This window comes from Centroberyx gerrardi, chromosome 14 (assembly GCF_048128805.1).
Source record: "Centroberyx gerrardi isolate f3 chromosome 14, fCenGer3.hap1.cur.20231027, whole genome shotgun sequence".
Taxonomy (NCBI): Eukaryota; Metazoa; Chordata; class Actinopteri; order Beryciformes; family Berycidae; genus Centroberyx; species Centroberyx gerrardi.
The window spans coordinates 10,086,339-10,138,717 of record NC_136010.1 but is presented as its reverse complement, the minus strand read 5'-3'; the positions used below and the strand labels follow the sequence as shown (position 1 = coordinate 10,138,717).

At 41.9% G+C, this 52,379-nt stretch overlaps 3 protein-coding genes across 4 annotated transcripts; 2 read left to right on the top strand and 1 right to left on the bottom strand.

Moving 5' to 3' along the window:
- The first annotated feature begins 17,402 nt into the window (after window positions 1-17,402).
- On the top strand, window positions 17,403-25,408 carry gpr61 (G protein-coupled receptor 61). Its single transcript, XM_071903247.2, has 2 exons — window positions 17,403-17,520; window positions 21,469-25,408. Exon 2 carries the CDS (start codon window positions 21,766-21,768, stop codon window positions 23,182-23,184), a length of 1,419 nt encoding a protein of 472 aa, XP_071759348.1. The 5' UTR covers window positions 17,403-17,520; window positions 21,469-21,765; the 3' UTR covers window positions 23,185-25,408.
- A 4,562-nt stretch (window positions 25,409-29,970) lies between these two features.
- On the top strand, window positions 29,971-42,808 carry gnai3 (guanine nucleotide binding protein (G protein), alpha inhibiting activity polypeptide 3). Of its 2 annotated transcripts, none has more exons than XM_071903251.2 (9): window positions 29,971-30,574; window positions 35,826-35,868; window positions 36,388-36,529; window positions 36,699-36,856; window positions 38,341-38,469; window positions 39,043-39,172; window positions 39,365-39,518; window positions 41,017-41,224; window positions 41,545-42,808. In XM_071903251.2, exons 1-8 carry the CDS (start codon window positions 30,457-30,459, stop codon window positions 41,205-41,207), a joined length of 1,065 nt encoding a protein of 354 aa, XP_071759352.1. In that variant the 5' UTR covers window positions 29,971-30,456; the 3' UTR covers window positions 41,208-41,224; window positions 41,545-42,808. The 2 variants fall into 2 exon arrangements, with proteins under 2 accessions (XP_071759352.1, XP_071759349.1); XM_071903248.2 differs by having other exon boundaries at window positions 41,540-42,808.
- Window positions 42,809-43,744: 936 nt separating this feature from the next.
- gnat2 (guanine nucleotide binding protein (G protein), alpha transducing activity polypeptide 2) lies at window positions 43,745-51,364 on the bottom strand. The gene is made up of 9 exons (XM_071903259.2): window positions 51,259-51,364; window positions 48,003-48,045; window positions 47,029-47,170; window positions 46,720-46,877; window positions 46,022-46,150; window positions 45,774-45,903; window positions 45,528-45,681; window positions 44,619-44,834; window positions 43,745-44,092 (listed from the first exon to the last, which is right to left on the bottom strand). Exons 1-8 carry the CDS (start codon window positions 51,362-51,364, stop codon window positions 44,644-44,646), a joined length of 1,053 nt encoding a protein of 350 aa, XP_071759360.1. The 3' UTR covers window positions 43,745-44,092; window positions 44,619-44,643.
- Window positions 51,365-52,379: the final 1,015 nt, after the last annotated feature.

The following is a 52,379-nucleotide window of genomic DNA, read 5'->3' as shown; positions in this document are numbered from 1 at the left end:
TAATCCTGCCTGTTTAACGTGATAAGAATTTGCTTACTGTTGGTTAGTAGCCTACTTACAGCAATAATTTTAGCCTATAGTCTTCACTTCAACCCCTCTGTTTTTTCTGCCCATGTTCAGATTTTGACTCCTGTAACTCTGCTGTGGAGCCATTTTGGGAGCGTGTCAGAAAGGTCCAGCAGGCAGCAAGGCAGCAGCAGCCAACACAGAGCCCATTACTTGGCAGAGGAGCTCCCCTCCCGCACAGATGACTGGGACTGTGTGCGACCCGGAGTCCCTCTCGTTATCTTTGCTAAGAGGCCATCCACATGCCAGAGTGGACAGGTTAAAAAGCCGACCTGCAGGGCTTGTTTACTAAGTGCTGGCCTTTTAAAAAAAAAAAAAAAAAAAACTCTCTTTCCGGCTCTCAACACCGAGTCTGATTCCACTAGTGGCACATCAAGCCTGGATGAAGAGGTCTTGTTTACAGCTCTCCAGTCAAACGGCAGTGCTTGTGCTCCAGGGGAGAAACAGAATTGCACCTGCGTTTTGGAGCGGAGTGTTTTAGAGGGGAAAGGATGAGGGGGAAAAGATGTGAGGAAGTAAACAGCAGGATGCATTTCTCAGTCTCTTTTGCTATCAGGTGATTATAGACAGATGCAATAGTTTAGTTAGTTGCTCTATTTATTCCACCAACAATTTCTCTCATTTTATATACAAGAAGCAGAACAATTCAAATCAATAACAATGCACTACAATAATACACTGCTACAATAATGGAGGATGTATGTTAAACAGTTACTGGTTCAGTACAGCTGCATAATGTACCTTTTCTCAATGTACTTTCTAAGTCAATTAAATCTAACTCAATATCAGATCATTTTCTCCAAAGAACGCAGAGAGCTAAATATGGAAACATTACACTGTTATGTTTCCGCCATATGATACAGGAAGAGAGTGAAATCGAGAGGCTCGATACATGAAGGAACGGCCGCAGCACCTTATAACTCTGGGTTTATTACCCAGAGCGAATTAAGAAGCCTGAGACATAAATCAGCGGCCGCTTCCCATGAAATGCTGATGAAATGACCTCACACTCTGCAGCCCAACGTATCAAGCAACTGGCTGGATCACGGGGGAGAAGAGGAGGGCGGGCGGGGGGTCTCTAATGGTGCAGCAAAAGGGGGCAGGTCACAGAGGAGGAAGGAAGGGAGGAGAGGAAAGGAGGAGAGGAGATACAGGGCTGAAAGAGGAGATTGGTGAGGGAAGGAGAAGGGAGGGTCGGTAAAAGAAGCGGAGTTGGACAGAATGTCCTTCGGCTTTTCTGAGGCGAGTGTCCCATTGCATCACTGGATCAGGGGTGTTTACTGTGTGCCTTTATTTATTCAGTCCTGGGCCGTGAATAATGGAGCACAGTGAGGAGGTTCCTTGACTATGGAGGTGAAGACGCAGCCAGCTGAGGGGAATCAATTCTCAATTTGTGTGTGTGTGTTTGTGTGTGTGTCCCTACACGTGTGATCCGCTTTGTGTGCGTGCCAGACAGCTTGTCTGTCTGTTTGCTGGTAATTGAGTGTACAGCTCTTCGATTAGCAGGCGCATCAATGCTCTCTGCTGCTTCTAAAATTACTCATCATTCTCAAAGCGCTCAAGCACACCTTCTCAATTCCCATCATTAGCTGTTTAGGCAGCAGCTATTATCAGATACTGAGATTAGGTCATCCCCCCCAGCATCGCTTTTTCTCACTGCCTTGAACTCTGGCCTTCACAGCGCCAACCAAAACAAAACCTGACTGGCCCTGATTACATAAGACACAGGCCGCATGCACGAACGCACTGGAGTGACTCCAATATGAATAAGAGGATTTTGGAAACAGATTGCAAACTTTCCCCTGATCTAATCTACCCTTTTTCCTCAGTTCTATCCCGTTGTCCCGTGGTTCATTCAATTCCCGCCCCCCCCCCCCGAGGTGCAGAAACACTTGGAGGAGTCAGGAGGGAGTCGGCCCAAAAAGCCCATCCTGTAGCAACCAGCTCCGGGGCCGCACCGACACACACACCCGGCCCTGTGTTAAGCTGGAACTGGCCTTTGCAGTTGTTATATAATGGCTGCTGATGCCCGTGGCAGTGTATGATGAGGGAGTGAGTGAGTGAGTTAGTGAGCTGCTGGAGATATATCTATTATTCAGGCCCGGGCCGCCCTCAGGTGCTGTCCCATGTGCCCATCTTCTTCCCAGAACTGGACGCTCAGTGAGCAGGTACTGTGATACTGCCTTTGAATGAACGTCAGAGGTGAACAAGCTCACTTTGTGGCACAGCACGCCTCTTCTGGTATACAATTCAGTTTCAGAAATCACACATTATTCCTACAAACAGGCCAAATCTTTAAACTACATAGACTCTAATTTATAATATCAAATGTAATTTCTGGAGCTGCTTCAACTGTGGGTTCATGTTGCTTGTTTTGAGATTTTTACATCCAAATATATTATAATAGCGATATGTGTTCTGAACCAGAAAATATACCCTTATCTACCTTTACCCTTATCTAAAAACTGCTATGTTCCCATTTTTATTACTTTACCATTCTCCAATTGATCCTCAGTAGACCTTTACATCTGCACAACATGACAGATTAAGCAACTGGACAAGCTCTCACTTTGAATTTCTGGCTATGGAAGAGAGAGTAGTGAATATTCACCTTTACAAACAGCAATAAAGCAATAAAGTCTATGAAGGCTGAAAGTGGAACTCTGCTTTAAGGCAATCATATATCTGAGAAAGTCTCCATGAAATGCTTAGATGCCGTTTTCTTCACATGTGATTGTGTGACCAGTGTGATAAGTTTTCAAAATATGTAAAAAAAAAAGTGAAATAATTTCAATTGTTTCTTATGCAAATCACCCCCCCAAACACACACACACTAGCCCTTGACACTTCTTGTATCAATGTACATGTATGTAAATTTTCCTCCCAGAAGAAAAAAGATGCAGAGCCTGAATCATCCTGAGCAGTCACACTGGAGGAGAAATACTGCAATAGATAAAGGCAACACTGCTTCCTCTGCAAAGTAGTGAGAGGAGCATGTAGTGTGTGTGTGTGTGTGTGTGTGTGTGTGTGTGTGTGTGTGTGTGGTGGCAAGTAAGGGGAGGCAAGAGGTTATGTAAGCCAGTTAGTCTCACTCATTCAGTGTGTTATGGCAATAGTGTTTACCTACTGGGTCTTGTCATTATAAAGGACCAAGAGGACATGCAAGCAAAAGAAATCCTTGACAGCTGCATGAGTTGCATGGCGAGAATGTAATTTAATGCCAGTGCCTTTTGTTACACTCTTTTTAACTGTTCCCGCTGATTAAGGCAAGGCAAGGCAAGGCAAACTTTATTAAGTAAAACACACATAAAAGAAATAAAAGAAATAAATAAAGATAATAACACCTGTTACATCTACATACAGATGATTTACTGTAGCGGAAGGCCACAGAGAAAAGGAATGTTTTGAGCCGACTTTTAGAAGAGCAGACAATGGGAGCACATCTCAGTTCTTCTGGAAGTTTATTCCAGTAATTTGGAGCATAATTACTAAAAGCAGCTTCACCTGATTTAGTTTTCACCCTGGGAACAACTAACAGACCGGTCCCAGATGACCTCAGAGGTCTGGGTGGCTCATATCCTAAGAGCAGGTCAGAAATGTATTTTGGAGCTAAGCCATTTAGCGCTTTATAGACAAGCAGCAGAATTTTAAAATCAATTGTATGGCACACTGGAAGCCAATGCAGTGATCTAAGAACTGGTGTCATGTGTTCTGTTTTCTTAGTCTTAGTCAGAACTCTGGCAGCAGCATTCTGAATGAGCTGTAACCGCCCCAAAGTTTTTTTGGGGAGACCGGAGAAAAGACCATTGCAGTAGTCTAACCTGCTGGTAATGAATGCATGTATCAGCTTTTTTTGACATAAGACCCCTTACTTTGGCTAAATTTTAAGGTGATAAAAAGCTGATCTTGTAATGGTATTGATATGGTTGTTAAAATTGAGATCAGCATCCATAATCAAGATTCCTAGCTTGGTCTTTACTCTTGAGAGACAGGGAGTCAAGGTGAGCCCTGATTGTCTGCCTCTTTTCCTTAGTGCCAGAGATAATTACCTCCGTTTTGTCTTTATTTAGCTGAAGAAAGTTTTGGCACATCCAGTCATTAATTTCCTCAATACACTGAATCAGAGAATCTACAGGACCAAAGTCACTTGAAGAAAGAGATATATAGAGCCGAGTGTCATCTGCATAATTGTGGTAATGAATGCTATTTTTCTGTATGATATGTCCTAGTGGAAGCATGTAGAGGTTGAATAAAAGAGGGCCAAGGATTGAGCCCTGTGGAACTCCATGTCATACTGACCCTTTCAGAGACATAGTCACCGATAGACACAAAGTAGTTCCTCCCTTGCAGGTAGGTCTTGAACCAATTTAAGGCTGGGCCAGAGAGTCCAACCCAATTTTCTAGTCTATCTAATAATATTGTGTGATCAACAGTCTCAAATGCAGCACTAAGATCCAGAAGTACAAGGATAGAAAGCTTGCCTGAATCTGTGTTCATACGAAGATCATTCACAGCTCTAATAAGGGCTGTCTCAGTACTATGACGAGGTCTAAATCCTGATTGGAAATGGTCAAAGTGAGCATTTGAAATTAAATAGTTGTTAAACTGGTTGAAGACAATTTTTTCCAGGATCTTACTAGTAAAAGGGAGATTGGAAATAGGTCTGTAATTACTTATCACAGAGGCATCCAGGCAACTCTTCTTTAACAGAGGCTTAGTAACAGCAGTTTTCAAAGCATTTGGGAAAACACCAGACCACCAGACCAGAGCTGTTAACAATTTGCAATAGCTCATTCGCCAAACAGCTAAAGACATTTTTAAAAAAGCTTGTGGGCAGAGGGTCAAGGCAGCAGGTGGACGACTTAAGCTTAGTGTTCTCAAGTGTTGAGTAGCCAATAGCAGTAAAATTTGCCATATTACTTACATTATTTATGCGTGAAGGAAATGGAGGCACCTTCCTGTTAGACATGGAAGCACTGATGGTTTGTCTGATACTCACAATCCTATCACTGAAAAAGGCGGAAAATTCATTACATTTAGCAGTAGAAAGAAGCTCTGGGGCAATTGATGCTGGGGGATTTATCAGTCTATCAACAGTAGTAAAAAGTGTACGTGCATTGTTTGTATTTTCACTAATGATCTTGGCAAAAAAGGATTGTCTGGCATTTCTCAATTCTATGTTGTAGTTGGAGTTTTGTTTTTCGCCATTTACGTTCAGCCATTTTCGACATTCTCTTTTCCGTTGTTTTACAGACATAGCACTTCTCCAGGGTGCTTTTTGCTTACCAGAGATTTTCACCTTAACTGGTGCAATGTCATCAATGGCATTCCTAGTTTGACAATTAAAATTTTCAACAAGGTCATTAATACAATGCGCAGTGGGCATTTGTGACATAGATATGGCGTTCATAAAAGCTGCAGCAGTATTATCATTGATGTAGCGTTTTTTAACAATTTTTTTTAACAGTTCTTCCATCTTATCTGTGAATCCTAACAGAGGGGAGGCAGGGGAGAGGGAGGGGGAGAGGGAGGGGTAGGGGGAGGGTGATCTGGAGGAACAGAGAGCTCCAAGCTGAGGGTGGGACTGGGGCTGCGGTGAGAGTGACTGGTCATCTATGGGTTGCTGTTGAAGTTGGGACTGAAGTGTGTCAGAGTTGAGTGCATCCGGGAGGGGGGCAGATGGGTGATGAAGGGAGTAGAGGAGATTGTCCGTTAGTAGTTTCACTCCGGACCCGTTTAGATGGCGGCCATCTGCTCTGAAAAGGTCTCTACGCCCCCAGAACAGGTTAAAGCTATCAATGAAGTTCAGTCCTTTTAAATTGCAGGTTTTGGACAGCCATGTATTCAATCCAAGTAGCCTGCTAAACTTATTGATTCCTCTGTCAGCTGTTGGTAATGGCCCACTGATAAAGGGTTGAATCTCTAGTTTGCCAAGTCTGTTAAAAAGTTCAATGAAATCCAGCTTCAGCAGGTCCGACTGCGCTTTGTGAATATCATTTGTCCCCACATGTACAATGATTTGATTCGTTTCTGGGTGGTCAGACAGTACTTGGGGGATTTTTCCACTGATGTCACAGAAATCAGTAAATACAGATTTACTTCAGCTTTCAGCGGCAATGGGTGACTCACTCAGAGAGGAACAATGCTACTTCAATCCTGTTATCATCAGATACGACAAATGCCCGAAATGCGTGTCATGGTAATAGCTATCCAGAAACAATCCGAGGACATCCTGCAATACTGCGACCAAAACACCCACAATCAGTTCAGGAGAAAAGCTCCGGCTTCCATGATCTCAGGATCATGGAAGGGAAGAGCGCTACTGTAAATTAAACAGATTTGTTTCGTAGTGTTAAATAAAGCCTGTGTCTGTCTCCAATAATCTTCTGCTGGGGGAACAGCCTTGTGGTGAGGTTTAAGGGATTTAAAAGGCTCCTCTTCTCTTGCTGTTGACTCTATTAATCATGCCCCCCCCCACTTTGTAGCGTGTGGACATTTTCTGAGAAACAGGGGCTTATGGTTTCTAAACATCATGCAGGGTCATTATTATGATTTCATCCCGTTTCTGCCACCGTTGCCACAAAGCTGCATGCGCGCTCACACACACGCACACACACACACACACACACACACACACACACACACACACACACATACCTAACTGTCCTCTTTCTAACCCCTTTCATGGATTTCCACTTCTACGTTTGTTTATTTTTACGTTTGTTTATTACAGATGTTTATTGCATCTGATTCAGCAGTAAGCAGAGCAAGAAAGAACCCCCAGCGCACGCTTATGTTGTCAGAAATGGACATCCTTTATTTTAAAATATTTGTTCTTCTCCCCTATCCACCTACTCCCTGTGCACACAGTGCTACACACACAGTAGCCTACACTATGTTCTTTTTGTAGTCCCTCCATACTGTTTTACTGTATTATTGTTCTGTGAGCTGTGCAACACAGCCTGGAATAACCTTTTATACTGTATATAAAGCCTCAATTTCCAGTATACACATAGATTCTTGAAGGGTAGAACTTGCTAACTGATAACAATAATATTGCAATTCTTACATCCAAGCCTAGCAAATACAGGTTTATTTTAATTAACTGATTACAGATGACTTTCAAAATCATTTAACACATGTTTAGCTCATATTTTGAGACATACTATCAGACGCTGTATCAAAAGCTCAGTCAGTAAATTTGAGAGAGAAAAAAGAATGTCAATCACAATAAACATCAATAAAGCTAGTATACATTTATACAAGTGATGCTATTCACCAGTTCCAGATTGGGCCTTTCATATGCCAGGGGATATTTGATTTGCAGCAAACTACAGCATGGACATTACCATCAGAAACCACAGGATTAGACCGATCCTCCATGCTTTTCTAATTTGATGTTGACTCTCCTTTATTAGATTGATTTTTGACTTTATCATTGTTGCTGACCTTTTCCTGATTTCAGCCATGTGTACAACCATATTTCCTTATAATATGAAGGAGAAATTCTCTTGCAATATCTTGGAAATATTCAGTCTGACCCCAACAATGCTGTGGTATTTCTAACCTTGTGGATGTGCTGATGTGGCAGAAGTACAAACATATTTTAGTTTGTTGAACCATACGTTGAAACTGACTTGAAGGCTGGTTGGCTGGTTTTCAGATTCCCACCCATCTGAATGCTGACATCTGGCTTGCATTATTAACCATGCAGCATCTGTCTGGATTTAACAGCATCATGACCCCCCCATCCCAACCCCCCGCCCCAGGACTCAGCTCTTTCTAGCTCTAATGAGGAAGGAGGGCATCAACAAGATTACAGTGGAGACAGACGGTTAAGAAGAAGGCTGAGAGCAAACAGATACTGTATATAGTGCAGTGGTTCCCAACTCCGGTCCTCAGCACCTCGAGTTCTGCTGGTTTTCATTCTAACCATCTAATAGGGATTTAGACCTGGGATGCCAGGTGAATGCAGTTAGATACCTGGTGGGATAGAAACCAGCAGTACACTGGGAACCACTCATATAGTGCAGTTGACTCTATATATTTGCTTTGTCTCCATTACAGTATGTTCACATTTTCTAGACAATAAAAGATCATAAATTGTGCTGGAGATATGCTAAGTTGTTGCATCAGTGTTTCACTTTTGCAGACCTCTTGCATTTGTGATGTTCTCATGAATATGTATCTTATGACTATTTCTGTTATCTAAAGTTCATTTGGACAGTTACTGTGAGTAATGCTTTTTCATCAGCTGTCCAAACCACAGACAGAACAGTTTGCACAGTGTGAGCCAGTGTGAAATATTAACACACAATAACTTTTATTTATTCCCGAATCGCTCCGAGGCTTTTCAGCCGTTCTGATGAAAGTAACTTCATTTAACAGCCTTGTATAAAAGACTACACTGAAAAAGGAAAAATCTATCTTAACATGTTATTTAGTCTCATATTCAGTTACAAAATCTTATTTTTTCTTAAAACAAGTGAAGAAATTTGCCAGTGCGGTGACATAATTCCAATTGCTTCCAATGCTGTCTCACAGATACAATGCAGAATATGGCAGATCACTCCATTGATATTGAGAAAATTACACTTGATTCAAGAAAAGGATTGAAGCAAGTTGATTTGCTTCAGAAACAATTTTACTTGTTTTAAGAACTGTTTTAAAACTCAACATTAGACTAAATGACTTGTTAAGATGGATATTTGTGCAGTGTTTTATCAAGGAAAAGCTTTTTTTTGTTCTGTCTGCCTCATCCATTCATTCCCCAAAGCTCAAGGAAATGATACACAGCCAAAAAAGGAAATATCACAATTTGTGACTGTTGACCCTTTGTTTCTTTCAGGCTAGATAAAACTTTCTCATCATTCTATCACTTGCTTTGTCTCAGTAATAGCTTTTGCCTTCTATGGTGAAACATCCCTGAAGTGACAGCGCTCTTCAAGCATGACACTGAATACATGGACACATAAAATGGATTTAATCCCGTTGTAGGACTACCACTGTTATACATAATGTTGTACTGAAGTTCCCTGTGACTGTATTTGAGCTGTGTACGAATAATGAAATGACATGTTACAAATCAAAAGACAACAGGCATTTTTTAAGGAATGAGCACATTTGTTACATAACTGGCAACCCATTTTCTCTGAAGAGAGAGAGAGAGAGAGAGAGAGAGAGAGAGAGAGAGTAATCCTCTTTCTGAACAAAGTTACAGATTACACCCACTGCCATAATATCAAAATGGTTTAGCCAAAAACTGAAAGGTGGGCTGAGTACAAACACAACCAGACACAACTGTTTGTCCTATCATGTGAGGCAGATGCCCACTAAAAATAATTGCACTGTTCCACCAAATGGCTCTGGGTGTTGATATATGGTGGATATCGACCTCACATCTAATGCTGCTGAGTTCAAGCGTGTCGACTCAGCATGTTCATGTGAGAGAAGGAGGGAAACTGAGAGTAGAATATAAATGTAAATATATCCTCTTCATCAGAGAGGGGGTGGGGGGGGGGGGGGTAATGGCCTTGTGGGGCGGCCCAGGGAGAGGATGTGATGCATGGGCCAACTCTCCTGACATCCATGGCCTGATGATACCACCATTAATCAACTGACTGACTTCACTGGGGCCAAGGTCCTGGAAGATTGATACTGCAGCTCTAGTACATCCTTCCAGTTTGCTATCTCTATTCTAAATAATATGCAAAGGGTTGCTTACCCTGTTGCCAGGTGTTTTCACAGCAGGGGGCTGAAACACCAACACTCAGATTCAGAGTATTTACTGCTATATGAAGCTGATAGTGTCATTACTAGTACCGAATTATATAACAAGTAAAAAAAACAACAACTCCTGAACACTGTCTACACCTGCATATTAAATGTGTTTTTTTAATCTGGCTTCAGGCAATCCTGAATTCTAAATGCTTTCTAAATCTCTTTGAATCCATGAATGTTTCTAACATACAGCAAATGCTTTAAAGGTGCCATACTGTTCAGTTTTCATAATTGTTTTTGAAAACCTATTGTTTTCAAATAGGCTTTACTATGACTCAGAATAAGAATAATGTGTTTCATGATATTTTGCAAATAAATGTAGATTAGTTAAAAGGGTATTTATCCTCACAGGCAGAACAGTCACAGTTCCAGCTGCTGTAATTCAAATGAGGTAAACCTGCTGACTGGAGGCTTTCTGTCTGTTCAAATGCTGCAAACCTGCTTAGAAAAGACTTTAGCAATAGTTTAGTGAGGGGAGCCAACCAAGACCAAGTCTGTTTACTGGAGTTAGTCCCAAACTGCCTGTGAAAAAAAGTCTGGATTCTTGAAAATGCCAAACAAAATCACATTTTAACAATGCCTTCACTAAACATCTTTGATCATTGATGTATATAAATAGAGGAAAAATTGAATTCCTACATTAGGGCCCTTTTAACTTTTGGATGAGGATATTGATCAAGTGAATCCCATCTGATCATTCAGCACCATGGTGCTCATGTAACACAAATAAACATGGAAGATGGAAAGTTTCTCCTGCTGCCCGTTTCTGTGATTGAGTTGTTTGAACTGTATATGCAGGATATATTTCTGGGCCAGGTGTTCCATTAGTGATGTTTGGAGCTTCGAACAGATGAAGGTCGTCCCTTGCCGCAGTGTAAAGCAGTCCCTGTGGGCCATTTGTGACTCGACCAAGGACGTCTCACTACACTCACCAACAGACACTCAAAGGCAAGTGAATGTTCTTATTCACATAAGCCGCCACTTCTGGAAAGTCAGCGTCCCTGAAATCCTTTTAGAGTAAAAGCTGGCACTCATAATGTTATTTGGTTACAAATGTCCTCAAATTTTACTTTTACTTTTATTTTATTTGCAGGCGAGTGTCGACAATGAGTATACATGCTGGAATATACATCTGTGTATTTATATTCAAGAGCCACTCAGTATGGCATTTCATTTGAGAGATGCATCTTTTTACGATAATCCTAATTGACTAATTGAAAATGACTAATGAATGAATGAGGCTAATGAAATGAAATTATTCCCAGTCAAATAAGTGAATAAAAAACAATTGCTCCAAGTAGAGTCATGATGTTCTCACAATAAAATGTGTCACATTGAAAAGAGTCATCAAGCATCTGTGGGCTGGAGCTCATGCCTTGTATTTTTCTGTAATTTGGTGAAACAAAGAGAGACTTGGCTTGTAAATCACTATCAGTGATCACTACTATCATACATTATAACAACATATTACACATGTTCATCAGTCCAAGTTTCCCAGGAGAATTAAGCAGTTTAAACGCCATTGTACTAAAATAATAAACATTTGATCATATTACATACAGGAGTTTTATAACAGGGAAAACATGAAGCCATCATGGAGGGATTCCTGTATCAATAATCAAAAATAAAATGAATATAAATATAAATGGAAAAAGATAAATAAATACTACAATTCACAAATAGGCCTATGTATTAATATTGTTGAATGCAAAAAAACAGAAACACAAATAAATGATTTTTTACTTGTGTTCTGTAAACCATCATATAAATAAATATAACATCATTTACAAAAACAGACCCATATTTGTGAATAAAAGGGTTAGTTCAAGAGGTTTTTCACAAAAGTTACAACACTTACAAACATATATTTTAATATTTTTAAGGCCAATATATTTTCAGAGCCTAAAAGGACATTTAAATTGTTGAATCTGCATTTGTGAATTGAAATAAGCGTGTTGATTTATATCTATCTTTTTTGACACACATATTGCACCTCCCATAGAGGCAACAGCAAGAACTTAGAATCAAATGCCTACAAAATGCCATATTGGACTCTGTGAACAAATATACACTTTTTTCATTGCCATACCATAAGTTAGACACATGTTTTTGTTCTGTTTTTCCGACTGTCCTCTCCTGTTAGTGAGACTGCAGTATTAACACGCTCCCTAGTGGCTGTGCAGCCCCAGGCAGGCAGACAGAGGCCCGAGGAGCTGTAACACTCAGTGAGGAGTGTGTGCTGAGGATGACGGTGCCAACCTGGTGCCAACAGAGAGTGCTAATTGTGTCTATTTGGGCTCCCAGGCATGACTCTGGGAAATGAAATGGCACCGACCTGTTATCTTGTTCTGTGGCTGAACCAGAGAGGGCAGACTGCCCCACCACTTCCAGGCAGGTGTCACATGTTGAACACTGCATCAGCTGATTTACAGTCAACCGCTGACTTTTCGCCAGCTAGATTAGGTAATAAAATAGAGTTTGCACACCTGACAATTTCAGTCATGGATGCTGGGAGAAAAAAAAACATAAATACAGTATTATGAGGCTCCCGCACACCATCTACTTGCAAATCTCAATTAAAAAAATAATAAATTGAGATTTGCAAGTAGATGGTGTGTATAATACATTTATGTGACAAATAGATTACACCCATACAATGTATCCTTCATCCTACTAATAAATCCCTATTGTAAAAATCTAATACTTCATGGATGGAAAATATCCATCAGGTATGCTTATGATAATTGAATGGGGTAATTATTTATTCATAAATTTATTAATTATTTATTCTCTATTTCCTACTTTTTACTTTATCTATTTATGAATTGAATTGCATTGAATTTTATCTGAATTTTATCTTTTATCTCTTATATGTGTATATATCTGATTTGTTGGATTTTTGTTGCTGTAATGTAGCGGACAGTAAAGATCTATCTATCTATCTATCTATCTAGCTATCTAATAATGCTGTTTTTTGCTATAAGATCTGTTAATGTAACCAACTCAGTACAACTGTAGTACAACTGCAAAATGCATGAAAAAGACTTTATTTCTCAAATGATTCTCCAATTATGTGTCATTGTGTATATATACAGTATATACGTATATAGGCTATAAATATATGGACTGAAATGGTCAGGTTTTTTTTTTTTTCCTGCTGTTGAATCATGAATGAACCACAGGTGAAGCATTAAAACTAGGCAGGAAAGAACACAGTATTTCTTGTAAAATATGTTCTCAAACAGTTATTGGTGGAATTTATATCAACATTTGGTGACTTGACTGCCTGACTCTCTCTCTCTCTCTCTCTCTCTCCCTCCCTCTCTCTTTCTCTCTCTCTCCCCCTCTCTCTCCCTCTGGATTCCAGCAGAATGTGAGAGACCCCCCCCCACCCCCCACCCCCCACCCCACCCCTTACACCCTGAGAAGTCTATTTTAGGCCGCTGCTCTTTTCCAAAGTGCTTCCGGCTAAACTTATTTGAATAATAATTATTATCAGAATCTGTGATAACAGTAGCTGTAATGTTTGAGGCTGCACAGCGATGCTCCGGGGCCTGATGAGTGTGAAGCCTCCCCCGTCTGGTGAGGTGCATGATGGGTGTTAGTAATCAGTCTGGTGTGACCCTCCAGGTAGATGTTCTCTGGGGTTCTGTGGGAGGATAAAACTGGAGAAATGCTGATTTAGCGCTGGTCAGACACCGACTACCCACATGTTTTATAAATGTATCACAGAGGATAATAAAAAAAATAAAGGATGTGACTTTCATTAGTTCAGTCATTAATTTCTTACTACTACTGATACGCTTACTCCTCACACATGGGTAATTTTTCATGGCATGAATAAACATGAGCATGCAGCTCTAATGAGAGCAGTGAAGCCCTTCCGAAGTGGCAGAGCGACACTGTATGAAATAATGTGAAATGAGTTTAGTTTACATGAGGAAGTGTAGACAGTGCTGAAGTGTGTGTATGTGTGTGTGTGTGTGTGTGCTTGTGTGTGTACGTGTGTGTGTGTGACTGTGTGTGTACAAGCAGAGAATACGTGCGTTTTTTTAAGACATGCCTACTTTTAGACTTTTTTTTCAGGAAGGCTTTTTCGTGTTAACTTTTGTTTAGCGATCATTTTCTTCCTTTTTGTTTTATGTGCAGTACAAATAAAATACATTACTAGTATTATTATTACTATATGAATATGTGCTTGTACGCATGTGCACACTGCACCCTACATCAAACTACAGACCTGAAATGCAGCCTGTATACTGACAAATAGACAGAAAGACAAGTGGATAATTCTTTTCCAGTCTCATAATATTGCTTTTTTACCTCTTGCCTCATGCATGCTCATCTTAAAAAAGGCAGGAATTTGCCTTGACCATTGATCCACTTGTTCCTAATGTATCAGATCTCTTTCTACAGCTTATGTGCTTGGCTGGGAGCTGTAAATCCCACAGTGAAATAAGAATTTAACTAATTAGCCATGATACAACCTTGATAATGGTGTTGTGATTAACAAGTTTTTTGCACAGCTGTTAGACCATTTAAAATAACTTGAGGTAGTCAAAGATCCTGGTCCTTACCAGTTTTAACCTAAAGCATCAACATGAAGTGGGCTTTGTAAGCGTTGATAGGTATAGGAATGGCATTTTCTGTATTTTCATAGGTCGAACCCCTTCCTTTGGGGTTTTGTAGTTACTTACTAATCCAAGAGCTCCCCCTACTGCTCATAACCGAGATCACAGTGGAACGCTGCATTAAATCAGCGGTGAGTAATAGAGCATGATTCAGCCCACCAGGGTTGAGTTAAGGGGGGAGATAAATCATGGATGAAAAAAAAAAAGCTCAGGCAAAAAACTGCAAACTGTATTAAGTGAATACAGCTTCCCAAATGTTTCTGCATCGTCTCCAAAATTACCAACAGGACAACAACACACAGCATCACACAGCATGCAGTTGGTTAAAATTTTAAACACGACTTAGACACTCTGGACATTATACAGAATAGTGGCGCACTACCCGTTATGACTGATAAGGCATGTGTGTGTGTGTGTGTGTGTGTGTGTGTGTGTGTGTGTGTGTGTTTAGTGTTGGCCTGCCTCTCAGCCACTGAGGTTGATGCACTTTGTTATCTTCTGTGGGTGGAGAGGAGGGGTGGGGGTGCAGGGGGGGGGGGGGAGGGGCAGGCAAGCAGGGAGGCTGAAGTCAGGGTTGCCATGGAAACCATTGTATTTTCCTCCCCTGTGATTGGTGCTGCTGGAGTGAGCAAGTATCTGCTATTTCTGTCATTATTCAACACCTCAGACACGAGCAGAGTCACAGGACACACAGTACAACACGTACACACACACATACACACACACACACACACATAGGCATAGAGAGAGAGAGGGAGAGAGAGAGAGAGAGAGAGAGAGAGAGAGAGAACGAGCGAAAGAAGCAGCAAAAGAAAAATAATTTGAGGAGCAGAGCATGCACATACACTAACAAAGACTCTTCTATGTTCTATTTTTTCCTCCAAAGTATCTCTGATAAGGTTATTCTCCGGATTACTATATATACACGAGTCACAGGGCGTTATGACTAATTTTGTGCCTAAAGTCTCTTTAACACAGTTAGCTCCTGGAATACATTTCAGAGATAAGTGAATTTCTTAAGTTGCCTCTTTATGCCTGTGGACCATATGAGTGACTGCAACCTTTCTGTGAGCAGCACACACACAATAGAGGCCTAATCATCAAACTGTCCCTGGCTGCTACAAAATGCCTAAAAACAATAGTGTGGAGGTCGTAGCGATTTCCCGATAGATGGCCTTTGTCGATATGAATAGCGACACAGTAATTTGATCAATAATTGATCATGTGTTTAATTTACCAATTGATTAATCAATGAAAAGAAGCCATGACTCATGACCTAATCAGTGTTCATGTTTGTGTTATCACAGGTCTCAGGCACAAGAGCAGCACTTCCACTGATGAATGGATTCCTTAGGAAATATAGTATGAGCTTGGAGCATGAAAGAAAGATGTCACATACAGATGTGTGGGACAGTCCACCGCTGCAAATCCAGAGGGAGGCATGTGCAATCTCAAGAGCCATTTTACATGTTTATATACATGAAAAACATCAGTGGAGATTGGAGCTGCCTAAAACCAATTCCATATACTGCAGATTAAATGACAGAAGTATAACATTCAGCATAAGTACGTTACCATACCATGAAACAGCCAATGCATACAGTTGATAGATACAACAACATTACAGCCAGTTCCATAAATCAAAAAGCTACTTTTTGTGTCAAAAGCACATTGTTTTTAAAATCCTCTAATTTGGCACTATTGCTAAAAATATGATTCACTGAGAGAAACAAAAAAAAATAGAGGCATTCTCTAAGTGGGCCAGAGGCTGCAACAGTGGGCCAACTTGTTTACAACTGACGAGTTGCATTCCAAAATGAGATATGCACTCTAATGAGATATCCAATAAAATGAAAAAAACTGACACCTATTCTTACCAACAACATTAAAGTACTTTTTAAAGGATAGCAGCTCACTTAAGTTCACAAAATAATAACACTTTTACTGACTGGATCCCAAATGGATTTATGACGTTCTGGAAATTAACTCTTCAACAGCAGAATCCATTGGATCCCTAATGTCAGGCATTCCACTGGTAAACAAACTCATTCATCAGGTGGGAAACGCTTCAGTGTAATGTGTACGTTCTGTGGGCTGGGTTTTTGTAAATGTTAATCTCAGCTCATTAACATTAACCACTGGGGTTCTTTTCCTCTCTGCAAATCAATAATCCAGCCTCGTGAGAAGGCTTTTGCAGGATTGTGCATCAGGGGGAAATCTTGGCAAGCCCGGCGTAAGGAGATAGAGAGAGAATTAGAAACGTTGAACCCAAGAGCAAAGGTGATTTTCTCTCCCAATTGTTGGGTATTTCTGCGGCTGTTAGGGAGACCTAATGTGACCTGCACTGAGATTGGTGGAGCAAGGTGGAGAAGAGAGAGAGAGTGAAAAGGAGAGAGAGAGAGAGAGAGAGAGAGAGAGAGATCCATCTTCCACAAGGAGCCCAGGGGCAGTGAGGCACTAAGACCCAGTGGAGAGCGAGGAGGCTGGGTGCTGCCTGCCCACCCGCCGCCTGCCTGTCTGCTCTGCACTGCTCTGCAGTTGCCCTGGGCGCGTGCCGGAGCCAGCACACGTGTGTGTGTATGAGTGTGTGTGAGAAGAAGAGTGTGTGTGTGTGTGTGTGTGTGTGTACGCCCTTTGTGCATCAGAGGCTGGAAGACAGGAGCCCTCTCCTCCTTTTTTGTTTCGTCTCTCCATTCTGCTCCTGCTCTGCCTCTGCCACCTGGATCGAAGACCTGGCTAAAGGGAGAAGTGAGAGGGAGGCGTGTGTGTGTGTGTGTGTGTGTGTGTGTTGTGGTGTAACTGTGGGGATGGGGGGTGGTCAGCTTGGGAATGGGAGGGAGGAGGGTGGGGGGTGATGACGAGATGAAAGGGCCAGGTGAGGAGGAGACACAGGAGCGCCCCTCTCCTCTCTCCCCCTCTCTGTGACGTGGTGTGTGTGGTGTGGCAGTGTGTGTTTGTTGTGTGTGGGAGAGAGCGAAACAGGTCTACTTCCCTCAGCAGACTGGGAACCTGGACAGGAGGAAGCAGCCCTCTACACACTGAGGTATGTCACTGGATTATTATCACCGCATCTCCACACATACCTGCTCTAATAGTCGACCGATGGGAGCTGTGTGATCATGGGGTGGAAGTTAGGGTGCTGGGAAGGTGGGACAGCAAGGGTGCAGGCAGCCTGGGAAGAGAGAAGGGTGCAATCTGACTGAAGAGGGTGAGACTAGGACCAGTGTTTTCATATATCATATCATATCATATCATATCATATCATATCATATCATATAATATCATATCATATCGTCCTAATCTATCCATGTAACAGAACTACATAACTTGATAGAGATGCCTCATTTCACTCCTCTCACTACACACTGCATGGATTGCTTTATTTGTGGCATACTGTACGCTGTTAAACATGAACTGTTCTATTCATTGGCTGCTGAAAGAGTGAAGGTGCACCAGAATGAAAGGGACAGTTGAACAACAGGCTAGTTTTCTCCTTGCAGTAAACACTGAGTCATGTGCATATGATAGGGTCATATGGTTCCCAATTGGCAGTCAGCGAGATTCTGCCATGGCCTTAAATGTGAATTATTTGGAGCTCCTGTACAGTTGCGGTGGAGTTTGGATACTTTTAAAATCGACTCCTTTCATTAGTTTGATCTTATTAAATGGGAGGCTGCGTTACGTCAGCCAAACAGTGCCTGTTTTCTTCTCATATTATTGAAATTATTTAATATAATTTAATTATTCTCTTTGTGTGTTTTTGACTTGATAAAATTGGAAATTGGAATTGGAGTCAACAGGCATATTTCTTAATTCCGGTTGCTGTATTGTTTTTTTATTGCAAATTTTTTTTTTTTTACATGCTTTATTTTAAGGGTGTACAATAAAGAGTCCTTTGAGAGATCAAACCACTTCACTCAGGGGGTTGTGTGCAATGTTGATCATGTGTTTCTTTTGCAGCAAGAATTTCAGTTCTGGTGGTCCTTATAGACTAGGTGACTCCCGCATGATGGTCCCTCCCAAAGTGAAAAAGATATAAACATTCTTATTAAAACAGACAGTACAGTTTATAGGAAGATCCTAGGAGATTCTCTTCTATGTTCTGTTTTTTCCTCCAAAGTATCTCTGATAAGGTTATTCTCCGGATTACTATATATACACGAGTCACAGGGCGTTATGACTAATTTTGTGCCTAAAGTCTCTTTAACACAGTTAGCTCCTGGAATACATTTCAGAGATAAGTGAATTTCTTAGGTTGCCTCTTTATGCCTATGGACCATATGAGTGACTGCAACCTTTCTGTGAGCAGCACACACACAATAGAGGCCTAATCATCAAACTGTCCCTGGCTGCTACAAAATGCCTAAAAACAATAGTGTGGAGGTCGTAGCGATTTCCCGATAGATGGCCTTTGTCGATATGAATAGCGACACAGTAATTTGATCAATAATTGATCATGTGTTTAATTTACCAATTGATTAATCAATGAAAAGAAGCCATGACTCATGACCTAATCAGTGTTCATGTTTGTGTTATCACAGGTCTCAGGCACAAGAGCAGCACTTCCACTGATGAATGGATTCCTTAGGAAATATAGTATGAGCTTGGAGCATGAAAGAAAGATGTCACATACAGATGTGTGGGACAGTCCACCGCTGCAAATCCAGAGGGAGGCATGTGCAATCTCAAGAGCCATTTTACATGTTTATATACATGAAAAACATCAGTGGAGATTGGAACTGCCTAAAACCAATTCCATATACTGCAGATTAAATGACAGAAGTATAACATTCAGCATAAGTACGTTACCATACCATGAAACAGCCAATGCATACAGTTGATAGATACAACAACATTACAGCCAGTTCCATAAATCAAAAAGCTACTTTTTGTGTCAAAAGCACATTGTTTTTAAAATCCTCTAATTTGGCACTATTGCTAAAAATATGATTCACTGACAGAAACAAAAAAAAATAGAGGCATTCTCTAAGTGGGCCAGAGGCTGCAACAGTGGGCCAACTTGTTTACAACTGACGAGTTTCATTCCAAAATGAGATATGCACTCTAATGAGATATCCAATAAAATGAAAAAACCGACACCTATTCTTACCAACAACATTAAAGTACTTTTTAAAGGATAGCAGCTCACTTAAGTTCACAAAATAATAACACTTTTACTGACTGGATCCCAAATGGATTTATGACGTTCTGGAAATTAACTTAATTCTGGTTGCTGTATTTTTTTTATTGCAAATTTTTACATGCTTTATTTTAAGGGTGTACAATAAAGGGTCCTTTGAAAGATCAAACCACTTCACTCAGGGGGTTGTGTGCAATGTTGATCATGTGTTTCTTTTGCAGCAAGAATTTCAGTTCTGGTGGTCCTTATAGAGTAGGTGACTCCCGCATGATGGTCCCTCCCAAAGTGATCGGGAAACCCTGGACACCAGAGAGCAATAAACCGATTCGATTGGACCGAGCCTCTCCAGAGGGCTGTTCCACAAGTGTCACTACATCATAGCTGTGACATTGTTTATAGTTAATTTAATTGGGTTGAAGGTGACTGTAACCCTTTGACCTACTTCACAAAGGCCACTGGCTTAAGTCTGTGCGTATCGCGTGATTGTCGTGCTCGCTGTGCATAAGGGGCAGGAAAAGAACAGGCGCCTTGCAGCGATGTATCCTGTCACACTTGTGAAATGGAAAACTTGCACATGCAGGTGTGTAGTGTATGGAAATGTACCAAAGGCTTAGTGCTTGTTCCATGGCTTTGACAGTGTGTGGGGTTGTGTCCAGGTGAGGTTGTGACAGTAAACATGGCACAGGGCCTCTTGATTACTCCGCTGTACTGATGGAGCCATTTCCCCTAACTTTAGATCAGAACTTAATATAGCTGTTGCCTCCTTTCTGGCCCCAATTTGAGCTCCTTGATTAGCCAAACGACATAGTTTAAAAAGATAAGATTAAAAAGATATAAACATTCTTATTAAAACAGACAGTACAGTTTATAGGAAGATCCTAGGAGATGTCAGGAGCCCCTATCTGCACCGTCATTCAGTGATCTCTCTCCAGTATGTTCAAATTGCCTATTACTAGACATCAGAAACAAACTCATAGGACGCATGACATTTTGTGTTCATGACATGATGGAAATAATCAGTGTCTGATCGATCTTTTCACCAGACAGGGAGCTCAGTAATGCTGAGTTTCACAGTTTATTTTCTCATCCAGTTTGCTTCCTGACTCTGTTAAAGGGGACATATGGTCCACTTTGTGCTTTTAGCTTCTCCCTGGGGCTCTGGCTGTCCTGAAAACAAGCATCTGAAGATGCAGATGTCAAATATGTATTAAATTATGATCCTAGCTACAAGTGAAAGAAGACTACATGAAGTCTGTGGTTTTATGGCTAGCGCAAGAGTGACATGACTTGGTTTGCATACATCAGATAAGGATCACTGTAATAGAAATATTAAGATGTTGTCCAAGGGACGGCATTTTAAAGTTGTTTTCTGCATTTTGTTATCGTAAGCAAATTATTATTATTATCGAAATTGCAGATCCCCAGTTTTGAATTAATTTTAATTCTTTTAATGCATGGATACAGTCAGAATCAACTACATCAGATAATAGTGTATTTGCATTAGATTGATGGTTTTCAAACTTTTTCTCAGGGAGCCCATATTTTCAAAATGTTTCTAGACTACAACCTACAAACCTATAGTATTTTCTTCATCCTACATTACATTGCAAGGACCTGTAAGGGTTTTGGTAATATATTATTCTGTAGATAATGACTTTTGATTATTATTTGCTGCCCTATTTTAAATCTCCACACAGCCTTCATTTGGGTCTCGAGCCACAGCATTGAGCATACTGTGATAATTAAACCAAAGGCTTTCCCTCAGTGCACAAAGCTCTTCAATGGAGCTGTTTTCAAATGTGCATCTTCACTGATGCCTATTTTTGAACAGGAATATCTCTTTTGTTTCAGATCACATCTCTCCAATCGAAGGTTATATTGAAGAAGAAGGATGCCTTCACGAGGATTAGAGAGATAAAAGTTACTACATCTTCAAGGAACTGAGTGAAGCCTCCTGCGATATTCTGCAGAGCCCGAGGCTGAAGTCCATCCAATCTACAGATTTCTACTGAGGTCAGGGTCTCTACTGCTCCAGCTGCCATGACAGACACCGCTGCCTGAGCTCCTCAGTGACACCCTACGGCGGGGGAGGATGGGTGATGGGCCCGTGAATGTCAGCGGCCTCTCTCCTCCTCATCCCATCCTCTCATGGAGCGTCCTGCCACACCGAGCCCCCCCTGGAACGCCTCTCTCTCTGGCCTCCCCTGGTTCCCGGCCTCACTGCACCCTAATGCCTCCAACGTGACCCAGCCTGTCACAAGCGGCGGCCGCGGGGTGGATCTGACCCAGTCCCTGGCGCTGTGTGCCATGCTCATCATGGACGTGCTGGCGGTGGTGGGGAACCTGGCTGTGATGACCGTCATCACCAAAACGCCGCAGCTGCGCAAGTTTGCCTTCGTGTTCCACCTCTGCCTGGTGGACCTGCTGGCAGCGCTGGTGTTGATGCCCCTGGGGATGCTGTCAGACCGCGTGCTGGTGGACGAGGCGCTGTGCCGGAGCTACCTCTGCTTGAGCGTGTGCCTAGTGAGCGCCGCCATCCTCACCATTTCTGCCATCAACGTGGAGCGCTACTACTACATTGTCCACCCGATGCGCCACGAGGTGAAGATGACAGTGGGGGTGGTGGTGATGGTGCTGGTGGGGATCTGGATCAAGGCCATCGTCATGTCGGCCCTTCCTCTCCTGGGCTGGCTGCTGCAGGGGGACCAGGGTCTGGGGACGGCTCCGGTCCTGGGTCCTGGTCAGAGACACTGCTCCCTGCACTGGACGGGCGGCAGGACCACACGCCTGCTCTTCATGGTCTTCTTTACCTTCATCTATTTCCTGTGCCCCGTGCTGATCATTCTGGTGGTCTACTGCAACATGTTCAAGGTGGCCCGAGTGGCGGCCATGCAGCACGGCCCCCTGCCCACCTGGATGGACACGCCGCGACAACGGTCCGAGTCCCTCAGCAGCCACTCCACCATGGCGGCCAGCCTGGGCGGAGCCGGGGCCCGCACCACCCCTCAAAGGACCTTCAGCGGGGGGAAGGCCGCGGTGGTCCTGGTGGCCGTGGGGGGCCAGTTCCTCTGCTGCTGGCTGCCCTACTTCTCCTTCCATCTCTACTCGGCTGTGGTGTCTACCTCTCCCACCTCGCTGGCCCAGCTGGAGGACGTGGTCACGTGGATTGGCTATTTTTGCTTCACCTCCAACCCCTTCTTCTATGGTTGCCTAAACCGACAGATTCGTGAGGAGCTGGGGCGCCACCTGGCTTGCCTCTTCAAGCGGGCTGGGCCCAGTGAAGGGGAGCAGCTGCCCAGCCGCGAGGCCTCCATCGAGGAGAACTTCCTACAGTTCCTTCAGGGCACCGGGTGCAATCTGGAGCCCTGCAACTCTCACAGCAGGGCGAGCCCAGAGGAGCCAGAGACTGAAGGCCCTCAGGAATCGGCTGTTCAACAGAACATGCCAGCTGACTTCCACATCCCCGGGCAGATCCTGGAGGAGACCTCAGAGTTCATACAGCGGCAGCAACTGAACAATGAACTAAATGTATCAGAGAACTGCTGCAAGACTGTACCTGAGCTGTAGCTGCCTCTCATGTACTGTAGATAGTCTATTTTGCTGTCTAGTAATCCAATTGATACGCTTGGTTTTATTCACATTTTCTAAAATTTGTTGAATGAACACAGCACTTGTTCATATTAAGACAGTGCTTTTAAGCTGAAAATCCAGTGAACTGCAGAACACGGTATCTTCTTTGAAGAATTTAAATTATGTTATGTAGCTCTTCACTGAAAGACAAAGCTGATATATCATCAACATCATCCCAAACAGTCATGACTTTGCAATGTTGCTTGGTTTGAGAGTTAGTGAGAGTCATACAGTGTCAAGTTGTTTTCTGTGTAATGTCAGCTGATGGACGCTGAACCATTGTTGTGTTAATCACAGTTCAGTGAAGTGATGTACAGTGCGTAAAAAACAAGGAGAAAAACTTTAGGGAGAATACAGTTTTCAAGCTGTGAGGAAAACTAAGAAAAGAGCCGTCAAAAGAAGCTATTACACTCAAGATAAAATAATATTGAGATGTATTATCAGTGAAATGTCCCTTTCAGCTGGATATGCATTCATTTGCCATTAAAACATGGGTTCCTCATGGGACATGAGGTGATGATGGCATAGTTACTGTACAATCTACATTTTGCCTTGACACGTCCACACCATTACATCAAAGACACTTCCATCCTCGCCTTCCTTCTTTGAATCACATTGTCTTTTGAGGCAGAATCAGGTTTTGTTCCTTTAATTTAGCCAGAGGGGAAATACCCAACACAATGTTTACTCTAGTGTAGAGTCCCTTCATTTTTCATTTTCAAGACTTGAAGAAGCCCCTTGACAATCAGTCGCTCAAATCGACTCAATGATACTGTACGATCTCTAAGGCCATTTAGATAGATTTGTAATTAATGTTTTAATATTTGGGTGGTGACTAAACTATCTAAACATCACACTGTCTCTCTATTTAGGCACAAGTACATTACCCCAGTGGTTTTATTTCATAGATGTTGAAATGCTGATTGCAAGAACAACTTTAGAAAAAACCTTGACCAGGAAATAGACAAGAAGTAAAAGAAAGGGAGGTCATGATTAGTTTGTGTGGTGATAAGCAAAGGATCTGTTGTCTTTATTTCTTTCGCACGCCTCCTAATGCAACCAAGAAATTAATGCAAATGTTGCTGTTTTCCTCAGAAGGAGAAGATTCCTTTTTTTTCCGACTGTCTCTCCATTTAAAATATTCATTGTGTTAAATAGGATCATTTCACAGCTGGTGCTGCTAATGGTATTTATAGTAAACAGGCTCACACACCAGTGTATTTTTAACCTTATTCTGGGAACATTGTTATCATGTTTATCTGTTCTTAGGCTTGTGATCATCGCCTCCTCACCAAAATCATCTCACATTGGTAGACTCGTGATCTTCACCTCTTCACCAACCCCAGCCTACTCACAGAAAAACATAATGTCTAGTTTAACTTTTCCAGTGAAAGTGAAAGTGTGAAGGATTATGCTTTGTTGTTAAAATGTTAGCTACAGTATATTACGAAATGTCAGTTAAAACAGTGTGTTGAAATAAGGCTCCATAGGGATAGATTTGGACCAATCCCCACTCCCCACTGATGTCAGTGCTGTTTACAGGTAAACCTTGGCCAACGCTGCACACAAGAACAGTATGAGTGCTGTTGTGTTTAGCTATAAACAACCAGGCTTGTTGTGGCTACACAGCACACAGGTGTGACAATGCTTACACATGGCAAGGTTTGCCTTTGGCCTCATTTAGCAACAAATGGAAGACATTGGTGATACTTTCTCTGATCTCAGGTGGAATACAAACAATTTGCACAAGTCACACACAGCAAAGACAAATGTTGCAAAGAAATTACGAGGCAGAAATCTCTTCCCACACACATTTTTTTGTCTCTTTTTATACTTCTGCTTTTCTTGCTGCCTTTCTTCATCTATTTTAGATTGCCTCATACCGGACACGGTCTGTTGGCATGATCACAAGACACTCAACACAAGGCACACAGGGAAGGTTTATATTTTGTTGGGAGTCAGAGCAAAAAGACCTCTTTGTCAAAGGAAGACATAACGTCCTTAATTTTCTTGTGAAATGACTTCGCTGCTGACTGTTTTTTCAATTGGACTAGTCATATCATCTTGTTAAAATGTAAAAAGATGCCTCTTTTGCGTCAAAAGATGAGATGTAAGGCAAGGCCCAAATTAGTGCAAATTGAGTTAAGAGATAAAATCAAGCGCAACACTGAGCACTAAACCAAATCACTGCCATGACCATTAGCACAATCCTCAAAGTCCTACAATTTTCTGCTATTTTACAGTATCTTCATTTTTACCAGTGCAGCCAACATACTATTTACCTTTCTGCAACAGAATAATGCCGATCAATGGCATATTTTAAAACTACAGGTTATAATACTACAGGAAATATTACTATAGGCCTACAAGTACAGCAGCAAAACAACATAAAACTGCCTTGACTTATTACACCAGCGTACAGGGATAACAAGACAAAAGGGTTTGAGCTTGAGTTAGATAATCATTTGATTGAGATATTTCCTGTGAAGTGATCCTTAACAGAGCTAATATACTGTCTGGATATGGATCAGCTGTAATGTATTGGGCATCTTCTCTTTTTTTTGGCACATTGTTTTAATACATACGGTAATGTTGCACACTGGGTTAAGTCAAACTGTGTACAATCTGGGGTCTTCACAAGGTCCCTTATGTTGAGTGTACATCAATCCACCGTTCAATCAGCTTTATTTCTGTTGCCCTGGCAACAAAATTGCCCCAACAAATCTGATTAATGGTTAAAGGTCTGTTTCTGTTCCCATCTGTTGATTATGAGGAAGGAGAAATAAGCTGTTTTGGAGGTGAATGGTAGACATCCCTAAATATTCCCTATTTAAAGGAATATTTCTGGATATTGTTAACTACAGTACTTGGTTATTGTTTGTGTGAATCATTAGTACAGTACGCTCATTTTCCCTCTGTATCTCTTTTGTACCTGCGCTGAAAAGACTGTTTGGATTCTTCATTATTAGGGTTTGTTTTTCCTTGTTAAGATTTCCCCTGTATTGGTTACCCATCAGATGTAATGATTAAAGAAACAGCAACAAGATTAACATCGGTGTCGTAGCTGTTTTCAAACGTCACGCCACATCAATGTTGCTCTGTGGATTTATGCATATGATCCAGACATTTTAAATAATAATAACCATATCTATCAGATGATCAATCACGCCGATCATCTAATCTCTCTCTTGTCCTCTCTAGCTCTCTTCTTCTGTCTGTGTGTGTCTGTGTGTGTGTGTGTCCTTGCATGCTTGTCTCTGTCTATGTGCATGCATGCGTGTGTGTGTGTATGTGCATGTGTGTGTGTGTGTGGTGCAGACAGGGGGTGCAGAGTCACAGAGGTGAAATGAAGCAGTAGGAACAGGATGAAAGAGGAGTGACATTTTGAAGAAGGCAGCATGTATAGGCTCATGAATGGGCGGATGTTGTGACAACGCTGCAGCGCTCGATCGCCCGACTGACGCCCACCAACACCGACCTCGCTCTCCGACACGACCCGAGGTCTCACACGACGGAATAACACCCCAACACACACACTGAACATACAAAATATTAGGGACACTTACTGTTTTCATGAAGTACAATGATGAGGTGAATCCAGGTATAAGCTACTATCCCTTATTGATTTCCCTTATTAAATCTATACCAATCACAGAAAAGGAGAGGAGACGAGTTAAGCGAAGGCTTCGAAAGAATCAGCAGGCACAAACGTGTAAGCACAGATCCCTCCCATCCCACAATCACAAAGGAGGAGAGATAGATAAAGAGAAGCAAACGAGTTAAGAAAAAGATTTTTACACTTTGAGACAATTTAGATCAACATCAGGAAGACTTCCCTAATATTTTGCACATTCAGTATGTGTAGGGGTTGTGCACAGCTGAAATGTTATGAAAGACAAAAGGGTTTGTTGGCAATGACATTTCAGTTTTGGGGTGTAAAGAATCTGCCGGAACAAACATGTCTAAGCACAGATCCCTCCCATCATATCAAAAATTAAACACCAACAGCGTACAATGAGTGGATCGCCATCAGCCTATAGCATCACCCAAGGCTCGCCCTCTTTTCTCTTATCCTATACACATCCCAATTTCCTCACCCTCTCCTGTGCTGCTCCCCAACGGATGGAGTGACTCACAGCTTTCATGTTAAGTCATGGAGTGAGCCTCCTGGAGCTGCTGTGAAACAGTTCAAACAGCCTGACCTTTCTGATGGGGCTACAACAGACCAATGAAAGCACACAGGGACGGACGCCACCGTCTCGCTCCGGAGGGCCACTGGCTGCACAACACGCTCAACGGATGGGGTTAGGCCGTGAATCTACTGTTCCTCAAACCTTTCAGGAACAACTCAACAAAGGGCAGAATTCATTCAGGACGCCACAGGGAGGCTTGCGGTTCCTGTGGTACCAAAAACAGGAAAACATGTCTATCTGCGAGCAGAGACTGGCTGCACTGTGGAGTCTCCCTCAGTGGAACCGGGGTGAACTCGATCACATGAATTTCTCACTTACTTCCAAGTCCCGACTTCTCTGAGATCAGCTGTTGCCTTGGTAACGCTCGCTGATGACATTTCTGAGGGGTTTGGTAGGAGGAGCAGGAGGCTGGAGCAAAGTTAGATTATAGTTATAGCTACACAGTTATAGGATAGTGGTTCCCCAAAGTGGGGTCTGGGGACCGCCTGGGGTCCGTGAAGGGGGTTCTGGAGGGCCCTCAGCAAAATGTGGAACAGTTTAATTCCCCTTTTAATTTCATTCACTACATGTTTGCACAATAAAAGAATGTATCCAAATAACTATTCTGGTCATGGATGATTTTACTCTCCCCACTTCAGTAATGAAAGTTCTACTGTACAAGTTTATTTAATGTATAATAGAATTTATATCTATATGATCTATAGGCAATATAATAAATCTATGGCATATGTGTATGCATGGTCCAATCTTCTGTGGGTCCTTGACATGAAAAAAGGTTGTGATCAATGAATTATAACATGAAGACAGACAGTAAAATGTTGCAAAATGTAGGTGAATATTACATCACGAACCAGAAACTTTATGAAGTGCATGAACATTAAACATGAGGTTATTGTCAGGTGGAAGAAAAGGAAAGAAAAAAACACAGATCTTCTATCGTTTTAGACTAGATATTATCATGTAGTGGAGGGCAAACCCACTAAACCCCAGTTTACCTTATTATTTTTATCTGACATAGATCTTTATGAGGCAAATTCATAGTGTTTCATCATTCATCATATTTAGTACAGTAAAACTCATGTAAGCTATAAGATAATACACTGCAAAAAATATTAAGGCAGTTCAAAACATAAGTTTCCTTGCTGCCTTAAAATTGTGAGTTGACTGAAGTAGTACTGAATAGTTAAGGCAAAGATCATTAGTTAGTTGTTCTAATGTAGAAAAGCTAACTGAGTGAACTTAAGACAATAAGTTCAATCAACAAATGTCTAGTCATGCGGTTTCGTGTTTCCAAGTTGAATGCATTAATTGATGAACTGAAATCCAGTGTTATTTATTTTTTCACAAGGCTTGCTAGGTTTAAGTTCGAGTTCCTCTTTTATCACATGATTAATACACAGTTCAGCATATTGTATGCAGCTGCAATACACTTACTTGTAGTGGATTGTACTTGCCATGTGCATCAGGGGGAAACTTTGTTGTGAATTCCCAGATAAATAGATAAGATAGATAGTACATTTTATCATGGTTTTTTATTTTTATTTTTTTAATCAGAAATTGATCTATGATTCACCAAACATACATACATAACAAGTCTCTATCCTGTAACTTCATTCAAACCAGAAGAAGGAAGAGTTTCTGGAGAGTTAAACCGAATGCAATGCATACTGGGAAGTCTGCTAATAAACTAACAGTGCTGAGTTTAGTGAATGCTTTATAAGGTGTTCTTTCAACTCATAATTTTAAGTCATGAAGCTCATAACTAGCACTTTTAAGTTGAAATTGACAAACACATCTATATACATTGTGTGAATGGATAAAGATGAGTTGATTCACTAAACTGCACTATGAGTTTTTACAGTGTAGGCCTATGGTATTTTGAGGGGACAAAACATAAATTCGTGCTTAGAATATAGTTGATTTTTGTTCATATTGCTGGAAGTTTGCCTTACGATGATCATCGAAAGGAGGTCATGGTTCACCCACCTTTTTATTTACCGCCAAATCACTGGATATTATCATATCTAAGTTTCTAATTATGCGATCCTCACATCTCCCCCATGACCCAAAGTCGTCTAAAATGCACCAAATCAACATTTGACCATCTGAACCAAAGACATTTGTTGTTTGACTTTACCTGTTGTCATATCATATGATCGGATCGATGCCGCAATCAATTTCATAGCTGTAGTTGAGTGTGGGCTCCACTGGGGGCGCTCTCACACCACACAAAACTCCTGCAAAGACTCGACAGCCTGCAAATGAATGTGAAACTATGGTGAAAACTTGCAGATATATTTCTACAGCTTCGATTAAGTTACTGGAAATGTGCCCATTACCCGAAAGCCTGGGAGGAGTATTCAGCTTAGGCTTGCCTTCGGAAATATTCGTGTGCGCGGACGTGTGAACATAATTATGCCTCATCTGTATTTTAGAAGAGACTACATTTCCCATCAGGCCTAGGAAACATCAATTTTCCTTTTCAACGCCGTTTTCTTCTCTTGCATCTGGATCAGCTGTACATAACGCGCGACTGCGCAACAGCAACCTGGCTGATGGGGGAAAAAATCGGGGGATTTTTCTTGAGCATTTTTCTGTGAAAACGCTGGATGATTACCACCAGCGCCAATTTCTCACTCTTTCTACTGAAAGCTTTGCGGGGTTATTTTTCTTGCGGGGGTTTTGGATGGCTGTCGGTGACTCCACAACTACGGACAAGTTGGATATAACAATTCAAAATTCACCATATTAGGGAAGGTTTTATTTCGCTGCAAAGCAAAATTGATGAACTCGACAGACAGTCCTGTAACTACTGAAGCTGCGTGAGATCAACATCAACTCCCATGTGGGTCTAGTTGGCGAGACGAGCGTCCAGTGCCAACGCCTTTCCCTTCCCCGTGCCTGGCTGGGGAAGTTCACACACACACACACCGACCAAAGCCGCTTATTTCGCCAACTTAATGAGCAGTTCTGCCGAGACGACAAGCCGCAAGTAGAAGTTGATTTGAACGCGAAAATGGGCTGCACGATAAGCGCCGAGGACAAAGCTGCTGTGGAGAGGAGTAAAATGATTGATAAAAATCTACGGGAAGATGGAGAAAAGGCGTCCAGAGAAGTGAAACTGCTTTTACTTGGTAAGAGCACGGGCATGGATCCCTTCACACTCGCCATGACATAATTTTTTAATGCACGAAATCAGTTTCACAATGAGCAGTTGTTGGTGTGTGTTTTTGATCTTCACTTCACTACACACTCCTCCTCCTCCTCCTCTTGTTGGTTTAGGCTGCTGTGGATCATCATTTCTGAGCTGACCTTACTGGCAGAAGTGGGAGATAAAGTATTATTATTAGTAGTAATGGGAACCAAAGTACAAGTCCTTATGCCTCAGCCCATTTCTCTTCCTTTAGTAGTATCAGTTCTGCATTGTTGAAGGGCAGGGCATACAACAGGAGACCATTTACAATGTTCTCATTACATTGTAACATGCAGGCCAGTTTTACTCCGGTGTGTACAAAACTTTTCCAGCTTCAGAGAACATAAGTTTCCCCTATACATACTGCCGGCTCTTGTCAAGAACTTAAAAGGCCTAGTCACTAGGAAAATAAGAAAGAAATGCTTTTATCCATAATCATTTTAACCAGTAGTTTTGTTTGCCATTAGATTAAGGATTGGGCTCTTGAAGTTGATTTTCAGGTAGTTTTTATCACAGTGGACCAGGTGCATAAAGATGGTGGCCTCCTGGTTTGATGGCACAGCCCATTCCACAGTGCAAAGCATCCAGATTTCAGCTTCCAATCATGCCAGAACAGAATAACTGGGTATGTGCCAGTGGGATCAGATGACATCAGTCCAGGCAGGACGCACCATTTTTATGGGCCGTGCCGATTAGCAGGCGCTCCTGTCTGAGCTTTGTTGACATTATCTGTCCCATATCATCAGGTCGGCCACCTGCTAGAGGTGAGCCAGTTTCTACTGTAAATAAAGCTACTCATCGAGCACTTCCAAGGAATAATTCACAGCAGAATGAGAAATTCAGTCATTATCTACTCACCCCTATGTTAATCGAAACTCCACTGAAGTTCCTTGTATCACCAAACACACAGCGGGTTCGGCCCTGTAGTTTCATCTCAGCCTTCTGCCAAACTCTTGAAGTTAACGGGTCTTTTTATAGCTCCAAACAAAGTATAAAATGGCCTTCAAACTTCTCCAAACAGCTTGTGCAGCATAATCATAGTGTTTTGTAGCCAAATGATTGCACCATGGGCCCAAAAGTCCAATATAGGCCTAGTCCAAATAGGCCTACTTAGACTCATCATAACTTATGATAGCCAGATGCCATGTTGCTCTCAGCCTTTTGGCTGGGACACTGTCAGCTTACATAACAATTCTCATATTAAGAAATAAATGCCCCTTGGGATGAAGACAATTAGAGTTCTCATTCCACTGATATTATTGGACTTGAGATTTAAGAGATGGGTGGACCAAAACCCCCTGTGGCAGGAAATGCACTCTGCACCGGTACAGAGTCACCAGAAGGTTTCACAATGTGGAGTTTCATGTAGGTGTTTCCATTTTGCTCATAACATGTAGGCTACATTTGTGATAGGAGAACAAGTAGGAAGTGTCAGTGTCAGGTCGGCCCCTTAGACGACATTTCCACATTGTAGAAACAGAAAATGAGGTGTTAGGCCAAGACAAATTCCCTTAAGATTTTCAGTGTATCATGTTGTGAAGTAGACAAAATTTTGGAATTCCACAGATAGATACAACCTTATTCTTCCACAGGAATCCCAAATAACTAATGTTTTTCAGATAGCAATGGTTAGTCACAATACCAGGAACCATTTCAGAATCTACCGTTAAGTTGTGTTGGGATGTGTTGATTGAGACTACCATGAAATACGGATAACATGATTTCCATGGTTTGCAAACCATTGTACCAGTAATTATTAGGGGTGTAACGGTACACAGAAGTCACGGTTCGGTTCACACCACGGTTTGGACGTCACGGTCCGGTACGAGTTCGGTACAACGGGAAAAAAGCAACAAAAAACCCCAAATGCATAAGGCTAGGTTTCTTTTCATTTATTTTGAACAGACAGTAGTGCAAGTTACAGTTTGTTCCACCTAGTGTCGTATAGTCCCCTCTGAGGTAGTTGGTACAGCCTGTAGTGTATTAAGCAGTAAAATGTAAAATGTAAACAGTGAACATACACTCTCACATAGGTCATATTTTTATGTAGGGCTGATAAAAAACAAAAGGCAATAAGTCACAATCGGCTACAAAACTGAAAAGCATCTAGAGGCTGCTTAAAAGCAGCGGGGATAAGTAGTTGGACTCCTGTTTTTTTTTGCCTAGCTCCGGTGATTGGCACATCTGGGTGATGCCGTCGAATATGCGTTAGCATGTTCGATGTGTTTCCGCACACATACCCTACAACTGTCGAACAACGCCGACACACCGTCCTCGTCCGATCCACCACTCGCTCTCCATTGCTGTCGTGGTTCACTGGGAACCCGAAATTTTCCCACACAGCTGATTTGAAAGAAGCAGGCGGGTCTTCTAGCTCCTGTAGCTTGAGCTACGCTTAGCATGGCATGTTGCTAACTGTTGTTGGCTTACAGCTGAAGGTTTCCGGGTGGAACTCGCTCTTGTGAAAGTTGGTTCCACATTACGTTCATCAGTCTTCGCACATACCGCGTATTCTCCGTAGGGCTGAATGCACCGAACCGTAACGTCCGTACCGTGACGGTTCGGGACGAATACACGTACCGTTACACCCCTAGTAATTATGCTTTGTGTACAGGGCAGGTATGGGATTCATTTATTCGTGGGATACTTTGTTTTGGATTTACAACTGCGATTGTTTACTGTTACTATTACTGTTTTCCAGCTTTTCTCCTTCTGTTTGTGTTCCCAATCACATTCCTGATAGGGGCATTTTCACTTTGCAAGGCAGCTTTCCCGTCAGGGACGAAGGAAGGCCCTTTATGTTAAAACTGATTTTCATGCACCTCGATCTAGAAGATATAGTTGAACAAAACCATGCCAGGAAATCTGCTTCCTAGCATTACTGAGCCACCAGAACACTTGACCGTGGGAGGACTTTGTCAGTGTTTCCACTTTTCTGTTCAGAGGCTGATGTGATATTACATGATTACAGCATTATTGCACAAGTACCATTTTGCTATTTTAGGTGGGTGAGTCCTGAGTGGAATGATTGGTGTGAAACCTGAAATAGATTTCGCATGAGATGAGGTAGATGTGGTTGCCATTGAAACAGTTCGGCGAGGGCACGGATGGATCCCACGTGAATGAACTCGCCGGCCGACTGATCTCTGCGGATTAACTGGAGGGTGATAAGAGTAGTGCAACAGTACAATGCAGGCCAAAAATCTCATTGTATGGAAACACTCATTTTCAAGGTCCGACCGCAGAGCTGAGGGGAAAGCGATTTTTCCAGGCACTGCCCTCCTCTCTTGTCTGTGTTGGAACAAGAGAGTTATAGGGGAAAAACAAAGCGGGGTTCAGCTGCTGTTCTTAATACAAAACCACAGCGCTGGAAAGCCGGAGCAGCCTTCCAATGAAAATGGCCTCCCGTTTGACCACGAATAGCGATCCATATAGAATCTCCATTCAAAATTCTTGCTAAATGAGGCTTGGTTTGGAGTCCGACTCCATGACGTTCCCCTAGATGGGTTTGGATGACTCTGTGAATGCCTGTGTAAAGTTGGTTTCTCCGCTGGCAGGAGGCCACGGTTGCTGCTCAGCCAAAAAATGCCATGAATGAGAGAACTGGTGACTGAGAAAGTTTAGGAAGGGGCTCACCGCAATGTGTCCTCGCCTGCCTGCCTGTGACTGGGCATAAATCTCTCTTGATAACTTAACCAAGGAACTCAAGGATTTAATTCTTGTCCAACAGCCATCTGAACATATTCTACTGTAAGCCACCTTGACAAAAATCATCTGTATTCATAACTGGCAGTGGGAATGTCAAATGCATTTCCTTATTTTGAACATATACTTCTTTAGAGACTTATTCCAGAAAACAGTAGCCATCCATATTTCAAATTCCAACGCTTGAAAACTTCTCCATCCTGTGGTTGCTGATAATTGCTGTGGTTGCATTAAGCAAAAGGCGGCTCCAGTGCCAGTGTAAACTCACCCCAGATGTTTATGGGAATTAATTTATTTCTGTTTATCTCAGTTTGATGTATAATGTTTCATGCGGATGCAGCTTCCACACCTCTTAAATTAGACTCCCAGGTTTGGCAAATGAGCCGTCTCTTCCTGACTGTACAGTTATGCTTTTTGGGTCAGAGAGCCAGTTGGGATGTGTGTGTGTGTGTGTGTGTGTGTGTGTGTGTGTGTGGGGTGTTTGCTTAGATTACTAACAGACACTGTGAATCATTCGTGGTGTTTTTGTGCCCCCTGTGCTCTCTAATGCCCAGAACAGCATGATATCTGCGATTGTCTCTCCAAGGGTAGTGGAAAAAATATTGGCTCAGCCAGCGGCATGACAACTGTTTCCTGTTTGGCTGATTGTGTTAGTAATAAAGGTTCCTCATAGTGAAATCAGTTTTTCCCTCCCCAATGTTTTTCACCGCTTATCTGTTTAATTAAAATACTCTTTAATGCAGAACTAAAACTATGTCTTCTCTTGAGGCTCGAAGATCATTTTCTCTAGTCGTCATTTTATCACTCGTCACAGATGGACGCTATCTAATGTTTCATAGCTGTCATTTCCTAAAAGAGCAGCCCGCTTCATTGGCGTCTGCCACTGTTCCTAGACTTCCCATGATGCCCTGCAGCTGTGCTTCAGCATCTCTCTGAGGCTCTAGCCGCTGGCGTACAAGGGGTTAGTTCCCTGGTTGCAGAATCTTCCACATGATACTGGTGTTCATGCGTCTTCCTATGGCCCACACACACACACACTGTGCTATAAATATGAACCAATGGGAGAGTTTTGATTCTTGAGGCAGAATTTACTTGCTCATACACCCGAACCCCTGGCTGGTGCATCAAATAGTTGCAACGCTGCTACATGCAAGGGAGGATTTCATGGCTGTACTCACTCACTGTGGCTCCACATAAATGTCTGCCACTACAATACATCACAAGGCTGCTTTATCTTGGTGTCTTGGTGCAAACATATGCACCACATTCAGCATGATGAAATGAGTTCAGAATAAGTTCAGCCATTATGAATAAGTGACTATATACTATATATGACACAGTATTTCTTCTTAGTCTTTTCTTTGAAGGGATTAAATGCTATTACTGGTATGAACATATAAGAATGAAGAGACGTGGACTAGTCTCTTGTAGTTTCTGTCATTCCTGGAATCGCTGCCTCATGTAACTGTTGTGACTCTTTTTTTCAGGTGCTGGGGAATCTGGGAAAAGCACAATAGTAAAGCAGATGAAGTAAGTTACAACTATCCTGGTAACAGCCCAAATGGCATTCTATCAAACTCAAACTCACTTGCCCACTGGAAACTTTGACACAATTTTTGTGATACATCGACAAAACACATACCCACTCTATTCCAACTGCAGCACTCTTGTCGGAGGTTAATGGTGCAGGAAGAATTGTGATTACAAACAGGGTTCATCTTTGTGGAAATGCTGTGGAAGCGGAGCAGGAGCCTCATTTTGCTCCGCTCAGGCAGAGGAGGAAGCACCCCTTTACATAACATGCTAAACAATGGCCACAGAGGCCAGCAGTAGCCTGGCAGGACCTGAATAGACTCCCCCGGATTCCCACATTAGGCATGCTGCATACTCACTGAAGCGCAAATTCCAACACTAATAACACTGCTGCATGAACATTTTCAAATCTCTAATTTGTTCCGCATTTATTAGAGACATTGTCACAGTGTTGCACAGTCTGATCGTGAACTCAAATCCAATTTGAATTTTGTTTGTTTCTGTTGCTTCTTTCAGAATCATTCATGAAGATGGATACTCAGAAGAGGAGTGCAAGCAGTACAAAGTGGTGGTGTACAGCAACACCATCCAGTCCATCATCGCCATCATCAGGGCAATGGGCCGGTTAAAGATAGAATTTGGGGATGCTGCTCGGGCGGTACGTTGACTCGACTCAGACTGCACTGAAACATGACATTCAGAGAGCCAAGTCTCAGTAGTTCTCAACAAGCTCAATGCTTGTTTACTTGCAGCTTTGCACAGCATCGTGAAATGAATCAGCATAAGAAAAACTGTACAGTGACAACAGGTATTGTCTTTGTTGCCAGGACGATGCCCGCCAGCTGTTTGCCCTGGCGAGCTCGGCGGAGGAGGGCGTGATGTCAGCAGAGCTGACCGGAGTGATTCGGAGGCTGTGGATGGATGACGGAGTTCAAGACTGCTTCAATCGATCCAGAGAGTACCAGCTTAATGACTCTGCCTCATAGTAAGGCCTCTGTTCCCTCGGTCACACTGGCCCTTGTGGGCTTGCCAACATCAGGCATGCTGAATGAATCAATTTACAGATGACCGCAGTGTGACCACATGTTGGGTTAAAAGCATAAATTAACCAGAAAAGCAGAAATTAAATTTTCTTCCATCAGGAAAAACAACACTGCAGAAATATCTTAAATCGGTTAATCTAATATTGAGTCTTTCATTTGTTTCCAAATCAACTTTTTCAATTCTTTTGAATCAAGTGTCATTTTCTTGATACTTGTGGAGTTATCTGACTTATTCTGCCTTGTTTCAACATATTGACACTTTCTGAAAAGTTCTGAAACAAGTGAAACTGCATTGGAAAGAAGTGGAATTATCTAATTTGTTTTAAGAAAACTAAAATTTTAAGACTCTGTGACTTATTAAGATGGACATTTTTGCAGAGACGTTAAGAACTGCATCATCCATTTTCAAGCTCTTGCTCTTAAATTGGCATAAGGAGTATGACAGTTTCCACTGTGTAAGTGTAAGAGCAGTTTTCCTCATTCATGTGTGTAACTTTTATACAGGAACAGCAGGGAGACAAGATGGGTCTTGCTCTTCAGGTTCTTGTGTCAGCTTGTTTTGAACATAGCAGTACAGCTGATGACATTCCTGAGAGCAGTGAGCGATGAAGATGAAACTGACAGTTGGAAAATGTCTGAGTTTCTGTCCATTTACAGCTGTTTCAGATATCAGTTAATAAAAAAAAATGTTTTTGTTACAGATTCTATTCAACCAGTGCTTAATATTTCTGGCAAAGTTAATTGAAAAATGCACCCAAAACTATTACTAAAATGTGCCAGGGTAGTATTACCCATTAGACCGAGATAAAGCCCAAGGTTTTGTGTTTCTGTAGCGTTTATGTCACACACGCCCTGAAAGAAAGTAGCTCAGTGTGAAGGACATGTTCTTTGTTTTGAAAACAGCAGACGTGTCGTGGCTGTAGGCGCACTTTGTTCACACTTGCAGACTAGAGCGACCAGTGAAGTTAGTTGGGGCTTACTCTCTGTTTTCACTCAACCCACAAGCAGCCAGTGTTTATCATCCATCAAAATATGAACCCATATTTAGTATCATTCTGCAGAGTCCTCAGCTATCTGTCTGTCTGCAGAACAAGTCCTCCAGTTCAACACACCTGATTGTACATAGAACATTTTACTGCATTGCAGTGTTTTTGTCTTTTTTGGAGGTGCAGTTATTTAGTCTTTGAGTTGCTTAGTTTTCCCTTGTGACATTTTTACCATGTGGTGTAAAAAAAAACAAAAAAAACAGCAGGATTTACTTTCAACAATGGGCACATCTGTCCTCATAGAGCACATATTGGGAGCTGCCTGCAGCTTCCACTTTGGGTCGTCTGTTATTTTTTTCCCGTGCGAACTTAAGCTGCAGTGTGTTGTGTATGCAGTGGCTCTTGGGTCATGCTCATGTATCCGTGTGTTTGTCCTTCAGCTACCTGAACGACTTGGAGAGGATCTCTCAGCAGAGCTACGTCCCCACTCAGCAGGATGTGCTGCGGACGCGTGTGAAGACCACTGGCATTGTAGAAACCCACTTCACCTTCAAAGAACTCTACTTCAAGTTAGTAGAGCGCACTTCTCTCTCGTATCCCTCCTGCAGAATGGTCTCGGCTGCCGGTGGGCCGACTGGAGTTAGTCATGCTGTTTGTTATCAAGCTTTACTAGAAGCCTGCCTGGGCTGGTTTATTGCTCAGCAGTTAGATATCCTCATTATAGACCTAATGGCTTCACACGAGACTTCATTCGATGAAAGTTAATGTGAGCAACACAGCGTTTCCTTTGATAGTCATTAGCTGACAATTGGAAACAGTTTTTTCATTATTTGCCAGCTAATGATTATTAAAGGAAGCGCTGATGTAGGAGCCCGTTGCGTTCTTTCATCTCCGTCTCCGTTAAATAGCTCAGTGTAGCTCCAGCTTGTGTCCGAGGGCCCCAGGTGGAGGCAGAGGCAGCTTAGACAAGCATGATATCACAGCGCTAACGATAACAGAGCGAGGTCAGCGGCTTGCTGTGTGTGTGTGTGTGTGTGTGTGTGGCTTTGTGAACTCTGCTTTTGCGCTGGATTTTGAGGCGGACACGTTGCATTAAAATGACCGCATCCCCAGTAATTGTGTGCATGCGTCTCTGTTTCCAGGATGTTTGATGTGGGGGGCCAGCGCTCAGAGAGGAAGAAGTGGATCCATTGTTTTGAGGGCGTCACTGCGATCATTTTCTGTGTAGCGCTCAGTGACTATGACCTTGTCTTGGCTGAGGATGAGGAAATGGTAAGGGATGAAGGTTTGGTGATGGATGCTGTGTTGGTTTTACTCTTTGTGGCTCAATTTGATTCCATATATAGGTGATATTGACTGTGTTAGGTCTTAATCTTGCAATATCTTCATGTATGGTTTGATTTTTAATTTTTTTTGTTTTGGATGGGTAAGGAGGTTAAGCGAGACTCTCTCCTCTTTCCTCAGAACCGCATGCATGAGAGCATGAAGCTTTTTGACTCCATCTGCAATAACAAGTGGTTCACAGACACCTCCATTATCCTCTTCCTCAACAAGAAGGACTTGTTTGAAGAGAAGATCAGCAGGAGTCCACTTACTATCTGCTACCCCGAGTATTCTGGTGAGACTCGCTGTAACCGACTATCGAGCTTGTGCTTTAGGAATTCAATGAAGTTTTTATGTGAGATGGTTAGCGTGTGTATGTGTGTGTGTCTTGGGTCCTTCACTGTTTTAATCAAAGGAAGTATTAAGATCCATTTACTGTATTTGAGCATTGATTTCTTGGAAATGCATAACGATTGCTCTGGATTTATTTTACTTGATTGAAAGATGAAAGCGAATGGGGCCTCATGCTGTTATCAGATACTGTAGTTTTTATTCTCTCTACAGCAAAAGACAGTTTTGTGGTTGCTGTCTGTGTAAAATGAGCTTTGAATATAAAATTCCTTCTCACCATTAAGTACAAAATCTCTTTATTATGCGCATACTTCAACTAGCGATATTTTTACTGCCCAGACAAAGGCTGTCATCTGTGTGGTTTGCTGTTGAGCTATTTTATCATATGTTGAATTTATTAACAAAGCCCGGTTCTGAATAGTCATGTTATTTATACCTGAATATATTCTCTATACAGCAAACCAGGAGCAGCCTAGTACACCAGTATTTAAAGTTCGTGGATAACCGTTTTGTCTTTGAATAATTTAGCCCATTTTTTGTTGCATGTCAGTTTTGGTAACCCAGGCCTTTCTAATGCTCATGATGGATTTTGACAGTTACACCTATTTTTAGATCTGAAACACAGGGGATTGTGTCACCTTATCCAACTTGTTAGCTAGCCTCGCTGAAGGTGTTTCCACACGGTAGTCGGGGTCAAGAATTCACAGGGGGTTCGTGGCAAAAATGCCCTTGAAAGTTCATAAAATGCCAATGAAACGAAAAATAAGGGGATTAGTATCCTTTTCTGCAAGTCACCCTGTTCACATTTTTTTTGTTGAGTTGTAATTCGTACGGACCTATCACCAGGCGAGTCTTTCCAGTGCATTTTGATCAGAAAACAACTGAGTATGCAGCCTGAACACTACGCAGCCAGCAGTAGAAGAAAATGCCGACACCACACAAACCACTGCGTCAACAAAAAATAACTAATATCGTTAAAAAAAAAAGTCGACTTGAGGAGTGGAAAATGGACAGAGAGTGGGGAAAACAGCATCATCCTCTTCTAAGGCTTGCTGTGAGTTTCCAGCAGTGGGAAAGAAGTTCAAATTAATCTTCGAGGAATGAATTGAGTGTTTATTTGCCAAAATGCAATGTAAACTTATTATTTCATAATTTGATCAAATTGCCCCCAAAAATGCCCTGACTGTAGTAAAAGCATTACTTTTCTGAAAAAGCCCATTTTGCGCGACATTATTCGTAGATTTTTCTGGCATCTCTGGTTTGCTTTGGCGTGTTTCACCCACATGGTTAAATATGAGATAACATGAGCTCTTTCATTCCAGAGAGGCTCAAAGGATTTTGTCACATTTGTAAATTATTCTCCTGTAGCTCATTTTCTCCTCTATCTACAATTCCTCCTCACTGTGGTTTTCTCTTTTTCTAACTGACCCTTTCCGCTGCAGGTGCTAGCACATACGAAGAGGCAGCAGCTTACATCCAGTGCCAGTTTGAGGACTTGAACAGACGAAAAGACACCAAGGAGATCTACACCCACTTCACCTGTGCCACGGACACCAAGAATGTGCAGTTTGTCTTTGACGCTGTCACCGACGTCATCATCAAGATCAACCTGAAGGAGTGTGGGCTGTACTGAAGCTCCGGGCCCTGCAGGTTAGCACACTCATTTTCAGCACAACGGCACTGCAGCTATTTCATCTTATTTAGATGACTGGTGAGATGTGGCAACACGGTAACGTTTTGAAAGCCAAAAGTTTACCGCGGCAGATTGTTGCACTGCTCCAGGGAACATGACTCATGTTCCTTGTGATTTTTAGTAACAAGCAGCTTATTGTTTGGTGAAGGTTACACTCAGTGATTGTTTAAAATGTATTTTGAGGGGCATTTATTCACAAATGAGTTGTCAGATCAGTTATTTACTGTATTTATGTATTATTTACTGTGTTAATGATTCTTGTTTTGCTGCAGTGTAGGTGTCAGGAGGAGAATCTGGACTCTGGGCCGGTATGTCTTGTCTGCAGTGGGCGAGTTGGAAAGTAGGTGTTGCTAAGGACTGAGATGGTGGCCATGCTGCATGCAGGACCTAAATTCTACAATTTGGGGACTTGTTACTATGATCACTTTTTTTTCTTATTAGATTTTACCATAGTCAATGCAGAGCATACTGGGGGGGGGGGGGGGGGTGAGTAGTGGGAAAGGCTTGTGAAACGATCACTGTGAGTTCATCCGGAGTCCTGTCGTATTTAAGGTCTTTGCATCAGTCGGGGGGCTGGCAGATAAAATCCCTCTGTCTTCTTTCAAATCCAGTTGTCACACCTTTAGATTGTCACAGTGCTACCGCACCAGGACCAAAACAAACTGCCTGTTTATCAAATCCATTACTGCATCGCAAAGTTTCACAGCTGATATGTAGATTTCGTTCACCTGTCTTTATGTTGCATCTTCTCTTAGCTGTAAGTCTGTATCACATTCCTTTTATTGAATATTTGCTCTTTTTTTTGCATTTGTTATATTTTATTTGAATTTTGGGTTGCACTTACATAGAATTTCCATCTATTGGACATGTGAATGCCATAACTTATGTATGGGAAAGGATTTTGTGTGAACCATTTTGATGTATATACTCTAACCAGTTGTGTCTGAGATTAGTAAGCAGGAGTCTCATGAATTCAGTAGTTTTCCTTGTTTAAACATGAGAGGTGCAACATAGCTGTGTACCTAGTTATTTTTATTTTAACTGGACCACTTTGTATTGAACAATATTTTTATACTTAAGACACATCACTGCAGCACCATTTGCAAGGTATTGTTAATGGAGAAGTGTGCTTGATCTGTGCTCATTCCATTGGACTTTGAAAGTGACTGATAATATTAACTGCATGAAAGTCAGTTCAGAGGCTCATTTTATCGGCGGTAATTTCTTAATCCGCCGGATATGGGGCGAAGAAATATAAACACACCAAAAATGACAAGTCAGATAGTAGTTTGATGTAGTCAGATAGTAGTTTGATGTAGTCAGATGCTGTATTATTGTCCTACGGCCCTAGCTGTGGTGTAATACTGTCATTTTGTAAGAAGCCTGCTACCAGTTTAATCTGGGTTAGATCAGTCACTTCCTCCACAGAGAGGTTATGGTAGCGAATATTCCTGAAGGGCAGGCAGAAGTTACATGTCTAGTTCACTTTGAATTTCTGCAGTTGTATTGTTCATTTTAACACCATTAAATGATGGCACAAAGCTGTCTTCTTCCTTCCTTTTTGTTCTGTTAAATGCCTAACCAAATACCAGAATGCCACCACTACTGGCCACAGCGCCACTCGACTGTATCCACTGTGAGGCTTTTGGTCTGCGCCTGCTGTAAGGTAAAGGCCCATAGACTCATGCAGATAGAGCAGGGAAAGAGGTCATGCAGAATAGAAATGTTGTCGACTTCTGTGACGTACCTTCGTGCTGCGGCTCGTCCCAGCAGCTGCTCCAGGCGCCGCAGCTCTCCGATACGTCTGCCTTTTATTGTCTTCTCTTGCATATTGCCTCTGTAACGCTGCCATTTCCCCTCTGACTTGAACAGGAAACTTAGATAACGGCAGCAATGTCACCAAAGAATGACAACCTCAGGCGTTGACAGCACTGTTTTCAGATTTCAATGTGCATTTTTCTCTGAATGACACTGTGATTCTGTAGCGAAGGCTCAGAGACACAAGTGAAGTTAATGCATCTTTATTTCATGCCTCTACATTTCATAAGAAAGGACAAACTCAGTAGATTTACAATCCCTTTTCATAATAAAGCATCATCCCTCTAGTGTTTCCCTCTCTCTCTCTTATATTCATATAGATTTATGAATTATGTCTTTCAAAATATAATGAACAATCTACTATTATGTACAAAGTTTCTCTACCATGTTTGACCCCTTAAATTTAGTGAATTGAAATACATTAACACTATATAGATTAGGATACATGTACAATTTGGTTTGTAATCTGGATACACTGTAAGCACTGGGAATATCTGTGATATCTGCTCAGCAACTTTTTACAGTTAAAATATCAAGACCACAGAGACTACTGTACTCAAAAACAAAAACAAGGTTGCAATGTTGCTATTCAGTATATTAATAGTTTCCCTTGGATTATTTTTATTAATTTGACAGGGCTTGGTTTCAATAGTAAATATAACCAACAAAGTCAGAAGTTACATCTTAGGAAGCAGTAAAGATCGACTGAGCAACTATCTCGACTTTTCTTCGTAGTGTTCGGCTCGTTCTTGCTGAAAGCTGAGTGTCCACAAGGATACGGTGACTCGATAGTTGTTTTTTTTAAACCCAGCTGGACGTGCACTGTGTTGCGGGGATGTTCTGTCACGATGGTGATGTGCCAGGAGCAGTCGAGGACGGGGACTTGGCATGGAAGTGATGGCATTAACACAACAATTGGACAAACTGAGGCTCCTCTGCGCTCCATCAGTACACTTCTCAGTTAATGCCAATATGCGAGGTGAGGGGTTAAGGTAGGAAAGGAAGTTCTGCAATGTAGAACAAGATAAGAATTAAATCTTAAAGCATGTTTCCACTTCATGAATCTATCTAGTCGAGCACCTCAAGATACCCATCACTCCTTTATACATAAAACGCTTTGCTACACTCTATACATAAATGTTTTTGCTACACTCGTGGCTTCATGCAGACATTATTTACGGTTCAATATTTTTCAGACATTTAAAATGTAAAGTCAACTTGATCTGTAGCCTCGGGAGGCATTGATGGAGACATTTCATCAGAAAGCACACTACAGGGAATGCTTGATGCGTCTCATTATCCGCCTCATCCTCACTAGTCCCAAAGGGTCTAAATTGTCTGTGTGGTATGAGTTTGTGTTTGCTCATATTATGGCCAGAAATTGTTGCTTGGCAACACGGGGTGGCCAGATATGATACACTGTATGAGGTTTAAATTGAATTGCCAGGGGTCTGCCTCCCAATGACGGGCCACATCTGGACCTTATTACACTGTATCAACAAAGCCGCTGGGATTGATGTGGTCACTTCTCACCTTTTTTTTTTCACGCTGAAGCTGCTTAGAAAAGACCGCAATCCTTAAGGTTTTCTTTGATGATGATGTCTGTCACAGCGTTGAACACAATCTGGACGTTCTCTGTGTCTGTGGCACAGGTCAGGTGGGAGTAGATTTCTTTCACACCCTTCTTCATGTTCAGGTCCTGGAACTGCGTCTTGATGTAGTTGCTGGCATCCTCATATGTGTTGGGGCCTACGAGAAATTAGGGGTGTGAAGATGAGAGTGGCTTTAGTAACAGGGTTCAAAAGTTTAGTTTGAAAATACCCTACCTTCTTTACATTGAGACTTCTGCATGAGCATCACTGGATGTCGGTCAACTTAAATTTCATTACGTGCATAATAAAATTTCATTTAGGGGAAAGCTCTCAGGAATCTCAAGATTCCTTAGTTGATTAATTTAGTCTGTCTTTCATCTTGACAGAACAATTTGGTTCAGAGAAGAGGAGAGGATCACATGGAGGGCAATCTGAGCCTCCGCTCATTTCTGAAACGGTGCTCGCAAATTTTTCTACAAATTAGTTACCTCAGTCTGCAGTCTTTTGAATTCTAGTGCCGTTCACAAATTTGTTGCTTTTCACACATTTCCCTGTGACAGAACTGCTCTCATATTAACCGAGGCCCAATCATGACTGGGTGTCAGCAGCCTGTGACCCTCTCTCACCACATGATGGACTGACAGATGTCGCCTCATGCCCTTGCCATGCATCTAGCCTGAAATTCTCACCCCTCCATCAAAATTAGTCAGCAACTGCAGGAACTGTGACTGTCATCGCACAGCGCGCAGCAGGCATAATTCATGATCCATTAAGGCAGAATTTGTCCTAACAGGCACTCAGGCTTGATGGATCTGAAATGCTCTTAGCTGGCAGCGTCAGTTGGCCTTACCGTCATAGTCTGGGAAGCAGATACTCAGATGGACTTTCTTGATCTTATCTTGGAAGAGATCCTTCTTGTTGAGGAAAAGCACGATGGAGGTCGTTGCAAAGAATCTGTGGTTGCAGATACTGTTGAATAGATGGAGGGACTCGTGCATGCGGTTCTGGAAAGGTCAGAGAGGAACAGGGCAGGTGAGTGACTGACCTGTCTTTCTTTATAGGCTTTATGATTGGGGTAATTGGGGTCCCAACTCACCACTTCATCATCCTCTACCAGCACCATGTCGTATGCGCTGAGCGCTCCGCAAAAGATGATGCAGGTCACACCCTCGAAACAATGGATCCACTTCTTTCTCTCTGACCTCTGGCCGCCCACATCGAACATCCTGTTCATCAATGAGAGTCAAAAGAAGTCAATCAAGATGCGATAACGTTCAGTCAGTTTGCGGCCTAATCACTGTTATCAACTGTCAGAGTCGTGTGGTGCGCTCGCTGGCGACTAACCTGAAGTGCAACTCTTTGCAGGAGAACTGTTCTTCGATGATACCAGTTGTCTTGACTCGAGATCGCAGCACATCCTGCTCAGTGGGGAGATAGTCTGGCTTGCAGATTCTGTCCATTTCATTGAGGTAGCTGTGGATGGCAAAGTAGAAATCAAATCCAGTCTTTATCTATACATCAAGATGGAGCCCCTCACTTAAGCTCCTTAGTTGTTAAGCGGGAGTTGAGTCTTGTCATACTTTGTGACCCCAATACTAATCCCAATAGTAGACAGTAGGGCTGGGCAATATATCGTACAATATCGATATTGTGATATGAGGCTAGATATCGTCTGGGATTTAGGTTATCGTAATCGTACTATTGTGTTATAACTTAAATGTTACTTCTTCATGGTCTTAAAGGCTGCGTTACAGTAAAGTGATACAATATTCTGATTTTATTAGCCTGTTCTGGCTAAAATGAACAGTGATTGGCTTTACCTGCTCATCATATCCACATTACTTATTACTGATTACAAATTACTGATTACTAATGATCATTACTCAAATATCTTATGAAAGCACGAATACCCAGCCCCAAAATATTGTCTCGTTATCCATATCGAGGTATTCGATCTAAAATATTGTGATATTTGATTTTGTCAATATCGCCCAGCCCTAGCAGACAGGGTGTGTGACACGGAGGCCGTGTGGTTTACTCACTAGCCAGCAGAGTCGTTGAGTTGGTACTCAGCAGCTCTCTCGAAGCCGGCCTGCACACCAGAGTCTTTCCACAGCTTCTTGATGACGTCGGAGAGCTCGACAGGCATCGTGCCTTCCTCAATGGAGTCTGACAAGTTCTGCAGCTTCTGTGCATCCTCCTGTGGTCGCACACACACACACAGAACAAAAAAAAGAACAGCATCAGCACACTCACGGCATTTGCACTGCTAAATATTTCGATTTTATGTCCATCCAAAAGTTAAGCATGTCTAGTATGCATGTATAAATGTTTTTAGTGTACTATGAGACCTGTGCAGAGGGTCCACCAAAATCAACGCCCAGCAACTCCATGCCTCTGATGATAGCCAGAGCGGACTGCAAGATGTTGCCAAAGATGATTGCTCTGAACTCCATTTGTTCCTCTCTTGTGTAACCACCTTGATGCAGAATCCTTTACAGAGGGAAGAGAGTTGAGGGGGAAGCGAGTCAGTCGAGGACAAATCTTTGGTGGGTATGTCATATCGCTACTGATAACAGTAAAGTCTGGAAATAAGTTAATTCTCAATCAAACAAAATTATCATTTTCTCTCTTAAAATGAATAGACTACATGTACTAGGGTCAAGTAGAGTTTATGCTGAGGTCAGATGTCCACATATTACTTATAAAAAGCTAACTTCATGCCAAACTACATTACCATCTACTGGAACTACATAATCATTCAGTGTTTCCTCTGTCATTTTTATGCAGCTAGTTTTGTCCCAGTAGTGCAAATTTCTTTTTTTTATCTTAATAAAATCATTACTTCTGAGACATTTGGACTATACTTATTTCAGTTTTAGACTAAATTACAATGGTAAATTTAATTTCTCATGTTCTCCATCAGTGGTGGTGACTTCCTTGCTGTGGTGGCGCACCACTGCTAAATGAACACAGAGGGAACACTGTCACCTGCTCACAGTGCCACCCTGTGGTTTGTTAGTAATTTCATTCAGCTCTCACTGCCAGAGTGTAACTAACTGGACAAAGGCAAGTGCTGACAAATCAGTGCAAGCGGATGTTTGCCCCGTTGACCTTTGTAATTGGCTTCACTGCAAGTGAAACGGACAGAGATGCGGGGGAATTTTGGCCTGCTGTGTGTATTCCCTACCAGTGAGCTTAGAGGGATTTTCCGCTGCTTTGTGATTCCTCGCCACTGACATGTCGTGTACACCATTATTTTATTATTTTATCACATATTTTAGTCCAATCAGTTTGTCAGTTATACCCTTCTAGTTTTACTTACTTCATTTGTTTTACAATGGTGCTTTTCCCCGACTCACCAGCGCCTGGAAGAGAAGACAAAGATTATGATTTATTTATTTAATTGGGGCAGTGCATATTAATGTTAATATACGAGATTTAGCCACCAGGCAAATTTTCATCTGTTGTCCCTCAGCATGTTGTTATCACAGTTAAAATACATGTCACTGTTTAAAGAATCTACATAACACCGACACCATGTCCGCTGTGTTTCTGTCCAACATGCCATTGAATAGACACACACTGAAGACAACAAACATGGATTTCTAACATGATTACATTTTAAGTGACACCATTGGATGTACTGGACTGTAAGTGGCTGTATTGCTGGCTAGAGGAAAGAGGAAGCAGATCATGCTCAGGCCAGAGGGAATTCACCGCGTCACACAACCAAAGATGGATGTCCTGCACTCGCTGAAGCCACACTGAGCTCTATCCACAGGCTAATTGCTTGAGCCTTCAACACGTCACTCCTGTTATTGGCTCACTCCTGCCTAGAAACTATTATAGGTTTCTTTCCTGCTCGCAGTCAGTAACAAGTTTATTTTGTTCATTTGTCATAAAGTGGTAATGTGATAGCGTCAGGATTGGTTTTTGTCAGCTGTGATGATTTTTAGATTGCCTTTATTTTCTCTCTGTGAGTCATTCCTTCACACTGCTCGTTACTTGAATGTGCCTTTAGGCTTAGCACTGGCATTGAAAGTTTGAGAGTTGGGGAGCTCTACCAAAATAGACTTTTAGGCTGTTATATTGCAAAAGTAGATGTTTTCTTAAAATTTCCAATACATGTTTAAAGTGTTAATTTCCTTGATCTTCAGAGCTGATAATGCTGAAAATGCAAATCGTGTGACACCATCAAACTGAATTGCTTAATATGGTGAAAGTAAAATTCGTGGATAGATATGTTTACATATTAGACTTTTTTACTAGAATTTTTTTTCTTTCATAACTATGATATTTAGCGTGGGAAAGCGGCTGTTTCTTTAACCATCTTAGGAAATGCAGTTTGAGGATATCAAAGGATTGCATTTTTTTTGTTCTTGAGAGCCAGTTGCTCAAAACTCATAAAACAACTTTGAAAGGATTTTGGAAGTGTAGGAAAAACTCTACTACTACAACTTTCGGTGGAACTTCCCTTTAAGCAACTCCATTTAGTTTCTTTGGTATATCCCCCTTAATGGAGAATTCTTTGCAAAGGAGAAAGGGGTATTTTTTTCATGCAAATACCCAAGAAGTACCAGGATTTGGTACAGAAGAGCTTTAAAATATTGGAGACTTCTTCATATGACAGTTGGCTCTAGTGCAGTGGTTTTCAATCATGTGCCATTGAGGCCCAAGAGTATGCTGGTTTTCATTCCAGCTGGTTTCACTGGTTAGTCACCATTTGAATGAAAACCTGCAGACTCCTGGGCCTCGATGGCAAACCCTTTCCACCTGTCTATCAAAGCCCACAAGATGGCACCCTTCCTAGCTTTTCTGATCCAGTTCTAACTGACTTATCTCTGATACTCTTACTGGCTGCTGAGGGCTTGAAACTCCTCCACATATCTGATGGATGTAACTGTTAAATCTCAGAGTGTTTTGACATTTTTCTTACAGATTTTGAAAGAATAATGCAGTGTTAGGCCATGAAAATTCAGCCAGCCCTGCTTTTAGGTGAACTAGTTGACTGGGATTCAGTTTTTCTGGTAACTTGTAAATGCATTTATACATTAAATACTTGATTTCCAACACGTATCACCGGTGCCATTAAAAACAGACACAGCGCAGATGTTAAGGTCACTTTAGGAATGTATATAAAGCTATCTTATCCTGCATGGTGATTGTTTATTTACACTATAATACAATAAGAGTATTGCATTTCTCACATTCAGAGTACACACTGATGTTATGATAAACGTTGCTGTTGATGATGATAATGATGATGATGGTTTTGATGTTATGATGATGAATCACGCTTTAAACGTCATGTAATTTATGAGTTGAGGGACCAACAAAAGACTCGGCAAGTGGATCTGGACTAAACCGGTTAGCTAATCGGCTTGACATATCATCACTGCTCTGCCGTGATTCATTTAGACCGAAGGCTATGATCTTTTAAGTACCAACGTCCTTTCATTAGAATTGAAAAGTCATTCTTCATTTTGCAAGGCTGTCAACGTAGTCTAGGTAAATTTGAATAATTAACGTATTTGCCACCACAATTTCAAGTATAATTGGCAAATATAAAAAATATATATACTGACTATAATGTCTTTTTGTTTGAATCCTTTTAGGAAGTTGAACTTCAACAATGAGTGGACTATCTTTTCTTTTTCAAGGTTTTTACTTTTAAAAACAGATCTCCACAGTGGTAAAACCGCTCTGCCTACCTGTACAAGTCTAAGTCTGCAATATCTACTGTATATTCTACCTAACTTTAACATGAAATTGTTTGATATTGATAATGTTCAATGTTTTTTTGTTATTTCTTCAGGTGACTCTTCTGTTTTGCCTTAGAAAACACATCTTGCAGTCTGAGCTTCATCTCAGATTACTGTTAATCCTTTCTCTCTCTCTCTGCTGCCCTTACTCCATCTAATGCACAATGTCAATTTTGTTTCACAAGCTTAAACTATCCTCTCATCTTTCATGTTCTAATAAACTAATGGAGGAGTCTTATCCAGAGACAAATAATCTGTAAGGCCTCTAAATCCGGAGTATATATGGAGTATATTCCACATCTAACTAAGCAGTGAACAGATGTGCCAGTCCGGGTTTACACCTCCTCAGATGGCTCATGTCCAAGACTTGAGGAAAGCTCGGCAAATGAGCCCATAAAGTCCTGAGGGAAACATCCAGCATTAACCAGTGAATACACTTCAACACTTCTTCCATTGTGGCGAAGGTCTTTAACATCAATTAGCTCTCTTTTTGAACCATTCAACGTCTGGTTTAGCTGTCAGGGCTCAGTGAAAGCCGACTAAAAACATTTTCACACAACTGAGTCATGTTTTTTTACCTGTGCATTTATCCTTGAGTGACACCTGACTGATACTAGAGTACTCTTCTACTCTGCAGACCTGTACCTCCATAGAAAGTTTTGTACAATCAGAGTTGGAAAGTTACAAAGTTAAACCTGTAAAATACAGAATCTTTTGAAATTACAATCTGTGAATCTGAGGAGCTTGGCATCACTGCAGCCTGGGACTGAAGGTCCATATGTCACTTGGTGCCACAAGACTTTAGAGTCTACTTACCAAGCAGTAATAGCTTGACTGTTTTAGAATCCTTATCAGCATCTTCCTGGAGTTGTTTTTCCAACTCCTTAGATTTTTTATCTTCGGCGCTTGCTCCTGCACCCATGCTGTCTTCGTCCTCCTCAAAATCAAGATCCTCGAGAATGGAAATTTTGACGGTTCTCTCTGAGCAGCTACACAGAATCTGGACGCAGCACTAATCGTGCTGAAAGGCGATTTCAGAGCGGAAGGGGATTGGGAGGGAGGTGCTTGAGTCTTCTTGGCTTCTTAGACCTTTTTCGATTAGATGATCAGATGGGCACTGCTCAAGGGTCAACTCAATTCAGCAGCTCTGTCCAGCTCCAGGATCCACCCTTTAATTCCCTCTCCTTAAACCCCTGTCTTAGGAGGTGCCTCTTCCTGATTGGCCAATCAATCCAATTAGCCTAGTGATGGCAACAGTCAATGATGTAAAAAGGGAAAATGAAACACTCCCCATCGGTAGATCAGAGATTTTCAAGACCACAATATCAAGGTGTTTTTCCCATGTCTGGAATTTATTGATTGGGTTTGTGTATGTGTGCATATATGTGTGCATATACAGTATATGTGTGTGTTAGCTCATGCACAACTATGGTGCAGTTGCATTGGAAAACAATTCACATTCCCAACCCACACCTCACTCCCATTGGACTCTTCAGTATTGTCCTCCTCTAAGTGGCAGTCACATGGACGGAGCAGGGAGGGAAGCATTAAGGTCCCGTAAACTTCTTATGGTTAAGACGTTTAAATCCCAGGTGGTGTGGTTCCGGCTAAATAAAGCAACTGTCACTGTACCGTGGTGTTTAATGGGGTCTGAACATTAACACAACCTAAGTGTGTTTGCCAAGTTATTTCACTGATATCAGCCTGAATGGGGTTCAACATATTAATATTCAGATATTCTTACTGTGAGAGTAGAAGTTTGTAAGTGTTGTTTGTCTCATGTTACGTAAGTGTGTTGTGGCAGGATTGGAGCAGTTGATCTGTGAACAGGTCAATCTTGTAGGGTTATAGATGGAGGTCAGTGGGCCTTGTGTTCAGGACTGTTACAGTACATTCCTGCTCCTGCAGACTGCTCTGTCAATTCGCACAATATAATG

Excerpts from the sequence above, each read along its gene's own strand:
- gpr61 (XM_071903247.2), top strand. The coding sequence starts at position 21,766 with ATGGAGCGTCCTGCCACACCGAGCCCCCCCTGGAACGCCTCTCTCTCT.
- gnai3 (XM_071903251.2), top strand. The coding sequence starts at position 30,457 with ATGGGCTGCACGATAAGCGCCGAGGACAAAGCTGCTGTGGAGAGGAGT. Across the intron at positions 38,470-39,042 it reads TTCAAAGAACTCTACTTCAA|GATGTTTGATGTGGGGGGCC; the intron begins GTTAGTAGAGCG and ends CTCTGTTTCCAG. Across the intron at positions 39,173-39,364 it reads TGGCTGAGGATGAGGAAATG|AACCGCATGCATGAGAGCAT; the intron begins GTAAGGGATGAA and ends CTCTTTCCTCAG.
- gnat2 (XM_071903259.2), bottom strand. The coding sequence starts at position 51,364 with ATGGGTGCAGGAGCAAGCGCCGAAGATAAAAAATCTAAGGAGTTGGAA. Across the intron at positions 46,878-47,028 it reads TTGGTGGACCCTCTGCACAG|GAGGATGCACAGAAGCTGCA; the intron begins GTCTCATAGTAC and ends GTGCGACCACAG. Across the intron at positions 44,835-45,527 it reads CTGCTTCCCAGACTATGACG|GCCCCAACACATATGAGGAT; the intron begins GTAAGGCCAACT and ends AATTTCTCGTAG.